The sequence below is a fragment of the Sorex araneus genome, chromosome 3 (assembly GCF_027595985.1).
Source record: "Sorex araneus isolate mSorAra2 chromosome 3, mSorAra2.pri, whole genome shotgun sequence".
In the NCBI taxonomy this organism is placed as follows: Eukaryota; Metazoa; Chordata; class Mammalia; order Eulipotyphla; family Soricidae; genus Sorex; species Sorex araneus.
This window is the reverse complement of record NC_073304.1, coordinates 186,303,155-186,375,243: the sequence shown is the minus strand read 5'-3', so window position 1 is coordinate 186,375,243 and position 72,089 is coordinate 186,303,155. Positions and strand designations below refer to the sequence as shown.

General features: G+C 41.2%; 1 protein-coding gene across 1 annotated transcript; it reads left to right on the top strand.

Moving 5' to 3' along the window:
• Positions 1-53,344: 53,344 nt before the first annotated feature.
• Positions 53,345-61,436, top strand: LOC101547484 (polyunsaturated fatty acid (12S)/(13S)-lipoxygenase, epidermal-type-like). The gene is made up of 14 exons (XM_004604910.2): positions 53,345-53,479; positions 53,865-54,066; positions 54,254-54,335; positions 54,421-54,543; positions 54,638-54,741; positions 54,896-55,056; positions 56,336-56,479; positions 56,566-56,775; positions 58,910-58,996; positions 59,258-59,427; positions 59,543-59,665; positions 60,783-60,882; positions 60,983-61,150; positions 61,257-61,436. Exons 1-14 carry the CDS (start codon positions 53,345-53,347, stop codon positions 61,434-61,436), a joined length of 1,989 nt encoding a protein of 662 aa, XP_004604967.2.
• The last annotated feature ends 10,653 nt before the right edge of the window (positions 61,437-72,089 follow it).

The window sequence follows — 72,089 nt, the reverse complement described above, 5'->3', positions numbered from 1 at the left end:
TGTTGCCCCTGGGCAAATCCCTCCATATAGCCTCTGGGAGACAGAGTGTCTCATTGAGTTAATCCTCCCAAGACAATTGTCTCCATTGAAAACTTTAACTCTGTAAATGATTAATCACACCTATGTGCAGTACTATACCTCAAACCCCCTCAGATGTTCTAAATATATGTTAACAGCTCTGCATTTAACTGGCCTTTTTTTACCATCTATCCATAAGTCCCCTGTCTCTTTGTTCCTCTGCTGTGGAGGCCTGGGGAGGTGGTTCTCAGCCACTGAATCTGTCACACACTTGAACTCACATTAACATTTTATAAACCTGAATTTGGGTTGTCTTATGGTGACTTCTCTGAGTTGTCTGATGGTAATTATTATATCATCACAAATTGACTAACATTGTCATGATTCAGTTTTCCCACGAAAGAATCTTTCATTAATCTGAATTCAAGAAACATACCTGGTTCCTGGTGTTCTTAGATCAGAGTGAAGGATGGGGTCCTGCCATTTGTTGTGCAGGTTTTTACATTAGCCTCAACTCTGAATCTTGTTTCCTAACCTATTCTGTTAGTGTACCAAGTTCATATCCTTCTATTTTCCCTTAGGATCTGGGCAGAAGTATAATATGAATGGTGAAGGGTTGGGTGTAAGGAATGTTAGGTAGATAGATTTTCAACTAAGGTTTAGTGTTTATCATTTATATGTGTTCAGTGGTAATGGATGTCCAAAGCTTGGATGTCTGAGAGGCTTCTTGACTGCCACTAGTTTCTCTTTTGAAGATAGTGTATTCTCTCTGGTGTTTGTAACACCTTATTGTGGTTTTGATTTACATTCTCTAGCAATAGATGGTTTCAAGCATCTTTTCATAAATTTAGGGACTATATGTATATCTTCTTTAGAGAAGTGTCTACTTAAATCTTTGCCCACTTTTTTTAAAAAAATGTGAGTTGTAGGCCAGAGCGACAGTACAGTGGGTAGTGCACTTACTTTGCATGTGGCTGACCCAAGTTCAATCCCTGGCACCCCATATGGTCCCCTGAGCATCACCAGAAGTGGTCCCTGAATGCAGAGTCAGGAGCAAGCCCTGAACCTCCAGGTGTAGTCCCAAAACAAAACAAAACTAGATTGCTTTTTGTTGTTTCTGAGTTGCTATATATTTTGAATGTTAACCCCTTGTCAGATGCATGATGTACAGACATCTCCCAATTTCTATGATGTTTTTTCATTTTTGTGTTAGTTTCTTTTGCTGTGTATAGTATTTTAAATTTTATGTAGACTGGTAGGTTAATTCTTACTTTACTTTTTCTTGAAATTAGAGCTGAACTCCAAATAAATCTCTTTAGTTGGTGTTATAAATTTTCAAAAAAAATTTTATAGTGAATCACCGTGGGGTACAGTTACAAACTTATGAACTTTCATGTTTGTACTTAGTTTACATCCCTCCACCAGTGCCCATTCTCCTCCTTTAATGATCCCAGTATCCCTCCCACCACCCCCATCCCAACCCCCACCACCCGATCCTGCCTCTGCGGCAGGGCATTCCATTTTGTTTTCTCTCTTGTTGTATGTTGTAGTTTGCAATTAAGGTATTTCACTCAACATGAAACTTTCCATGTTGATCTGCTTACATGCAAATTTCATGACTTCATATTTTCTAACAGCTGCATAGTATTCCATTGTGTAGATGTACCAAAGTTTCTTTAACCAGTCATCTGTTCTCGGGCACTCAGGTTTTTTCCAGATTTTGGTAGTGCTGCAATGAACATACAAGTGCAGATGTCATTTCTACTATACCTTTTTGCGTCTCCGGGATATATTCCCAGGAGTGGTAATGCTGGGTCAAATGGGAGCTCAATTTCTAATTTTTTGAGAATCGTCCATATTGTTTTCCAAAAGGGCTGAACCAGTCGGCATTCCCACCAGCAGTGAAGGAGAGTCCCTTTCTCCCCACAACAACGCCAACACCAGTTGCTTTTGTTTTTTTAGATGTGGGCCAGTTTCTGTAGTGTGAGATGATATCTCACTGTTGTTTTGATCTGCATCTCCCTGATGATTAGTGATGTAGAGCATTTTCTCATGTGCCTCTCAGCCATTTGGATTTCTTCTTTGGGAAAGTTTCTGTCCATTTCATCACCCCATTTTTTGATCAGGTTGGCAGTTTTCTTCTTGTGGAGTTCAACCAGTACCTTGTATATCCTTGATATCAACCCTTTATAGGATGGGTTTTGGGTAAATATCCTTTCCATTCTGTAGATTGTCTTTGTTCTGTGGTCACTGTTTCTTTTGAGGTGCAGAAGCTTCTTAGTTTAATATAGGCCCATTTGTTTATCTCTGTTTTCACTTGCTTGGCCAGTGGCGTGTCATCTTTGAAGATACCATTGGCTTCAATGTCATGGAGGGTTTTGCCAACCTTGTCTTCAATGTACTTAGGGATTCTGGTCTGATGTTGTGGTCTTTAATCCATTTTGTCTGACGTTTGTACATGGTGATAGGTGGAGATCTAAGCCCATATTTTTGCATGTAGCTGTCCAGTTTTGCCAGCACAATTTGTTAAAAATGCTTTCCTTGCTCCATTTCAGGTTTCTTGCTCCCTTATCAAATATTAGATGTTCATCTATTTGGGGTGGTGTGTCAGAATATTCAACCCTGTTCCATTGGTCTGTGGCTCTGCTTTTGTTCCAGTACCATGCTGTTTTAATTACTACCGCTTTGTAGTAGAGTTTGAAGTTGAGGAGGTTGATTCCTCCCATTTTCTTTTACCCAAGAATTGCTTTAGCTATTCGTGAGGGCTAATTGTTCCATATGAATTTCAGGAGTGCTTGCTCAATTTCTTTGCAGAAGGTCAAGGGTGTCCTTGTAGGGATCGCATTGAAGTTTTACAATGCTTCGGGGAGTATTGCCATTTTGACAATATTAATTCTTCCAATCCATGAGCAGGGGATATCCTTCCATTTCCTCATGTCCTTTATTTCCTGAAGTAGCATTTTGTAGTTATCATTATTCAAGTCCTTTTCCTTGTTAGTTAAGCTGATTCTGAGGTACTTGCTCTTTTGAGGCAAAATTGTGAATGGGATTGCTTTTATCATGTCGCTTTCTTCTCTCTCATTATTTGCGTATAGGAAAGCCATGGACTTTTGGGTATTGATTTTATAGTCTGAAACTTTACTATACGAGTCTATTGTTTCTAGGAGTTTCTAGGTAGAGGTTTTAGGGTTCTCTAAGTATAGTATCATATCATCTTCGAACAGTGAGAGCTTAATTTCTTCCTTTCCTATCTGAATGCCCTCAATATCTTTTTCTTGCCTAGCTGTATTTCAAGTACTTCCAGCACTATATTGAACAGAAGTGGAGAGAGTGGGCATCCTTGTCTCATCCCTGTTCTTAGAGGGAAGGCTCTTAGTTTTTTCCCCATTGAGGACGATGCTTGCCGTAGGCTTGTGATAAATGGCTTTGACTTTATTGAAGAAAGTCCCTCTATACCTATTTTGGCAAGAGTTTTCATCATAAACAGATGCTGGATCTTGTCAAATGCTTTCTCTGCATCTATTGATATGATTATATGATTCTATCTTTTCTTTTGTTGATATGATGAATTATGTTGATTGATTTCCGGATGTTAAACCATCCTTGCATCCCAGGGATGAATCCCACTTGGTCGTGGTATATGATCTTTTTGATGAGTTGTTGAATTATATTTGCTAATACTTTGTTGAGAATCTTCGCATCTGTGTTCATCAGGGATATTGGCCTGTAGTTTTCTTTTTTTGTGGTGTCTTTGTTTGCTTTTGGTATTAGGGAGATATGAGCCTCATAGAAACTGTTTGGGAGGGTTTCTGTTTCTTCAATTTCCTGGAAAAGTTTGAGAATACTGACAATAAGTCCTCTTTAAATGTTTGGAAGAATTTGTCATTGAATCCATCTGGACCTGGGCTTTTGTTTTGGGGAAGACTTTTGATTACAGTTTGAATTTTCTTGATATTAATAGGACTATTCAGGTACTCCAGGTCTTCTTGGTTCAGCTTTGGGAGATTTAGGAATCCAGGAATTTATCCATTTCTTCTAGGTTCTCTTGTTTCTTGGCATACAGAGTTCCAAAGTAGCCTTTGATGATCTTTTGATTTTTTTAATGTTTATTATTTTTAAAAATTTATTTATTTTTAATTAGTGAATCACCATGAGGGTACAGTTACAGATTTATACATTGTTGTGCTCATGTTTCCCCCATACAAAGTTTGAGAACCCATACCTTCACCAGTGCCCATTCTCCACCACTGGTAAACCCAGCATCCCTCCTACCCTCCCCAATCCCATCTCCCCCCCCCCACCCTGCCACTGTGGCAGGTCATTTCCTTTTGTTCTATCTCTCTAATTAGGTGTTGTGGTTCGCAATAGAGGTGTTGAGTGGCCACTGTGTTCAGTCTCTAGTCTACATTCAGCCCGCATCACACTTCCCCCGATGGCCTCCGACCGCATTATACTTGGTGATCCCTTCTCTGAGTTGCCCTCTCTCCAGAATGTGAGGCCAGCTTCCAAGCCATGGAGTCAACCTCCTGGTACTTATTTCTACTATTCTTCTATTCTTGGGTGTTAGTCAACTACTTTGTTATTCTATATTCCACAGATGAGTGCAATCTTTCTATGTCTGTCTTTCTCTTTCTGACTCATTTCACTTAGCATGATACTTTCCATGCTGATCCACTTATATGCAAAATTCATGACCTCCTTTTTTCTAACAGCTGCATAGTATTCCATTGTATAGATGTACCAAAGTTTCTTCAACCAGTCATCTGTTCTAGGGCACTCGAGTTTTTTCCAGATTCTGGCTATTGTAAACAATGCTTCGATAAACATATAAGTGCAGATGTCATTTCGACTATATCTTTTTGCCTCTCCAGGATATATTCCCAGCAGTGGTATTGCTGGGTCAAATTGGAGCTCAATATCTAATTTTTTGAGAATCGTCCATATTGTTTTCCAAAAGGGCTGAACCAGTCAGCATTCCCACCAGCAGTGTAGAAGGGTCCCTTTCTCCCCACATCCTCTCCAACAGCGGTTGCTTTTGTTCTTTTGGATGTGTGCTAGTCTCTGTGGTGTGAGGAGGTATCTCATGGTTGTTTTGATCTGCATCTCCCTGATGATTAGTGATGTAGAGCACTTTTTCATGTGCCTTTTGGCCATTCATATCGCCCACGGATAGCTAAAACAATTCTTGAGAAAAAGACGATGGGAGGCATCACCCTCCCCAACCTCAAACTTTATTACAAAGCAGTAACAATTAAAACAGCATAGTACTGGAACAAAGGCAGAGCTGCAGACCAATGGAACAGGGTGGAATATCCCTACACACAACCCCAAATGTATGATCATCTAATCTTTGATAAGGGAGCAAGAGTTGTGAAGTGGAGCAAGGAAAGCCTCTTTAACAAATGGTGCTGGCACAACTGGACAACCACATGCAAAAGAATGGGCTTAGACCTCGACCTGACACCATGCACAAAAGTCAGATCAAAATGGATTAAAGACCTCAACATCAGACCACAAACCATAAGGTTCATTGAAGACAAGGTCGGCAAAACCCTCCACGATATTGAAGATAAAGGTATCTTCAAAGAAGACACAGAACTAAGTAATCTAGTAGAAACAGAGATCAACAGATGGGACTACATCAAACTAAAAAGCTTCTGCACCGCAAAAGATACAGTGACCAGAATACAAAGACTATCTACAGAATGGGAAAGGATATTTACACAATACCCATCAGATAAAAGGTTGATATCAATTGTATATAACACTGGTTGAACTCTACAAGAAGAAAGCATCCAACCCCATCAGAAAATGGGGTGAAGAAATGAACAGAAACTTTACCAAGGAAGAGATCTTTTGAATTTCTTTGGTTTCTGTTGTGATGTCCCCCTTTTCATTTCTGATTCGGTTTAAAGGGGTTCTCTCTCTCTTTCTTTGTGAGTCTTGCTAGTGGTTTATCAATCTTGTTTATTTTCTTGAAGAAACAGCTCTTGGTTTCATTGATCTTTCAGATTGCCTTTTGGGGTTCCATGTCATTGATTTCTGCTCTAACTTTTTTATCTCTTTCCTTCTGCCTGGTTTGGGTTCCTTTTTTTGGTCCTCTTCTAAAATCTTAAGCTGTGAAGTCAAGTTATTTATGTGGGCCCTTTCTTCCTTCCTGAGAAATGCTTGCAGAGCTATAAATTTTCCCCTTAACACGGCTGTAGCTGCATCCCACAGGTTCTGGTAGCTCGTGTCTTCATTCTCATTTGTTTCCAAGTACGTTTTGATTTCTTTCTTGATTTCCTTGCTGACCCACTCATTGTTCAACATTGAGTTGTTTAATTTTCAGGTGTTTGATTTGAATTTCTGCGTCTGTACATGATTAACTTCTATCTTCAGTGCATCATGGCCTGAAAAGATAGCTTACACAATGTCTATCTTCCTGATTCTGTTGAGGTATGTTGTGTGGCCCAGCACACGGTCTATTCTGGAAAATATTCTATGTGCACTGAAAAAGAATGTGTATTCCTTTTTTGGGGATATAAAGCCCTTTGTAGATCTATTAGCCCTCTCTCCTCTATTTCTTTCTTGAAAGCCAGTATTTCCTTGGTGAGTTTTAATCTTCTTGATCTATCCAGAGGTGATAGGGTGCTGTTGAAGTCTCCAACTACTATTGTGTTGCTCACAATGTCCTTCTTAAGGTCTGTTAGCAGTTGTTGTAGGTATTTTGCTTGTCCTTCATTGGGTGCGTACACATTTAGGAGTGTGATTTCTTCCTGCTATACATATCCCTTAATTAATGAAAAATGGCCTTCACTATCCCTTCTATCTTTTTCAACCTGAAATCTATGTTGTCCAATACTAGTAAGGCCATCCCAGCTTTTTTGAGGGAGTTGCTTGCTTGTAGGATTGTTTTCCATCCTTTGACTTAAATCTGTGTTTGTTCTGGCTATTCAGATGTATTTCTTGCAGGCAGCAGAATGTTGGGTTCAGTCTCTGAATCCATTTTGCCACTCTTTGTCTCTTAATTGGTGAATTTAGACCATTGACATTGAGAGAGATAATTGTTATGGGATTTTGCGCCATCTTTCTGTAAGGGTTTGTTGTGCTTGTAGGAGTCTTACAGTAAGGGTTTGTTGTGCTTGTAGGAGTCTTACAGTAAGGGTTTGTTGTGCTTGTAGGAGTCTTACAGTAGCCCCTTTAGTCCTTCTTTTAGGTTTGGTTTTGAGTCTATGAAGTTCCTGAGTTGTTGTTTATCCACAAAATAGTGTATTGTTTCTTCGAGTTTGAATGAGAGTTTGGCCAGATAAAGTATTCTTGGTGAAGCGTTCATTTTATTGAGTTTTTTTTTACTATATCCCACCACTGCCTTTGGGCTTGGAGGGTTTCCTCTGTCTGATAGGTCTGCTGTGAATCTAAGGGGTGCTTCTTTGTATGTGCTTTCTTTCTTCGATCTTGCTGCTTGCAGTATTGTGTCTCTATCCATGACGTCCATCATTCTAATTATGATAGGTCTTGGAGTTTTTCTGTTAGGGTCTCTTTTATCTGGTACCCTTCTGGCTCCTTGAATCTGGATGCCTGCATTCTCCAGCTCTGGGAACTTTTCAGCAATGATTTCTTTGACTGTGGCTTTTTCATTGGGGTTGTTTCCCTGTCCTTCTGGTACTCTGATGATTCTAATGTTGTTCCTCTTGAAATCATCCACTAGGACTGATTAGCCCTAGAGCTATTTTGAGGTCTCTCCCCATTGTTTGTTGTTGCCTGTAGGCTTCCTGCAGCTCATCTTCAAGCTCACTGATTCTGTCTTCGGCTGTATCCATTCTATTGTTGAGGGCAGTCACTGAGTTTTTTAATTCGTCTACCGAATCTTTATTTGTGACACTTCTTTGTGTAGCTTTTTCATTTCTGCTCTCATTTCTCCCTGTATTTTCTCAGCTGTCTGTTGTATTGTTTCTGTCAGATCCTCCTTTAATTTAACAAATACTTCCTCAATATTTACATTGAGTTCATTGAACATCTTCAGCATATCAACTCTGAATTCTTTATCAGAGAGCTCAAGATTGCAGGAAACTCCTATTGAGGTTTCTGGACTCCTTTCATTGTCCTTTCCTTGTTGTGGGGATTTGCGTTGTTTCTTCATGTTGTTGTGGTGGTATGGAAGAGGGACCTTCAAGTTCACTATCCCTGTTCCCTCTTGTTGAGAAAAAAGATCTGGATGGGCTCAATCAATGGTTGTCATCTTCTTATGTACCCCCTCTAGAACATGTCCTTCTCTGATCTTTCTCTATTCTTTACATGAGGCCTCAGGTGGTGCTTTTGGAGAATGTGCTCCTTTACCTTGGGCTTGTACAGCTACTTATATTCATTGGTACTTTGGAGAAATTGGAATAGACTAGCAGCCTATTGGTAAACTGGTTTTGGAATAGGTATGCTGTTACTCAGAGAAATAGGTGATGAAGATGTAAAACAAATTGATATGAGAAAATAACTGCAGCCGTGTGAGCGCCGCCAACTCAAAAACAGGCCATACCCACTTCTACTGAGGCCACGCCCACTGCCGCCATGTGGCTGGGGTGCCTTGGGGGTGGGGGGAATGGCGGCCTCTTCGGGTTCACTGACCTGCCAGAGGGAGCAAACTGGGCACAGTGGCGCTGGAGGATGGCAAGGGGGTGGATGGGCAGTGCTGAGGCAGGGTGGGAGTTCAGGGTCCAAGGAGGAGACGAGGGAATGAAGGTGCGGGGGAAATGGCAGCCCCTTCCGGTTCACTGACCTGCCAGAGGAGCCAGTGTTATAAATTTTTATCATATATGTTTTCTATGACTTCTATGGTTCTTCTATCTTCCGTAATCTCTTACAGTTAATTTTTGTGTGAATTATTAGTGATCAGGATCTACCTTCCTTTCTTTTTTTCTTCTTCTTTCTTCCTTCGTTCCTTCTTACTTTCTTTCTTTGTTTCTTTTCTCCCTTCCTTCTTTCTTTCTTTGTTCTTTCTTCCTTCCTTTCTTTCTCCTTCTTTCCTTCTTTCTCTTTTTTTCTTCCTTCCTTCTCTTCTTTCATCCTTTCTTCTTTCCTTTCTTTCTTTACTCCCTCTCTTTCTCCATCTTATTCCCTCTTTTTCTCCCTCTTTTCTCCTTCTATCTATCTTTCTATCTATCTATCTATCTATCTATCTATCTATCTATCTATCTATCTATCTATCTATTTAATTGAATCACTGTGAGAACAGTTACAAAGCTTTCAGGATTAAGTCTCAGTCATACAATGATCCAACATCCATCCTTTCACCAGTGCACATGTTCCACCATCAAGAACCCCAGTATGCCACCCTCCCACTCCCCACTCTGCCCATGTAGCAGATGATTTTCACTTTACTCTCTCTTTACTTTGATTACATTCTATTTTTGACAGAAAACCCATTATTATTATTTGGAATTTCCCCCCTAATAATCAGATCTGCTGAAAAGGCATCATTAGATCATTTGTTTTCTATTGCTGATAATGAAAAGCATGATGTTGCACAGCTGCGAAAGCAGTCGCACGGTTTTGGAATTCTGGTATTTTAGTAATTAAGTCCAGAGATATTTCTGCCAGCAGCACTGCATTCCAAGATTGGTTTGGTGCCTCTGGGATCATGGCTATTAGGAGAGGAGGAGCTGTTTGTGGGTGGGCACTCGGGGTCTCATTTGGGAAGGGAGCAGGGCTGGTTCTACCGCACCCATCTCGAGATTTCCCGTGTGCCCCATCACTGCAAGCTCCTACCTCTCTGTCCAATTGGCTCTGAAAGGTGGCAGTCACCATGCTGCCACAAAGGGGAAAAGGCCGAGGGACAAAAACCCTTCCCCTCCTGGGGCTGTATGAGGCCATAGCTTAGTTCACAGTCCAGGAGTATATCTGCCAGCAGCCCTGCGTTTCCAAGATTGGTTTGTGTGCCTCTGGGATCGTGGCTGCTCAGGGGTGGAGGAGCCCTTCCTGAGCGGTTTTTTGTAAATCAGGAAAGGACATGCAGTTTGGAGAAATAGTCCAGGTCCCCTCATACCAGAGTCATGTTAGTAGAAGTTCAGTGTCGCCAGGATTCCATCTGGAGAAGGCGGGGACTCTGCACCTTCTCTGTCTGGGGCACCCCGGTGTTGTTGGCCCAGTCTGGGGTCCGGAGCATTCTCTGGCTTTCGGTGCCCACCGACCAGGATTCTTCATTGCTCTCTTTTCTCTTTTTTTCTCTCCTTCCTCCCTCTCTTCCTTTCCTTCCTTTCCTTCCTTTTTTCCTTCCTTCCTTCCTTCCTTCCTTCCTTCCTTCCTTCCTTTCGTTCTCTCTCTCTTTCTTTCTTTCTTCCTTCCTTTCTCTCTTTCTTTCTCTCTTCCTTTCTCTCTTTCTTTCTTTCTCTTTCTTTCTTTCTTTCTTTCTCTTTCTTTCTTTCTTTCTTTCTTTCTCTCTCTTTCTTTCTTTCTTTCTTTCTTTCTTTTTCTTTCTCTCTTCCTTTCTTTCTCCCTTCCTTCCTTCCTTCCTTTCTTCCTTCCTTCCTTCCTTCCTTCCTTTCTTTCTTTCTTTCTTTCTTTCTTTCTTTCTTTCTTTCTTTCTTTCTTTCTTTCTTTCTTTCTTTCTTTCTTTCTTTTTCTCCTTTTGCCTGTGGCACAAGCTTTTCCAGTATCTTTTGTTAACTAGGCTTTCTTTTTCCATTGATAGTTTTTGCTTTGTAATAATACAGTATATGTCTGTAGATATGTGAGCTTATTACTGGGTTGTCTTTTATATACAATTGGTTTGAGTGTCAATTTTTTGTTTTAATACCAGATTGTGTAATTATTCTTCACAATATGGTTTTGTCAGAGTTAAATGCTTCTATTTGTCTTCTAGTCTTCAGAATAATTTTGTCACTGTTTCTCTCCTCCTCCTCTTCCTCCTTCCTCCTTCTTCCCCCACACCTGGTGATGCTCAAAACTTATTCGTGGCTCTGTGCTAAGGGATCACTACTGACAAGGCTCAGGGGACCATATGTACCAAGGATTAAGCCTGTTATGAGCAAAGCAAGTACACTACCCACAGTACTATTATTCCAATCAATATTCTTGGTCTTCTGTTGTTCCATACAAAATTTACAATTTTTTATTCTACTTCATTGAAAACTTTTACAAGCAATTTGATAGAAATTACAATGACTCTTCAGATTCCTCTAGGTTAATTGGTCACTTTAATACTCTTATATTTCCTATTCATGGAAAAGGCATGTATTTACCTTTTCCATTTGTCAATCTTCTGTTTATTTTAGAAATATAACTTAATTTAATAGACTTTTTGTTTTGGTATATTATTGGATAGACTTTTTATGAACTTTTTATCATTTGTGAGATATAAAAAACATAGTATGAAAATAATACCAGATAACCAGTCCGTAGTAGAAAACTTGCCACTATCTGTGGAGAGAGCAATTAGGACAGAGAAGGAACCACTATGACAATGGTAATTGGAAATGATCACTAGACAATAAATGAATGCTGAAGGAGATAAAGTGATATAGATGATAACCTTTCAGTAGCAGTATTGTATACCACAGTGCCTAAAGTGTGGTTGGTGGGGCAGGGGAAGAAAAGTGTCTGCCATAACGGCAGGCTGGGTGGGGGAGCAGGAGGGAAACTGGACATTGGTGGTGGGAAATAAACACTGGTGAAGGATGGGTATTGGAATACTGTATGGTTGAAACCAAATTAGGAACAACTTTGTAACTGTGTATGTCATATGGAAACATAGCTGTATGGGAAATACCAAGTCCCATGGATTGATGATGTAAAACAAATAGAATCTTTGTGTATTGTGGGAGTATAAATTGGCACAACAGTTTTGAAATATTATTTGGCAATATTTACTAAGAATTAACACTGGGATGACTCATGACTCAAAACTTTTACCCCTAATTATATATAAAACAGATGTATTTTTAAAAAAAATTTTATTAGTGAATCACCAGGAGGTACAGTTACAGACTTACAAACTTTCATGCTTGTGTTTCAGTCATATAATGGTCAAGTGCCCATCCCTCCACAAGTGCCCATTTTCCACCACTAATGGTCCCAGCATCCCTGCCACTATGCCCACCTCATCCTCCCCCCACCCCACCCCACCTCTGTGGCAGGGGATTCCCTTTTGCTCGCTCTCTCTCCTTTTGGGTGTTGTGATTTGCAGTAGAGATATAAAGTGGCCATCATGTTCAGTCTATAGTCTACTTTCAGCCCGCATCTCCCATCTTGAACGGTTCCTCCTAGTACCCTTTACTTGGTGGCCCCTTCTCTATCTGAGCTGCCTTTTCCCCCATCATGCAAGGCTAGCTTCTAAGCTATGAAGTAATCCTCCTGGTACTTATCTCTACTGTTTTTGAGTGTAGTCTCCCATTCTGTTACTTTATATTCCACAAATGAGTGCAATCTTTCTATGTTTATCCCTCTCTTTCTGACTCATTTCACTTAATATGATACTTTCCATGTTGATCCACATATATGATTTGTTGCCTACTATTTAAACCCCATCAAATATGGATATATTAATATTCAAACACCAAACCCACTATCATTACACCTTCCCACCACCAAATTTGGGATGTTTCCATCCCAAGTCCCAGTCCTGTCCCCAAAGCACAACCAAAATAATATATTTTGTATTATCTGTTATGAAAAACCTCTGCAAATGCTACAGAAATGTATCTATAGAGGGAATAATGTGAAGATTGTTCTATTTTTGCAGGGGCCATCAAGACATTCTATAGGATATCACTAACATGTTGTTATAGGTTGAGTGATATAAGCTTTCGTATATATATCTGAAAATATGTATATATGCATATATATTTTTCCCTATGATTTGTTGCCTACTATTTAAACCCCATCAAATATGGATAATGGGTAGATATGGAGTGTCTTATGATGTGTCACGAGGCCGAATTTGCAGCCTGCAGTCCAGGAATATGTTCACTCATACATGAGGCTCAGCCTCAGTGTGTGGGGAGCAGCCTTGAACTTGGCGGGGTTGGGTTATGGAGGTTTTCAGCTACTGGGGATGGGTCCCTTGGGGCGGAGAGGGGTCTCACCCGCCCTGCTCTGGGGTGCCACGAGTGAAACAGCCTGGCGCAGAGTCTGGTGGCAGGTGTAATGTTGCTCCCTTTGGAAGAAAAAGCAGTGCGATCTGGATGGTGGCCAATGATGAGATTATCTGGCCCCAGAAGGAGGTGGCTTATGGATGTGACCCCTGGGTCATGGGAGACTTGTATTTTTAGTGTTTTTTTAAATGAATCATCATGAGATACAATTACAGACTTACAAACTTTTGTGATTACGTTTTAGTCATACAATGATCAAGTACCTATCCCTCCACCAGTGCCCATTCTCCACCACCAATGTTCCCAGTATCCCTCCCACCACTCCTCTCATTCCCCCCTGCCTCTGTGGGGGATTCTCTTTTACTCTCTCTCTCCTTTGGGGTGCTATGGTTTGCAACACGGGTACTAAGTGGCCATCATGTTCAGTCCATAGTCTATTTTCAGCACACATCTCCCATCCTGAGTGAGTCCTCCAAGCATCACTTACTGGTTATCACTTCTCTATCTCAGCTGCTTTTTCCCCCAGCATGTGAAGTCAGCTTCCAAGTCATGGAGTGATCCTCCTAGCCCTTATCTTGGTATTAGTCTCCCTTATGTTACTTTATATTCTACAATGAGTGCAGACATTCTATGTCTGTCTCTCTCTCTGACTCATTTCACTTAGCATGATACTCTCCATGTTGATCCACTTATATGCAAATTTCATCACTTCATCTTTTCTAACAGCTGCATAGTAGATATAACAGAGTTTCTTTAACCAGTCATCTGTTCTTGGGCACTCGGGTTTTTTCCAGATTCTGGTTATTGTAAATAGTGCTGCAATAAACATACAAGTGAAGACAAGCGAAGATATCATTTCTATTGTAATATTTTGCATCTCCGCGATATATTCCCAGAAGTGGTATTGCTGAGTCAAATGGGAACTCGATTTCTAATTTTTTGAGAAATATCCATATTGTTTTCCAAAAGGATCAAACCATTCGGCATTCTCACCAGCAATGAAGGGGAGTCCCCATCTCCCTACATCCACGCCAACACAGGTTGCTTTTGTTCTTTTGGATGTGTCCCATTTTCTGTGGTGTGAGATGGTATCTCATTGTTATTTTGATCTGCATCTCCCTGATGATTAGTTACAAAGAGCATTGTTTTCATGTGTCTTTTGGCCATTTGGATTTCTTCTTTGAGAAAGTTTCTGTTAATTTCATCGCCCCATTTTCTGATGGGATTGGATGTTTTCTTCTTGTAGAGTTCAATCAGTGCCTTGTATATCCTTGATATTAACCCCTTATCAGAAGGGTATTTGGGTGAATATCCTTTCCCATTTTGTAGACTGTCTTTGTATTCTGGTTACTGTTTCTTTTGAGGTGCAGAAGCTTCTTAGTTCAAGATAGTCCCATTTGTTTATCTCTGTTTCCAGTTGCTCTGTCAGTGGCATTTCATCTTAAAGATACCTTTAGCCTTAATGTCATGGAGGGTTTTGCCGACCTTTTCTTCAATGTACCATATGGATTCTGGTCTAATTTTGAGGTCTTTAATGTATTTTGATCTGACTTTTGTGCATGGCGTTAGGTAGAGGTCTAAGCCCATTTTTTTTTGCATGTAGCTGTCCAGTTTCGCCAGCACCATTTGTTAAAGAGGCTTTCCTTGCTCCACTTCGCATTTCTTGCTCCCTTATCAAAGATTAGATGATCATATATTAGAGGGTGTGTGTAACGATATTCAACCTTGCTCCATTAAGTCCTGCTTCTAAAGCTTTGTGAGTATTTGATTTTTCCGAGTCCAGCTAGGTCAAATTTCCCTAACAGTTGGTTCCCTCATGGAGAAATTCCAACTGTACTGGCCAGTTGATGCCACCATTTTGGTAGTGACAGCAGAGCAGTGCAGGACCAAGGGATCATAAAGGGGAAGGCACACTCTGCCTGGTTTTGGCCCTGTCAATCAGATTGCCTCTGATTGACTTTGCCCCATTGTATCCTCCAGACCTAAGGAAAGTTAACAGACCAGGACCTGCAGACATCAGATGAGGTAGGTCATGACCTTAGTCCTGTTTCCAACCAGGTGGGTGAAAAGTAAGACTGATCACACTGTCTATTTTTTGTTAGGTATCTGTGAGGGCTCTGCCTTTTTCTGAGGGTATCTATGCAGTCTCCACCTATTCCTATTTCTCTTCCTTGTGAGGTGAAGAGTGGGGAGGGATTCTCTTTGGTTCTAGGAGTACCTGGGAGAGAATGTCCTAAACTCTGGTGTGCATGTGAATGTGCACCCAAATCTTGCCTCCAAATTGTGTCTGACAATGTGCCTCCATGGCTAAAAAGCTATGGAGTCCAAGTGGGCTCTAATCTGTGGTTTTGTTATTGCTCAAAACATACTGGGGATCCTATGCTCAAGCCTATGTGACAATTTCCTTCTTCACCAACCCAGCAGTGCTCAGGACTTACCCAGGATCTAATTTGGGCTGATCATCTGCAGGGGAAAGCAGTGTTTGTAGTCCAAATCACACCTGACATCTGGATAAAGCTCCAGGAACTGGAAGGTTTCATGGCAATGAGCATAAGTCAGCTCCTGGAAGTGGCCAACAATATTTACCTGAACAGGTAGATTGTGGCAGGACAAGATTATGACAAGTGCATGAAGGAAAAGCTGATCTCAGCACTGTCCTTGTAAAACAGGAGGCCCAGAAAAAAGTGGGAGCACACTTGTTCTTTGACAGGGGGGCCAAGAACAAGAGCTCCAATTGTTGAAAGGTATGCAAATCCAAAGAGGACGATGCGGAATTCTGAACTGTGGACCTTATTGGCCTGGCTGAGAGAGACAGAGACTGAGAGAGGATAGGTTATTTCTTTCTCACATCCCATGATACCACAGTCAAGACAAAGTAAGGGGTCAATCTGTGACTTTATGGTTGATACTGGGGCTGAGCACTCGGTTGTCACAACCCTGATTTCTCCTTGACCAGTAGAAAGGCAACAAGTATGGGAGCAAGAGGGTAAAAGGCAGCGCTACAGTCTTTCTACTCGACCTGATGTATCCAGTCAAGAACCATCAGGTTTGGCATGAGTTCCTGTATATTCCCTAATTCCCAATCCCTCTCCTTGACTGGGACCTTATAACAAAGATGGGGATACAGATTACCTATTATCTGTCTATAAATACAACCCTCCAGGTAGACCCCAACAGCCAGGAGCTAGAGGAATGGATCCAGGCTGAGTTCTGTACAGCCTTTCCCTTTGCATGGAGAACAACCCCCAGCCCCTAGAACAATAGCAAAGCTCCTGTATTGTCAACCTAATCCCAGAAATAATACCTGAGAGAGAGAAAGAGAGAGAAAGAGATAATGCCCAATTTCTCTGGAAGCACAGGCAGAGATCCAAGAGCATCTAATGAGGCTGAGAGACACAAGCATTCTGGTGGAGTGCCAATCACCCTGGAACACTCCACTCCTTCCCATGAGAAAGCCTGAGGCTGAGTACTAGTGAGTCAAAGACCTCCAAGTGATTACAAAGTGAATATTTTCCTTCATTTTGTGGTCCTGAACTGTTGATACTCTTCTAAGACAGGTCCCTAGCTCAGCAAAATGATTTACTGGCTTAGACCCAAAAGACACTTTCTTCTAACTCTGGCTAAAAACCAGTTTCTCTTTGCCTTTGGATGGATGAATCCTGGTTCAGGATGGTATATGCAGCTTCTGTGGGCATGCCTCCATCAGAGGGCTAAAAATTCCCATACACTGTTTGGCCCTTTGTTGTCAACCTTGTCAGATTTCCCAAGAAAAAAACTCCCTGGCCTCTACTCCTATGTTGATGACCTCCTTATGGCCAGAGAGAAAAAGGATAACTGTTTGAAGGGGAAAAGAGCTCTTCTCTGAGGCAAGGTACTAGGTATCATAGGAGAGAATCAGAAGAGTCAGACTCACATCCTGGGTTCACCTGGTCTCCAACTGCAACCTGTAGGAATGACTATTTTCCAGTTCTCGGGGGTGATCAATGCCACCCATCATGCTCTCAATCATTCTAACAGTCATCTGGTGGTCACCTGCTGGATCTGCATGAAACCAGGACCTATTCAGTATTTAGGAGTTGCTCTCAACTGAGCCACAGAACCAAGCGCCACCTTCTCTCCTTATGTTTCAAAATTTCCCTTTCTGACTCCAGTTCCACTCTACAGTAACTTCCTTTAGAGGTGGAAACTGCCCTAGGGGAAATAAGTATTGGACTATCACAGGCCCAATACTTAGGCTTACCAAGGTGGTTAATGATAGGACTCATACAGTCTGCTTTGGCTCTTCAGAGTCAATTGGATTGTCTAGCCTCAGCACCTTAAAGAATCACTGCAGCCTTGATCTGCTAACTGCCATACAGGGGGTGTTGTGTTGTTCTTAAAGGAAGAGGGTCCAGGAAACCCTCAGCTGCAAGAATGATTGAATCACCACTGGAAAAAGCTCCAGCAGATTTCCTGGTGGGACTCTTTCCTAGTGGCTTCTGTGGTTCGCCCCCTTTATCAGGCCCCCATTTATCCTCTTCTTCAGGGTGGCATTCAGTCCGTGCATTATGAATGTTCTGATCAGAATTATTTCTCTCCAGATCGCAGAGATCAAATTTCAGTTGCTCCTCATGCTCTAACATTACATGTAAACTAAGGATGATAACCTCTAAATTCTCCAGGATAGATAGATCACATATTAAGACATAAGTCAAACCTATCATCCATCATCCTGAGTCGCATGTCCTTCTCTCCTGGAAGGGAGCACAATATGACACTTGCCATAACCATGCCACCAGACCCCGTGCCAGGCTGTCTCATTCGGGGCGCCCCAGAGGAGGATGGGTGAGACCCCCTCCCCACCCCAAGGGACCCCAAGGGTTTTCAGCATCGGCAGCTAAAAACCTCCAGAATTCAACCACCACCATGCTCACAGCCACTCTCCACACACTCGGGCCAAGTCTCACCCACAAGTGAACCTATTCCTGAACCGCGTGGCCGCATTCATGGCCACATGACACTTCATACCACACACCCCAACCATACTCTAAGTGTACCTCACCACATTCCATGGGGTTAAAAGTAGGAGGCAACCAATTTTAGAGGGAATTTTTTTTACAGATATATATATACATATATATATATATATAAAAGCACACAAGGCCCAACCTTTAACAACATGTTAGTGAGATCTTATAGAAGGACTTAATTACCCCTCAGTGAAATACAACAATCTTCACACTCTTTCCTCTAAGGAATTTTTTGTAGCATTTTCAGTGGTTTTTCATAATAAAAAATACAAAATAGGAGCTGGTGCCATAGTACAGCAGGTAGGGCATTTGCCTTGCACGCAGCAGACCCGGGTTTGATTCCCAGCATGCCATATGGTCCCCTGAGCACCGCCAGGAGCAATTCCTGAGTGCAAAGCTAGGAGTAACCCCTGCGCATGGCCAGGTGTGACCCCCCAAAAATATATGTGTGTGTATCACTGTCACTGTCATCCCATTGCTCATTGATTTGCTCGAGCAGGCACCAGTAACGTCTCCAAGTGAGACTTGTTGTTATTGTTTTGGGCATATCGAATATGCCACAGGTAGCTTGCCAGGCTCTGCTGTGCAGGCAAGATACTCTCGGTAGCTTTCCAGGATCTCTGAGAGGGATGTAGAAATTGAGCCCGGGTCAGCCGCTTGCAAGGTAAATGCCCTACCCGCTGTGCTGCATTATTTTGGTTCTGCTTTGGGGCAGGGATCGAACCCGGGTCGGCTTCGTGCGAGGCAAATGCCCTACCTGCTGTGCTATTGCTCTAGCGCAGTAGGGATTTTTTTTTACAGAACCAAGATTTGGAAGTCCTGGTCTACTTCTAATCTAGGTGAGACCGCCATGCCCATGTCCCCCCAGATCCAGCTCAATAGGGTAAAGGTTTAAGCAGAGACAGTGTTTTTTGTTATTGTGGGGGTTTGTTTGTTTGTTTGTTTGTTTGTTTGTTTGTTTGTTTGTTTTAAGAGCAGGGGCAGTGTTTAGGCTGGGGAAGAGCTGGCTATGTGGCAAGAGACTCATGGAACATCCAAAATATGGTGGTAGGAAGGTGTAATGGTGGTGAGATTGGAGTTCAAATATTAATCACTTGTAATCACTTGTCATACCGTTATTCATCGATTTGCTAGAGCAGGTGCCAGTAATGTCTCCATTCATCCCTGTTGCGTGCTAGTGTATCCCAATGGCATCTGCTCACTCCAGGAACACGAAGAGCACCAAACCATTCATTCAGAGTCTAACAAAGAAGTCCGATCATCTCGTAGGTGGCTGACTAGGTGTTATTTTGACATCCCGTGGAATCCAGTCGGTAACAGCTCTAGTCCAGTAATCATCTCTAATTGGCATTACATGTCTGACCCATCTGATTTTTGATGGCTTGGTAAATGAGACAGCGTCCCTGATTCTTGATCGACGAAGGTCAGAACTCCGGATTCCTTCTCTCACTTGAGTGAAACATGATATTCCAAGCACAGCTCTTTTTATCCCTCTTTGGGATACCTGAATAGCATTCTCATCCTGTTTTCGTAGGGCCCAGGTCTTTGAGGCATATGTTAGTGCAGGAAGAACAGTAGAGTTGAAAAGATGTGCCCAGAGCCGGAGGTTCTTCATCCTCTTAACAACTTCTTTGACGATCTTAAAGGCATTCCACGCCACTCCCTTCCTCCTATGCAGCTCGGGTGCCAGGTCGTTTGTCATGTTGAGTTCTCAACCTAGGTACATATAACTGCTGCATTTGGAGATGTTCGTTCCATTGAGAGCAAATGGAATGTCAGGGACTAGTCCGTTTCTCATGAACATTGTCTTCGTGAAATTCAGCTACAGACCAACCTTTCCACACTTGTGGTCAAAGTCGGCCAGCCTCTTGGCTGATGTTTGATGTTATTAGAACGATATCATCAGTGAAATAGAGGTGGTGTAGTTACTAACCATCTATCTTCACTCACATTTCTTCCCATTCTAGTCATCCCATGATGTTCTCAAGGGTGGCACTGAAGAGTTTTGGTGAAATGGTATCACCCTGTCGAACCCCTCTTTATATCGATGATCACTTATTTTTAGAATGGTTAGATCCTGGTGGTGAATCTGTAATACAGCTCACAGAGGATCCTGATGTACTGAGTTTGAACGCCCTGTTTGGCTAGGGCTTTCATGACCACTTCAGTCTCAACAGAATCAAAGGTCATCTTTAAATCAATGAACGTTAGACAGAGCGGTGTCTTGAACTCTCACGAAACCTCAATGAGCTTGGTCACCGTGGATATGGTCGATCGTGCTAAATCCTTTTTGGAACCTGGCTTACTCGCATGGTTGTCCTTCATCTAGTGTTCTGCCTATTCTATTCAGGATGACTTGAGTGAACAATTTGTAAACGACTGACAACAGGCAGATCAGGCGATAGTTGCCGGTGTCATGGATGTCTCTCTTCTTGTATAACGGAATGGTCCTGATGGTTTTCCATTGGGACAGAAACTTGCATTCAGATAGGTAGCATGTGAAGAGCTGAGCTAGTGTTTTGATGAGTACTGGTGGCAGATTCTTCAGGTTTTCAGGTCTGATCTTGTCTGGACTGGGTGCTGTATGCTTCTTTACTGACAAAATGGTGTGTCAGATTTCGAAAGGAAGAATGTTGGGAATGACATATTTATCCTGCATAATTTGGTATGTGGGCAGGTGGGCATGGCTAACAAAGAGATCCAAGTAGATGTTGTGGATAATCTTCTCCATTGCCCTTCTGGAAGATGTGATAGATCCACCAGGTCATCGGAGGGCAGTCATCTTGGTTTTATAGTTGGTGAAGGACAGGCGGGCATTGCGAATATTTTTCCCAGCTTCTGCCGCATTGGCCAACACTGCTGCTCTTCTCTTTGAGGTCTTCCTTTATTGCTTCTCTGCACAGCTTTGCGAGCTTGGACATTAGCTTGTGATTGCCCAAGGACTGTGCCAAACCATGTTGGTGAATGAGCTTGAGAATTTCCGAAGACAGGCGTCTTTTTGTGGCTTTGAGTCTCATTCTTGGCATTCTTTGCACAGTCATGGAGGTGCTGAACCAGTCGATCATATTCCTTGTCGATGTTGTCAATGGAGGAATCTTCCCATACTGCTGCAATAGTGCCAAAGAACTCCAGTTGGTGGTCGTTCTGGGAGTTCTCTTCTTAAACTTTGAAGCCCTTTCTCCCCGCTCTGTGAAGTAGACTTTCCCACAAAGGAGATGGTGATCCCATCCCATTTGTAATTTTGGGACAACAGTGACATTGGTCAGGCAAAACCATCGATTGAATATGATGTGGTCAATCTCATTGTGGAACTGTCCACTGGGAGACTCCCATATAGAAGTTCTTTATAGAACTTTTCCAGCTCCATGTAGAACTTCTCAATTTCTTCTTCATCGTAATTGGATTTTGGTGCATAGACAACAAAGACAGAAACTGCCAGCAATGAGCCACATCTATTCAAGCATAAGCATCCGATTTGGGTTGTTAGGCATTTGAATGAACCAATGCTCATGGCAAAGTTTGTGTTGATGAGAACACCGACACCATCAACACTTCTGTTGTCGCATGTTCTGAGGAACAGTTCTTCTCCAGTGTCGAAAGTGGCATAATGTGATCAATGCCTCATTGACCGACCTCCACCACCAACTACCGCCATGCTCAAGGCCGCTTTCTGGACTCTTGGGCCAGGCCTTACACATGAGCAAAGTTCCAAGGGACCCAGGTAATGAGGAACTTTGCAACCTTGGACTCTGGGCTCAATGGGACCTGGGAGCAGAGATTCTCTACCTGTTTCCCCCAATCTCCAGCGACCTAGAGGGGTCACATCCATAAGCCACTCCCTGCCAGTGCCAGATAATCTCCTCATTGGCCAACCTTCACCACCCAACCACTGCCACGCTCACGGCCACTTTCCGGACACATCATAAAACACTTCCTACCCATTTTCCATAATTACCACACCATACTGTCCAAATATGGTATGAGCCATATAGTTCACCGCTTCATCATGGCAGGGGTGGCAATGGTGCCAACTAGCGAAGAGTGAACCAACAGGTGCTATAATTCGTTACAACATGCCAGTCAACCAAAAGCTTGCGTTCAGTAGACTGGGAGCATCTGCAAGGGCGACTAGAGGCCACCCTAAAAGACTTCGTCCCTCTCGGAGAGCCCAGCAAGCTACTGAGAGTATCCCACACAGCACAGTCTGCCAAGCTACCTATGGCATATTCAATATGCCAAAATCAGTAATAATGGTCCTCATTCCCCTGACCCTGAAAGAGCCCTCAATATGGCAGCATTAAGAAGAATGAGGAAGGAGAGGCCAATAAAATCTCAGGGCCAAACAAGGCTGCCAAAACTAAGAAGGACTAAAATGACTGTTTTTTTAAACAATTTTTTTATTTTATTGAATCACCATGTGGAAAATTACAATGCTTTCCGGTTTAAGTCTCAGTTATACAATGCTGAAACAACCATCCCTTCACCAGTGCCCATATTCCACCAACAAAAAAAAAAAAACAAAAGCAAAAAAACACCAAAAATCCAGCATACCTCCCATCCCGCCCCCCCCTTCCCCCGAACTGATAAATTTCACTTTACTTTCTCTTTACTTTGGTTACATTCAATATTTCAACAAAAACCTCACTATTATTGTTAGGAGTTCCCCACTAGAGTCAGACCTGTTGTGAAGAGATGTTAGGTCGTGCGGCCGCTGTTGCAGCCGCAGTTTTGGATTTCTGTATTTTAGCAACTAAGTCCAGGGGAATTTCTTCCAGATATTGGATCATTGCAAGCTTGTAACTCTCATCTGTGGTCCTCATAATATGGCGGTCGCCATGCCCTTCACCCCCGGCAAGGAAAAATGTAAGAGAAATACCTTTCCCCTCCTGGACAGGCATGGGGATGCGGCTTAGTTCTCAGTCTGGAGACATTCTGCAAGGAGCTGCCCATACCAAAAGTAGTTTAGCTGGCCTCTGGAGCCATGCTCGTGCAGCTGCGGAGAGGCTGCACACGTGTGGCCCCCCAGGATCACATCTCGGTGGCCTAAAATGACTGTTTGTACTTTCAACGCACGTATGCTGGCTTCAGAAGCATCCATTGAAGACCCGATGGTGCATGCACAGAAGATCAAGTACGACGTCATTGGTCTGACCGAGACAAGAAGGCATCCAATCAATCACGCCACTTTTGTTCAAATATTAAATGTAATAAAATATTGTGAACTACTCTATAAAATAAAAAAGTTAAAAAGACATAAATAAAACATATAAATTCACAAATAGAAAAATTATACCAAGTATGTTATAAGATCACAATGTAATGAAGATAGAAATTTGCCATAAGAAGAAGAAATGGAAAAACTAATAGCAGGAGACTAAGCAACATGATGCTAAATAATAACTGGATCAAAGAGAAATCAAGGAGGAAATAAAAATATTCTTTGGAACAAATGATAATGAAAACCATGCTATTAAAATCTCTGGGGCACCGCAAAACTTGTAGCAATACAAGCCTACATTCAAACAAAAGAAAAAGCTCAAATCAGCAACCTAAATACACACCAAAATACCTGGAGAAGGAACAACAAATAAACTCCAAAACTACTAGAAGGATGTAAAGACTGAAAAGCAGAGCAAAAATCAATTATATAGACACAAATTAAGCAATACAACAAGTCAATGAAATTAGGAGCTTGTTCTTTGAAAGGATAAACAAGATAGACATTCCTTTGGCTAGATACAGGGAAAAAGAAAATGCCCAAATAAAAAAAATTAGAAATTAAAGGGGGGAAAATTGCAACAGAATTCTCAGAAAATAAAGGTATCATGAGAGGTTACTATGAGCAAATTGTTAAGCTAGAGAACCTAGAAGAAATTGACAGATTTCTTGACAGATTGACAAATTTGGAATAATGTCATCATCATCATCATCATCATCATCATCATCATCATCATCATCATCATCATCATCCCGTTGATCGTCCGATTTCTCGAGCGGTCTCAGTAACGTCTCCATTCGTCCTAGCCCTGAGATTTTAGAAGCCCCTCTTTTACTTGTCCTTCCCAACGATGCCACATTGGAGGCTCTTTCAGGGTCAGGGGAATGAGACCCAGCATTGTTACTGGTTTTGGCATATGAATACACCATGGGGAGTTTGTGAGGCTCTCCCAGGTGGGCAGGAAACTCTCAATAGCTTGCCAGGTTCTCCCAGAAGGAGAAGTAGGTCATAAGATGTCCGGGAGCTTGGTTTTAAGTCTCTGGATGTTGGCCGTTGGTGGGATTACACGGTGCCGGGGGCAGTCCCTGGGTGTGACCGCCTAGCTACTGGAAAATGGGAAATCTGGGTGGAAGAGGCCCAGTCCCCATCCAAGCAGGCTTGTAGGTCTCAGCCTTGGGTCCCACACACCTGAGTTCCTCTACCGGTACCTTCATGCGTGAGGCTCATCCGAACATGTGGAGAGGGGCCTTTAGCATGGCTGTGGCTAGGCTCCAAGGTCTTTGGCCTCGGGAGCTCTGCTTGGAGCAGGGAGGGAAGCTGGAGCCCACCCCCTCCGAGGGGCCCTGGGGAAGACAGCCAGGTGCTCAGGCAAGAGCCTCTCATTCTCTCAAAACTGAATGAAGAGGAAATAGAGAACCTGAACAGGCCAGTCACAAGCAAGTAAATTGAAAGACTAATTAAGAACCCCCAAGAACAAAAGCCCAGGTCCAAATGGGTTCAAGGCAAGTTCTATCAAAACTTCAAGGAGTTACTACCTTTACTCCTCAAGCTCTTAAAAAGTACTGAACAGGAAACATTTCTAAATGTTTTTCTATTAAGCCAAAAGTACACAAATACCCAAAACAGATAGAGACATTACGTAAAAAGAAATTTTCAAACCAATTTCCCCTATGGACATCAACACAAATATCCTCAACAAAGTACTAGCTAATCGAATCCAATCAATATCAAAGAGATCATACACCACGATCCAGTAGGATTCATCCCAGTCATTCAAGGATGATTTAACATATAAAATCAATTAACATCAATACACCACATCAGTAAAAGGAAAGATAAAATATGATCTTATCAGTTGATACAGAAAAGTTTTCAATAAGATCCAACATCTATTCATGATAAAATTTTAAAAAATGAAAAATAAAAAACCTCAACAAAATAGGGTAGTAGGAAACTTCCTAAAGAAGTAAAGGTTAATATTATTCTTTTTGTTTGTTTGTTTTTGTTTTGAGGGCACATCCAGAAGTGCTCAGGGTTTACTCCTGGATCTGTACCCAGGGAACCATATTGGATGCTAGAGATCAAACTCAGGTTGACTGCGTGTGAAGGCAAGCACCTAACCTGCTGTACTATTTCTGGGTACCATTGTCAGTGCTATTCTTTTTTTTAATTTATTTTTTAATAAGTGAGCCACCGTGAGGGTACAGTTACAAATTTACCCATCTCCGTGCTTGTGTTTCCCTCAAACAATATTCGAGAACCCATCCCTCCACCAATGTCCATTGTCAGTATTATTCTTAATGTTGAAAAACTGAATTGCCTCTGCGATAAGGTACGAGGCAAGAATGTCCACTGTCCTCACTTTTATTCAATATGGTATTAGTAATCTTAAAAACAGCAATCATAAAACATAAAGAAATGAAAAGTATTCAAAATGCAAAGCAGAAAGTAAAACTATTACCAAATGGCATGATAATATACATTGAAGACTATAAAGAGGGTAACAGATGGATGGTATACCAGGTAGAGTGCTTGCCTTGCAAATAGCTGATCTGGATTTTATTTCTGCTACCCCACTTGTGACCCCAGCACGCACACACACACACACACACACACACACACACACACACACCACAAGGCTACCAGGACTCATCTCTGAGCACTGAGCTAGGTGTAAGCCCAGAACACAGTGAGATTGTGAGCAGCAGCAGAGCAGTAGTAGCAGCAGCAGGAAGAGGAGGAGGAAGAAGAAGAACAGAAGGAAGTAGAAGGAGGAGGAGGAGGAGGAAGTGGAGGAGAAGGAAGAAGAAGAAGAAGAAGAAGAAGAAGAAGAAGAAGAAGAAGAAGAAGAAGAAGAAGAAGAAGAAGAAGAAGAAGAAGAAGAAGAAGAAGAAGAAGAAAAGAAGAGGAAGAGGAAGAAGAGGAAGAAGAGGGAAAAAGAGGAAGAGGAAGAAGAAGAAGAAGAGGAAGAAGAAGAAAAGGAGAGGAAGAATAAGAGGAAGAAGAAGAAGAAGAGGAAGAAGAAAAAAGAAGAAGAAGAGGAAGGGGAAAAAGAAGAAGAGGAGGAGGAAGAGAAAGAGAAGAAGAAGAGGAAGAAGAAAAAGAAGAATGAGAAGAGGAAGAAGAAAAAGAAGAATAAGAAGAGGAAGAAGAAAAAGAAGAGGAGGAGGAAGAGGAGGAGGAAGAGAAAGAGAAGAAGAGGAAGAAGAAGAAGAAGAGAAGAAGAGGAAGAAGAAAAATAAGAAGGAGAGGAAGAAGAAAAAGAATAAGAAGAGGAAGAAGAAAAAGAGGAGGAGGAGAAAGAGAAGAAGAAGAGGAAGAAGAGAACGAAGAAGAGGAAGAAGTCGAAGAAGAAGAGGAAGAAGAAGAGGAGGAGGAGGAAGAGGAGGAGGAGGAGGAAGAAAAAGAGAAGAATAGAAAGATGAGGAAGAAGAAGAGAAAGAAGAGGAGGAAGAGGAAGAAGAAGAGGAAGAAGAAGAGAAGGAGAGAAAGAAGAAAAAAGAATAAGAAGAGGAGGAGGAAGAGAAAGAGAAGTTGAAGAAGAGAAGAAGAAGAAGAAGAAGAAGAAGAAGAAGAAGAAGAAGAAGAAGAAGAAGAAGAAGAAGAAGAAGAAGAAGAAGAAGGAGGAGGAGGAGGAGGAGGAGGAGGAGGAGGAGGAGGAGGAGGAGGAGGAGGAGGAGGAGGAGATGAAGGAGAAGAAGAAGGAGGAAGAGGAGGAGGAAGAGGAGGAGGAGGAGGAGGAGGAGAAATTAAAGAGTAGACTAAAAGGTCCTAGACAGAATAAGCAAATAGACCATGGTTTCCATAACACTGTGTGACCCACAAAAGCAAAAAAAAAAATCTACTCCAGATGCAAGAGCAATAGTACAGAGAGTAGGGCACTTACCTGCTGTACCTTACTACAAGGTCAATCCAAGTTTTATCCCTGGCTCCACATATTGTCTGACAGGGCCTTCCAGATATGATCCCTGAACATAGAGCCAGGAGGAATATCTGCACATAGCTTACTGTTCCCTCACCAAAAAAAATGTCCAATCAATTCAAAATAATGTACAAATGAACCAAGTACACAGTAACAAAAAGGAGAGTTTGAATACATGAAAAATGCAAGTAACTTAAAATTTTTTTAGAAAGTCGGAAGCCTTTTTAGAAAGCTGTAAGAAAGCTACAGTCAACAGTTGAAAATAATGCATTGTGTTGTCATGAATCAAGTAAAGGAATGCCATATTTGGGGGGTCTTTAAAGGCCAGATGAATTATCAGATTATTTATTAATTAACAAATAATCAGAATTATCAGTCATAATAGCTTGATGACTACTTTCAATAATCATATTGAAAATAGTTATCATGTAAAGCTATGGTTACAATAGGAAAGAATTCCATGAATAACATTACATGTAAAGGGATAGAAAAAAGGAACACATAAGAGGACAGAGAAAAGTGTAAGTACACCAAAAAACGCAAGAGAAAAGCTAGCAATTGTGCAGCAGAGGAAGAGGAGGTGCAGTGGGTGAGAAACTTGTTCTAACCTCTTAGGCAACAGCTTGTAATCTCATGTTTTACTTAAGTTCTTGGGAAAGTTTCTACTGAATGATGTTATCTGTTTCTGAGAAATTATGAGGTAGCCATTGTTTAAGTGTTTTTCTGAACTGTGTTTTCATTAAAATAAGCTCTTGTACTTTTGTAATTATGGGATGTACACCATTAATTAGTTTCCCTTAAGTTTAGTTCTGGTAATAGCAGTAATGAACACATTATGGAGGTCCTTCCAAAAGGGTACAAGTTAGTATTTTTTAATGATAGCTTTTAAAAATAACTAATCTCTGATTTCTAGGTTGTAGAGTGACCTAGGAGGAAGAAGTGGGGGTGGTGGAAAAGCAGCTTTACTCTATGATGATAGAAGTGACACCTGCAATCTTTAGGAATATCTGAATTATCTTTAAAGTTTTCTATTATTATTTGTATACTAAATTCTCATAGTTCTTCCATAATTGTTTCACAAGATTGGTGTGATCTACTAGGGCTTTGTGTCATGAGATTAAATTCCTCTGAGATTTTGAAATTTTTAGTTGATTTTGTTTGTTTGCTTTCTCAACTAATTGAGAATATTGACCCAGATGAGTGGTTAACCCAGATGAGTGGTGATAAGAAGGGAAAATAATTCAAGAGATAGAGAAAGAACTTTTGGATTTGGGAGTAAGTTATTAGATAAATGTATCCCTTTCAATTGGAAGGGAAGGTAGAACTTCCCAAAAGATACTTCATTCTAAGACAAATTTAAGAACAATACTTGTGGATAGTTCTAACATGGGAATGTGTCTAGTCAATGAGAAAACATGCAAAAATGGTAAAAGGATATTAATAACCATGATATTGAGATAGTTGAATATATATAACAATAACATTTAGGTAAGAGAAAGAATCCTGTTGGGGTGCCTCTCTTTATTACCCAGATGCAATAATAATAATAATAATAATAATAATAATAATAATTTTCCCTACTTTAAAGTTATTTTTCTTATTTCTTAGTTTGAAGAATTATTTTTATAGTTTTGATGCAAGTTTCTTATCAGATATATGCTGCTCTTAATATTTTCTCCAAGTCCATTGCCTTTTTTTACATGTTCTACTTAATCTTTATTTTTTTATTAGTGGATCACCGTGAGATAAAGTTACAGACTTACAAGTTTTCATGCTTATGTTTCAGTCATACAATGATCAAGTACCCATCCCTCCACCAGTGTCCATTTTCCACCACCAATGGTCCCAACGTCCCTCCCACCACACCCACCCTGTCCCCTTCACCCCACCCTGCCTCTGTGGCAGGGCATTCCCTTTTGCTCTCTCTTTTTGGGTGTTGTGGTTTGCTATAGAGGTATTAAGTAGGCATCATGTTAGTCTATAGTCCGTATCTCCCATCCCTAGTGGGCCCACCTAGCACCCTTTGCTTGGTGATCCCTTCTCTATCAGAGCTGCTTCTTCACCTAGCATGTGAGGCCAGCTTCCAAGCTGTGGACTAATCCTCCTGGTACTTATCTCCACTATTCTTGGGTGTTAGTCTCCCATTCTGTTACTTTATATTCCACAAATGAGTGCAATATTTCTATGTCTGTCCCTCTCTTTCTGACTCATTTCACTTAACATGATACTTTCCATGTTGATCCACCTATATGCAGATTTTATGACTTCATCTTTTCTAACAGCTGCATAGTATTCCATTGTGTAGATGTACCAAAGTTTCTTTAATCAGTCATCTGTTCTCAGGCACTCGGGTTTTTTCCAGATTCTGGCTACTGTGAACAGTGCTGCAATGAACATATAGGTGCAGATTTCACTTTTACTATACTTTTTTGCATCTCCAGGATATATTCCCAGAAGTGGTATTGCTGGGTCAAATGGGAGCTCAATTTCTAATTTTTTGAGAAGCGTCCATACTGTTTTCCAAAAGGGTTGAACCAGTTGGCATTCCAACCAGCAGTGAAGGAGAGTCCCTTTCTCCCCACATCTGCGCCAACACCAGTCGCTTTTATTCTTTTGGATGCGGGCCAGTCTCTGTAGTGTGAGATGGTATCTCATTGTTGTTCCATTGTCTTTTTACTCCCTTTAGAAATTTCTTTAGCAGAGCATAAGCTCTTAGGTAGTTTTAGATAGACAGGCAATAGGAACCTTCAACTTATTATTATTTTAAAGTGTGATAGTTCAGGGAAGAGTATGTAAGGAGGAGGTAAAAACCTGCTTACCAAGTGCATCTTATGTCTATTGATCCTGAAGCAAAAGCAATTCAGTAAAATGAGTAGTCATGTCCTGAATGAGGCACTGTTAAGAGACTGAGTTAATAAGAGGGGAGGGAGGAATGGGAAAATTAGAATAGTGCTATTAGGAGACAAAAGGAGTAGAGAAAGAGGACAAGTGGTACTTATTATGACATTGCTTAATATGTCAGAGGTAAATAGTGCCTATAGAGTAACTGTATTGTAGATCTTAACAAAAGGTGATTCTAGGTACAATGAGATCCAAGTTATATAGAAAAAACTTGGAGATGACCAAATTATGTTTGGAGTCATTAAACCTCACTACTGAAGGAGAATGGTAGGAAATTGCTATGGATAGAGAAATGAGTTTGATATCTTTAGAAAGATGATAGATGTGCATTGACTGGAGTTACTCTTTATCCTGTGTACTTACAGGTATCTGGAGGTTTTACAGTAGTACATTTCTCAGAGAGGAGTCACTGACACACTGGCATTTTCATTTTAGACTATCTTTAGGTCAATATTCCTATACTTTGCAATATTTATAAATATCTCAATTCACTTAAGGCTGAAGGCAAGATGCAGGAAATTCAAGGCTTTGGGGAAATTTTTCTGGAGTTTTAGATGGAGAGTGTTGGCCTAGTATTGTAGTCCAGAGGCTAAGATATATTAATGGTGTCATGCAATTTCTTGGCTATCACAATTATGCTTATATAATGTAGAGAAAAGACTCAATATTTCTTTTACATAAAAGAAAGATGAGTATAGATCTAAATATTTATTAATGTATGTAGATATATAGATTTCTATAAGAGCATTCCCTTAATTTTATTAAAATTTTAATAAAATTTTATTTATCAGTAGCTGAGGGTGACTGTGGTAGCAGCATCCAAGATGTCAACCAAAAATTTCTGAGGCAGTGATGAGGGTTTGATTTACCCTAACAAAAGCCATGGAAATGCAAATTTTGCCAAAAGAACCAGTTATAATAGATGCAGTTGGGAAAAAACAACTGAGGCTAAGATAACAAAAGTTGGGGGCACTGAAATAGGAAAGGCACTTACAGACAAAAAGAGACAAGGTCTATTTAATGCTAATTACTGGCAGCATAAAACTTTCAAAATTGAACTGAGCCAGAAGATCAGAGTGTAGCATGTAATATTCCAAAGTATGTTAAGTTAGAAAAAAATAGAATTTGGTGATAGTTTTAATGAAAGAAAATGTTGAATATATAGAAGAAAAGGAAACTGATGGTGTGTACTTAAGAAGAAAATTTTACAGAGAAAAGACTGTTGATCCTGCATCTGTTTTAAAGGAAGCTAAAGATAAATAATTTGATGGAGAAGAGAAGGAGGATCTTTCTAAATATAAATTAGATGAAGATAAAGATGATTATGATCTCTCAAATTATAATCTTGATGCCAGTGAATTGGAAAATAATGAAAGAAAATCTAATAGATGGATTTAGCCAAAGTCTCAGTCTTCTCATACACAATCTTTATCATGTTCATCCCTCCCTCCAGTTTAAGGTCTATTCCAGGTCCCATTCAAGAAGTTCTTTCAGTTTCTGGTCAACTTCCAAAGAAGGTTTGAGATCCTGCAGGCCAAAATCAAGATGCAGCTCCAGATCCCACAGTGACTCTTCTTCACTATGAAAAAGATTTTATTCAAGCTCATCATCTTCTCCTGCAAGGAACATAAAGAGAAGTCATTCGAGATCTTCTTCATCCTGTGATCACAAAAAAGACAAAGAAGATCAAAGTCACTTGAAAGCCAGGTGATTGGTGAAAATACTAAACAACCCTAAACCTAGGATCAACCCCTTGGAATACCACTATTTTCACCCAGACAGAAAACACAAATCATCCTCTGGTTTCATTTGAAAAAGAAATAATGTATTAAAATTTTCATCTTAAATGAAAATACAATTCAGTGTCTGAAGCATAGTTTTTAAGGAGCTGGTGCCTTACTTGGTCAAAGTGCTAAATTGGATAGTAGAGGTGCATGCCTTTTGTTGCTTTTCAGGACAATACAACTGGGGTTTTTTGGTGAAATTAAAAGTAAATCATTTTTAAGCCATATTGTTCCAAGAACAGATAGTCTATGTATTGTTTCCAGCAATTCTTTTGTATAAGACCTTTGAAAATGGACTCACGCCTACCAACCACCTTGGCAGCATGTAAGCTCACTTACCGGCAATGATTCAAAGACTCATAAATAAATCTTAAAAGAGATCAGCAGCTGTTTACCAGTAGCTTGGCAGTCACACCCACACACTGCCCCTGGCAGCATATAATCTCATCAATGGCCAAGATCCAGAGACTCAGAAATAAAAATACCAAAAGAGAACAACATAGGTCTCACCCATAAGCGAATCGGCTATATAATCATATTCTAAACTTTAGAATTCCTAGACCTCTCATACTCTACGCCACTGATGTATCAAGAGTAGCATACAACATTTGATTCGGTTTAACAAACATGACCATAATCTCTTATATGAAGGCTTAATAGCTTCAGGAAGAAATAGAACAATCTTCACGCACTTTCTTCTAAGGAAACTCTATTGGACCATTTTTTACCGAATTATTCATAACTAGCAATACAAAATTAATTGCTTTGGTTCTGTCTTGGGGGCACGGTTTGGATTTGGGGTGGAAACGTTCAAAATATGGTGGTGGAAAGGTGCGCTATTGGTGGGATTGGTGTTTGAATACTGAATGTAATGAATTATTGTGAATGACTTTATAAGAATAAAATAAAACTTAGAAAAGAAAAGAAAAAAGAGATCAGGGGCTGAGCAATAGTACAGCAGACAAAATGTTTGCCTTGCACATGATTGACCCAGGTTTAATCTGTTGGACACGGGGCCGGGTAGGGGCAACTCCATCATGCCTGGTTCCTGCTACACGTCTTGTTTTACTCAAACCGTTTTGTTTTTCTTAATACCCCGCTTCTTCCCCCTGGCCATCTGTGAGGGAAGGACAGCTGGGCTGAAAATTCAGCCTTGGCAAATAGTTTTATAACTGCTAGCCACTACCTATAGAAGCCACCTAGATGCAGACAGGACAAACAACCGCCAGAATGGTCTGAAGCATGTCATAGTGACCCATCTGTAACTGTTTTGTACTGTTTGAGATGAGTAATGAAACTTGCAATTTTTACTCACGTTTTGGTTTGAATTTGTAAGTGCGGGCTATGATGTAAGCAGTAACTATAAAACTAGCAGCTTTTCCCTTGCTCAAGGTTTTGCTTGGGCCTACGTGCCTGAGAGCTTGACCCCAGCTAGCTGGTTTAATAAACTCCGCCTGTGTGTTACATAACTGGCTGAACTCTTTGTGCAGATTCAGAGAGGGAAAAATTATCAATACCAGACCCTAACATCTAGGGGCTCGCCCAGGATCGATTTCCTATTTCTGAGGAAACCCACAAACCGTTGCCAGTACCAGAGTTAGCCAGAGGCCTTTGTTTTTCTTCTTCTTTTCTTCTGGACCTCTAGAGTGGATTGGCGGGTTAAGCCTGAGGACAGAACTAGGTTCTGGTGACCGCGGTAGGGGAGGTTGGCCGCTCTCCTTTGGGAGCTCATTGGGAGCACTAGATTCTCATTTGGGAGGACTAGGTCCTCACTCGGCGCCTGGGCGATTTGGATTTCGGAACCAATCCTGGAGGCTCCATTATTAACATCAATATCTGTGGGAGACGTCCCAGGTAGGTCGCGGCAGTCTCAGTGGACGCCTTTCGGCCTGATATCAAGTAAGGAAAGAGAAGAGGAGTGTGTGAATGTTGGAGAAGTGAGAGAAAGGACTGGTCCGTGTGAAAGTGTGCGTGTCTCTCCTCTGAGGTTCTGTTTGTGGGCTGCCTTGATTTCTGTTTTGATAACTTTTGTTTCTTCCCAAGTTTTGCCGGTTTCAGAAAACCGAAGTTTCGCCAGTTTCGGAAAACTGGACTATGCCGGCTCTTTTTTTGCGTAGAAAGCGGCCTGGCAGGAACTAGCAGAAGGGCCTGATCTGGAGACCCGCAGAGGACCTAGGTGGACGCGCCAGAAGGTCGCTGGACTGTAGTGTGTGAGACGTCCCCACTACTCCTGAAACGCCCGGAGAACGGTGGACGCCGTTCGGTAAGGAAAGTTTCGGGGTGTCTGAAATTGAATCTGAAGCGCTCATTGTCAGGAAGTCTTTTACAGCTGTTGTGTGTCTGTTGTCTGAGTGTCATGTTTTTGTGTTGTCCGGTTTTCCTGTTTTTATTGAAGTTTTATGTCTTTGGCCCCCTAATTCACCATCTAGTCATGGGTCAGAATCAGTCAACCCTTGTTACTGACCATTTCAGTGATTTCAGGTCCAGGGGCAGCAACCTCTCAGCAGAGGTGAAGAGAGGTAAACTGATAACTCAGTTCTGCAGAATGGCCAGCCTTCAACGTTAGCTAGTTAGCAAAAGGTACTTTTGATCTGGGGACCGAATATTCTGAAAAGTGAAAGGTAAAGTTTTCTTTCCAGGACAGGGAGGACAACTTACAGGGTGTAAGATCCCTTACACCCTGGTCTGGTAAAAACTAGTTGAAAGACCCCAGCCTGGTTAAACAATACAGAGATAAAATTAGGCTATTTAGTTTAATACTGGAGGTATAGAGGCCATCACAACAACGTTCTCTCATGTTTTCAAGTGTTTTCTTATACTGCTATTTAAAAGTTTGGTGAGTGGGGCTGGAGCGATAGCACAGCGGCTAGGGCATTTGCCTCGCACGAGTCTGACACGGGTTCAATTCCCAGCATCCCATATGGTCCCCTGAGCACCGCCAGGGATAATTCCTGAGTGCAAACCCAGGAGTAACCCCTGTGCATCGCTGGGTGTGACCCAAAGAGAAAAAAAAGTTTGGTGAGTACCAATAACCTCTTTCTGTGTCTGAAAGCATGTTTGAATTGTGAGATTGTTAAAATATCTGGTGTAAAAATCTTATGATTTGAGATAATTAAGAACTCTAAAATTAAGCCAAAGAAGGTTTTCCTATGCTTCAAAAAAAATGGTTTAAGGGTTTTCTTATGCTCGTGTGTTAATGTATATATTTGTTTGTATTTGTACTGGGTTATCAGAGTGTGAGTAGAAATTATTGTGGTTCATGAAAACAAGTTTAAAGAGTAATGGGTTAAAAGTGTGAATTTCTAAAGTTATAAAATTGGTTGCAAAACTTTTATCCCATCAGAATTTATTTTTTTATAGTTGAAGCTTTAATGTTAAATGATTCCTTTTTTTAAAATTTATTTTATTGAATCACCATGTGGAAAGTTACAAAGTTCTCAGGCTTATGTCTCAGTTATACAATGCTCAAACACCCATCCTTTCACCAGTGCCCATATTCCATCACCAAAACGAAAAAAAAAAAAACAGTATACATCCCATGCCCCACCCCCCACTAATACCCCTGCATAACTGAAAATTTTCACTTCCTTTTCTCTTTACCTTGATTACATTCCATATTTCAACACAATACTCACTATTGTTGGAGTTTCAACACAGAACTCACTATTCTTGTTGGAATTTATCCCCCAAGAATACGGCCCTATAGACAGGGAAATATTTGATAATTAGCTTTCCAATGATGAGAATGAAGAGATATGACCGCGGCCGTGTGGTTTTAGGATTTCTGTATTTTAGTAATTAAGTCCGGGGAGATTTAAGTTGGAAATTGAATCATTTCTCTTCCTGGGGCAGCATGGAGCAAAAGCTTAGTTCAGTCTGGAGACATGGCTGCAAGCACTCGCTGGAACCCCAAGATGTATAGCTGGCTCTGGATCCTGCTCATTCAGCAGCAAAGCGGCTGTGCAAAGGCATGGCCACCCGGGTCGAATCTCGGCGGAGCTCAAGCCGGCACTGGCCCTGGCCCGAGACTCCCATCAGAGTTTAAAGATAACAGGCTTTTATGCTGGAATTTCAGACCAGCTTCGGGTCTTCTTACTAAAGGGAAAAAAAAAAAAAGAGTCATTAAAAAAAAAAAAGTGAACCCAAGCTGCTAAAATCTGCCCTTCTGGCTTTAGTGACCTTGCAGCTGACAGAGGGAGCTGCCTCCAACTTCTCTCCCTTCTCAGTGGAGGCAAGTGAGAGCTGAAAATGGAGACATATTACAATATTATGCTGATTCCAGTCTTGAAGTTAGGAAGTTAATATCCAAGTGCTAATAGCTTTGAATACTTTTTGAATGGGGAATATCTAGGAAACAAAATATGTATTTGTGGCAAAAAAGGAATTTAAGGTTTAAAACATTTTGGCAGAAGAATTTTATCTCAATAACTATGAAAGGAAATAGGAGATAAAACAGAAAACTAGACAGAATATTTGACCTTTGTACTAAGAAAAATATAGATAATCTAAAACTTTGTTCCCTTTATATTTTTGTGATTTTCAAGGATTGTTTAAAAATACAAGTTTAAACTGCATATGTGACTACTTGTGTTGTGTACTAGAAACAAAATAAAATACAAAATGAAGTCCACTGGAAATGAAGTGGGCAAAGACTGAAGGAATATGTAGGTAAATGAAATATATGAATCTTGTGAGTATTTTAACTAGAATTAGGAATCTTATGTTATAAGATTTTTAATTATGAACCTTTTGAACATCTATGGGATGGATGTAATGCTTTTAAAAAAGTACTGCAGAGCGATAGCACAGCGGTTGGGCTTTCGCCTTTCACGCGGCCGACCCAAGTTCGATTCCTCCGCCCCTCTTAGAGAGCCCGGCAAGCTACCGAGAGTATCGAGCCTGCACGGCAGAGCCTGGCAAGCTACCAGTGTGTATTGGATATGCCAAAAACAGTAACAATAAGTCTCTCAATGAGGGATGTTACTGGTTCCCGCTCAAACAAATCGATGAGCATTGGGATGACAGTGACAGTGTACTGCAGAGTATAGCTTAGTCATGGTAATTGAGATAATGATTCACAACTTGTTTCCAAACTTCTTGGTAGATCAAACTATATTAAGTTCAGTAAAAATAAGGTTAAAACCTGAAAGACATGACAATAAGTAAGGAATATAAGTGTGTATTTTAAGTAAAAAGGATGATGGATGGAGATATCATTAGTGGGAAAAAGGAAAGGAATCTGTTAAAGTGAAACTAGTTTTGAAGAGAGTTACAGGACAAAATGAACGGAAAGGAATGTGTAGAAGGCTTGAGTATGTGAAGAAATGTATGTGTAGGATTGAGGTTGTGTTTTAAGAAAGAAAACTGTAATCAAGCTATATTGTTATAAGAAGCTCTTTAAATTATCTGCAGAATTGTTCTAGTATATAGACTCCTGTTACAGTGCTCTTAGATAATTGAAAATCAAGGCTTTCAATTTGGAACTAAATAAGTTAGGTATGATGTTGTTAAACTGTATATTCTCTCTCTACAGAATATAATGCTTCTTTTGACCCATAGTAAATGGGTAGATCTCATTGTGAGTAAGGTAAATGTTTGCTTTTCTCTCCTCCATGCCAGGAAGCATTAAGGCACTATGTTTGCATAAACCTAGACAAGAGTTTTTTTCTCTCTGCAATAGGGTCTACCCCTGGTGCAGACAGAAAAACTAGCTATGGAATCCCAAAAGCCCTCTTCCAGGGAAAGAATAAGGAGATTGGTCTAAATGACAGGAGCGTGTATTTAACAGTTTCTGTTTCAAGTACCTACATACCTCAAGGAGACCCTAAAGGCAGGCCGGCTCTAGGGAAGAACTGGACATTGTCTGTGCAGTGGAAAATGAGGTAAATGAAAATCTGCAATGACTGACTCAGCCTGGGCCTTGCCCTCGGTGTCAAAAATAGGACTGAAGAAGGGATGGGATGGACTTCTAACTACCAGGACACTCCTATGGAGGGGGAGAGGCCTGAGACCTCTCCAGTTCAACCTGAAGGCTCTACCTTTAGTTCATCATGGGACCTGATCTTCACATCTTATGGCTGAGCCTGGGGTATCCCTGACATGAATTAAAACATTAAATGGTCTCCTGCTCTGTCTTTGACCAGTCCCTAGGACTTCTCAGTAAATAACAGGGTACCCCAAGTGGACATTTCTCCAATCTTCCTGTGTTTGTGCAAAAGAACAAGCCAGATTTGTTAAGCTGTCTGAAAAATTTAAAATGGAGGAGGAGAGAAAACATGTTTCTATAATTTACCTCTCTTGTGAGAATCAGATTTTAGTTATACAAAGGTGATTGAATAATTGGGAAATTCGATAAGTAAACTGTCTGGTCTATAGAGATACTCAATGTTGTACATGCTGTCACCAGTCTGGCCAGAAAAGCAGAAGCCAGAGCTTTACCAGGGGGACCTTAGCCCAAAGGTCAGGATCAGTTGCTTTCCCCCAACCTGTCAATTGACTAAAGTACTGAGAGTGGACATCTAAACTGGTTCTCTTATTCCTATGAATACATAACAGTTCTCAATTCTTGTTCCATTGTGGGATTAATACCCCATTTAGAGAATGTTTCCTCTAAGCCAGAACACTCTGCAGAAGAGGAAGAATGGATTGGAGCGAGATTTTCAAAGGGAAGTTGAAAATACTGACCCCTAGACTAATATAGTGAAATATTGAAGGGATGAGCAGGGCAGTAAGAATTAAGTAACTCAGAAGTGTGCTTCCTATGCCATTGATAATTGGTTCTTGTACCCTGAGCACTTGAGCATTTGTCATTTGTTCTTCTGCCTCCAAGGTTTGGTCATCTCAAAGTAGCATAACTGATTTGATTTTTTCAAATTCATTGCCTGGGGCTCACTAAAAACTAAGGTAGCCTGAGATTTCACCCCCTGTTCAGGCAGGGTCAGCATCCCTGTGTCACCAGGAAGCAGCTCCAGAAGATGGAACTTCGACCATTTTCCCTTTAAGGATCAAAGGTGGTGACATCTCTAGGGGAATATGATGTAGATAGATTAAGGAAGTTCCTCCTGCCTTGAAAATCCCAATTGCCCTGTTGTGAGTGTGAACCCCATTAATGAAAGAACTCTATTCCCTTTGAAATTCTTTTGGGTCATCTGCCACTATTCCAATTTAGCCTTGAAAAAGAAGTGTAGGCCTGAATGTATGATCTCTCTCTTCTCCAGTTATTACCAGCCTTTACAGGTATCAAGACCCAGCTCCATGGGGGCTTGGAGCACACTGCCAGAGTGAACTCCTCATCCATATGTATTAGGAGATCTGATTTGAAGCAGGTGACATAAGACTGCCACCCGAGAACCTCGGTGGAGAGGTCCTTGTACCATGATTCTGACCACACCAACCATTCTGAAGGTGGATGAAATCAAGACCTGGGTCCACGCTTCATACATAAAGGCTGCCTCCCCCCTTGGAATCAAAACGACACCGACCAGTGGCATGTCCAGACCATGGGAGACGATCCCCTCAAGACTGATGGAAGTGACTTAAGGGAACCATGGGAAGAGCATGGGTTATTCTCTGTTTCTGTATGCTCATAGTGAAAGCTATAGAGCAAGCTTCTTACCTGCCCCAGCTTTGGCACTGGGTAGTTTCTGATACTGAGACAGATAGAATTAACCTTTATCTTTGCCAGTTATGAACCACGCTGAGACGTGTGTTTGTCCAGGGACCTACCAAGCCTATTGTAACCAGAACTATAGAGTGGCCTCCAGCAATTATACCACAGGTCAGCTAGAAGAGCCCCTATACCAGGGATTCAACAATACTTGGCTTGCTTATACATAACTCCTTGTTTGTTCCCCTCCTACATTGCAAATTCCAGTACTCCTGAATTGTGTTTAATGGTAAAGATTGTGCTACAGGAAAAGAACTGGTAAAGTCAGCTGATCCCATTCCACCTGGGACCCCTAGTGCTCCTGCTTTTGTCCTGACCATGGATCCCTTGCACCTTGAAAAAGCTAGAGGTCTTTGTTAAGGGTGGAATAAATTCAGTACAGTTTATGGTTTTCAGACAACAATACTAATGACCATGTGGCTGAGGATGATTCCTCAGTTTGAAACAGAAAAGGGGGAATTTTTGGACACAGAGTGGGGCAGGGGCAACTCCATCATGCCTGGTTCCTGCTTCACATCTTGTTTTACTTAAACCTTTTTGTTTTTCTTAAAACCCCACTTCTCCCCACTGGCCATCTGTGACAGAAGGACAATTGGGCTGGAAAGTCGGCCTTGGCAAATAGTTTCATAACCACTAGCTGCTACCTATAGAAGCCACGTAGACGTGGGCGGGACAAACAACTGCCAGAATAGTCTGAAGCATGTCATAGTGACCCATCTCTAACTGTCTGTTTGTACTGTTTGAGATGAGTAATAAAACTTGCAATTTTTACTTACACTTTTGTTTGAATTTGTAAGTGCGGGCTATGATGTAAGCAGTAACTATAAAACTAGCAGCTTTTCCCTTACTCAGGGTCTTGCTTGGGCCTGCGTGCCTGAGAGCTTGACCCCAGCTAGCTGGCTTAATAAACTCCGATTGTGTGTTACATTACTGGCTGAACTCTTTGTGCGGATTCGGAGAGGGGGAAATTATCGATACCAGACCCTAACAGATCCAGATTCAATAATCAGCATCTCATATGATCCCCCGAACACTGCCAAGAGTAATTCTTGAGTGCAAGCCAGGAATAACCCCTGGCATTGCCAGCTGTGACCATTGCCCTGGACTTTGATCTCGACTTTGTCTATCTCTCTCTCTCTTTCTCTCTCACTCTCGTTCTTGCTCTCTCTCTCTTTCTGTCCCTCTCCTCTCTCTCCCTCTCACTCTCTTGCTCTTGCTCTCTTTTTCTTTCTTTTTGTTGTTGTCTAGGACAACCTGGAGGGGGCCAAATCTGCCCAGTGCCCACCAAAAGAGAGCCGGGCAGATGAAAGGTCCCACACTCCACAAATGCCATCATGCTCCTGGCTGGATTCCACTGCTTCATGATGAGCCTCATGAAGAAATTAAGCTGCTGAAAACTTCAGATATGCAGGTTTTGTGACTGAAATCTCCAGGCTTTCATCAAGTCAGGATAGGCTACCTTCCCATCTCCCAGTACTTCCAGGAGCCCCAGCAGTCATGCACATAACCCCAAAGATGCCACCCAGTTAAAAATTGAACTCAAGCTATATTGCCTCGTTAAAAATTCTGAACTTCCTGGAGAGACATCTCAAAGTCTATAACATTGATATATTAGTAGCACACTGAATTGGATGGGGTGTAATGTAGAAAGTAACCAATCTCTATTAACAAAATATGAACACAACATCTTAGTAATCTCTTATACAAGAACTTAATGTCTTCATGATGAAATAGATGATTTTCACTAAATTTCTTCTAAGGAAGTATTTCTTGATCATCCTGTTAGCAAATTATTGAAAACAAACAATATAAAATAAATTATTGAGGGACAGGCTTAAGGGGTAGTTGGGAAAATTGGAAACATTGGTGGAGGAAAGGTATGATGATGGTGGGATTGGTGTTGGAATATTGAGTGCCTGTAACAAATCATCATGAACAATTTTGTAAATCATGGTGTTTTTTGTTTATTTGTTTTAATTTTTATTAGTGAATCACCATGAGGTACAGTTACAAACTTATGAACTTTCATGTTTGCATTTGGTTTACATCCCTCCACCAGTGCCCATTCTCCCTCACCAATGTTCCCAGTATCCCTCCCACCACCACCACCCCAACCCCCACCACCCCACCCTGCCTCTGCGGCAGAGCATTCCCTTTTGTTCTCTCTCCTGTTGGGTGTTGGGTGTTGTAGTTTGCAATAGAGGTATTGAGTGGCCATCATGTTCGGTCTATAGTCTACTTTTGGTATGCAGCTTTTAACCTGAGTGGTGTTTATATAAAGTGTAAGGGATAAATTTACATATGTAGACCTTACCTATTCCATGTAAACTCCAAACTATAAAATACAAAATTTCTTTAAAAGTGCTATTAATGACAGGTGAGACATGATTGTTACAATAAAGAAATCCAAATATAAAATAAAATTCAATGTAATAAACTTTAGATTTCAGAGTTGAAAACATGTTTATACTAATGAAAATCAGCATTTTTATGTTTTATTAAGTGGTTTTAATTTTCTTACTTACATAGATCAATGGACTGAAGCGATAGCAGTAGGGTGTTTGCCTTGCACGCGGACGACCCAGGTTCGATTTCCCCATCCCTCTCCAAGAGCCCAGCAAGCTACCGAGAGTATTCTGCCTGCTCAGCAGAGCCTGCCAAGCTACCCATGGCATATTCGATATGCCAAAAACAGTAACAAGTCTCACAAATGAGACATTACAGGTGCCCGCTTGAGCAAATTGATGAACAATGGTACTATAGTGCTACAGATGTAGAGCATTTTTAATGTGCCTTTTGGCCATTTGAGTTTCTTCTTTGAGGAAGTTTCTGTTCATTTCTTCTCCCCATTTTCCACTGTGGTTGGATGTATTTTTCATATAAAGTTACAAAGTGGTGTTGAAGTCTCCAATTACTATTGTGTTGCTATCAATATCTTTCTTACAGTCTATTAGCAGTTGCTTCAAGTATTTTGCTAAGCCCTCATTAGGTGTATATAGAATTAGGAATGTGAGTTCTTCCTGGTGTACTGATCCCTCGATCATTAAGAAATGACCTTCACTGTCTCTTATAACTTTCTTCAACCTGAAGTCTATGCAGTCTGATACTAGTATGACCATCCCGGCTTATTTGAGGGGGTTGTTTGCTTGGAGAATTGTTTTTCAACCTTTGATGTTGAGCCAGTGTTTTCTTGGAGTGTTCAGATGTGTTTCTTATAGGCAGCAGAATGTTGGATTTAGTTTTCTAATCCATCCTGCCACTCTGCCTCTGAATTGGTTCATTTAGTTCATTGGCATTAAGAGAGATTATTGTGATGGGGATTTGTGCCATCTTTGTATAGGAATTTGGTGTACTTTTGAGACTTGTCTTATATTAAGGTAATCTGTTTAGTTCTTCTTGTAACAATGGTCTTAAGTCTATGAAGTTCCTGAGTTGTTCTTTATCTGTGAAATTGTAAATTGTTCCTTCAAATGTGAATGAGAGTCTGGCTAGGTAACATATTTTTTCTTAGTTTATTATTATTTTTATTGAATCACCATGACATACAGTTACAAAGCTTCCATGATCAGTTTCATACAATGTTCCAACACCCATCCCTCCAACAGTGTACATTTTCCACCACCAATATCCCCAATATCCCTCCTTCCATTCCCTCCCTCCAGCCTGTCTCTATGGCAGGCATTTTTCTTCTCTCTCTTCACTAGTTCTTTTTCTAAAATTTTATTTTTATAAAGTTTTTCACAATAATCAATTACATTTAATATTCAAACACCAATCCCACCACCATTACACCTTCCCACCACCAAGGCTAATGTATTCTTGGTGAGGCGTTCATTTCATTGAGCTTGTTCACTATATCCCACCACTGTCTTCGGGCCTGGAGGCTTTCATCTGATAAGTCTGCTGCGAATCTTAGGGATGCGCCATTATAAGAAATTTCCTTCTTTGATTTTGCTGCTTTCGATATTCTATATCTATCTATTATTTTTGTCATTCAGATTAGGATGTGTCTGGGGTATTTTATTTGGATTTCTTTTAGCTGGTATCCTCCTGGATTTGGGTGCATGCACACTTCAGCTCTAGAAACTTCTTAGCAATGATAGCTTTAACAGTTGCTTCCTCATAAGTGTTTTTTTATCTTTTTTTTAATTTATTTTTTAATTAGTGAATCATTGTGAGGGTACAATTACAGATTTACACATTTTCGTGCTTGTGTTTCCCTCATACAATATTCAAGAACCCATCCCTCCACCAGTGTCCATTCACCACCAATGAACCCAGTATCTCTCCCACGCCCCAATCCCATGCCCCCCACCCCGCCTCTCTCCTTTTTGGTGTTGTGGTTTGCAATAAGGGTATTGAGTGGACATTGTGTTCAGTCTCTAGTCTACTTTCAGCACGCATATCCCTTCCCGCGCGAGATCTCCAACCACATTTTGCTTGGTGTTCCCTTCTCTATCTGAGCTGGCTTTTCCCCCAGAATGTGAGGCCAGCTTCCAAGCCATGAAGCCAACATCCTGGTACTTATTTCTACTATTCTTGGGTATTAGTCTCCTACTCTGTTATTTTATATTCCACAGATGAGTGCAATCTTTCTATATCTGTCTCTCTCTTTTTGACTCATTTCACTTAGCATACTTTCCATGTTGAACCACTTATATGCAAAGTTCATGACTTCATCTTTCTAACAGCTGCATAGTATTCCATTGTATACATGTACCAAAGTTTCTTTAACCAGTCATCTGTTCTTGGGCACTCGGGTTTTTTCCAGATTCTGGCTATTGCAAACAGTACTGCACCTCATGAGGGTTTTCTTCCTGCCCCTCTGGTTCTCCAATGATTCTTATGCTGTTCCTCTTGGCATCATTCCAATTTTCTCTTGTTATCTCTTGATTTATTTTAAGGGTCTTTTCCATCTTCTTCTGTAGTCTGAAGATTCTCTGCACCTCATCTTGGAGCCCACAGAGGCTGTTACTCTGCTCATGAGGTCTTCCAGTGACTTTGTCATTTCACCTACCAAGTTTTACAGGTCTGTCATTCCTTTTTATATTTTCGTTTGCATTTTCCTCATTTCTGCTTTTATATCTTCTTACAATTTTATTGGCAGTGTGTTCCATTGTTTCTTTGAGCTCCTTATGCATCCTCAACTGTTCTATCCTAAATTCCTTATCAGAGAGGTTATATAGCTCATTACTTATTGGGTCATCTGGGTTAGCTTCTTCATTCACTAAGCCAGTGGTTTCCATGATGCTTTACCATTGTGATCTTTTGCTATTTAGAGTTGTTACCTGTTTGTTTTTCTGTGGCTAAGGAGCCTAAGTTAGGATGTCTTTGTATGTGTAGGATGAGTCACAGAGGTACCTCTAGAGGCAAAGAGTTCCCCAAGGTCCAAGCACCTGCCCCAATGTCCCCAATTCCCTCTCACTTCTCACAGGCTCTTAATGGCAGTTAGGGTTGGGGAGGTATCTTTGATGATACAAACCAGACTGGCAAAGAGTCACTGAAAGCATCGACCAAAAGAAAAGCCAGCAGCACTAGCACTAGTGAGAGCCTCTATATTCTTTGTTTCAATTATGCTTCTGTGTGATGTATTTCTTTAATATCCTCTGGTTCAATATAACTTCACCTTGGAGCAGTGCTCGACTGGTCTGTGGTCCCAGTGTGGCAGCGAAGTTTCCTATCTATACAGCTATTTTAAATAAAGTCAATTTTTCTGATTCACAAGCCTGGAATATTTTCCATCTCTTTGTCTTCTACTTATACAAACAATGTCTTTAATAAAAGAGGGATAAAATTTTTAAATTACTGAAATACAGTAATAAATTAAGTAATTTGCAGTAGCATATTAAGTGGATACACATGGTCATAATTCAGCTAAGAACTTTTTTGCCATTAATTAATTTATTTATTTTTATTTTCCCCCTACAGTTTATGTAAATACAGTGGTTTACAAAGTTGTTCATGTTAATTTGTTACAAGCATTCAATATTCCAATACCAATCTCAACACCATTACACCTTACCTCCACCATTGTTTCCAATTTAATTAAGAACTTTTCAAATATCCCACTAATGATATCACAAGTCCTTGAAAACAGCAGCAAATTCACAGAATGAGATTACCACTTACGCAAAGGGAGAATGGGAGATGCAATGGCTAAGGAAAACAAGAAGTTCATCAAAATACATATATGGCATGCAAATGTCAGTCATTAATTTTTAGATATTGTGGTGTAAAAAATTTGTGCTAATAAAGGAAATTCTCTAACATTTAAATAATGGCAGACTAATAGTAAAAAATGATATATAAAAGTAAGAATTAATTGAATAATTTTATAGCTAAAAATTAATGTGAATTTAAAAAGCTAGTGAAAGATGACCAACAAATATATTTAGATGATTATTTATAGTGCTTTATTGTTTTAAATTACAAATAGAAGATAGATTTTATTATATAAAAATTATCCAAAACATATCTTTGAAAAGACTTAATAGTCTCCGTGGACTGTACTGGATGGTGCAGGGTGGAAAAATGATAGGAGTAGCACCTACACAGGCCACAGGGTAACAAGCGAAGTGTGCCTTAGTGTGCAGTTCACAAGTGGGCCCCAGAAAGTTCCACAGATGAGTGTGTACTGTTTTACCCAATCCATTTCTAGTACAACATTCAGTATGGACCTCTTGTTTTAACTATACTATAATGATGAGAAGCCTCTCTTTACTCATTTTTTCCAATGGTGCATATTGGAGGCTCTTTCAGGGTCAGGGGAATGAGAGTAAATGAGTAGAGAGGCTTCTAAAATCTCAGGGCTAGGACGGATGAAGATGTTACTGAGACCACTTGAGAAATTCAACAATCAATGGGGTGAAGATGATGATGATGATGATGATGATGTTGATGAGAAAAAATGAGATCCCTGTATGTATTTCAAACTAACTAATTTCAAACAATCTAACAGCAGTGAGAAGGAGCTGCCAAGAAGCCTTTGAATCTGGGCAACATGGTGTGACCATGAGATGCTTTCAGAAGGTCTCTGAAATGGCCATAATTGCACTTTATAATTTTGCTAACCTGGGAATGTACTTCAAATGTACTCATCTCTTTTTTTCTTTTTTTTATTCATGTCTTTTACATGGTCTCTTCTGGCTTTGCAGATGACATACTTGAAATTTTCTGCTTCTTACTATCTAGCTGCCTGCAAAGCTGCTCACATCCATCCTAAGATAGTTCATACAATGGAAGTCTTGCCTTTGTTTGGAACCCAGTCTTGAGCTGAGCTCTGCTGGTCTGCCTGTGTAATCATGAATCACAAAATCCCCATTAATCGTCGATTTCTTGAGTGGGCTCAGTAACCTCTCCATTTGTCCTTTCCCTGAGACTTAGAAGTCTCTCTCGACTTGGCCCTCCCAATGATGTCACACTGGAGACTCTTTCAGGATCAGGGGAATGAGATCCAGCTTGTTACTGGATTTAGCATATGAATACACACCATGGGAAGCTTGCAAGTCTGTACCATGTGGGCAGGTAATTCTCAGAAGCTTGCCAGTTTCTCCCAGAGGGAGAAGTAGGCTACAAGATATCTTTTGGGAGCTTGCTTTTAAGTCTCTGGATGTTGGCCGTTGATGGGATTACACACACCTGGGTTCCTCTGCCGGTACCTTCATGCATGAGGCCTGTCCGAACGTGTGGAGAGGGGCCTCGAGCATGGCTGTAGCTAGGTTTCGGTAGTCTTCGGCTGCCGGGAGCTCTGCTCAGGGTGGGGAGGGAAGCTGGAGCCCATCCCCTCCGAGGGGCCCCAGGGAAGATAGCCAGGTGTATGGGCAAGAGCCTGTGTAATAAACCAGATTTATCTCAACCTTCAGAATATGCTGTTTGTTATTTTACTTCTCTCAGTTTGAATTTCTTCACCATTGTATTTGAGAATTTGTGATTGTTTAGAATTTCCTTGGAAATGTCTGCACATGGCAACATCCCAGAAAAAGAAAGTCTCTCCATGTCTTGACAAGCACAGAATAGCTTATTGAATATTATTAATTTCTTCTAAGTTTTTTGTATAGTCCTCGTTTGATTGAATATCAAATGAATCACAACCCAGTTGATGTTCAGGGGTTACTCAAGGCTCTGCGTTCAATAACTACTCCTGGCAGTGTTCAGGGGACCATATGGAATACTAGGAATTGAACCCAGGTTAGCCGCATGCAAGGCAAATGCCGTACCTGTTGTACTATCACTCAGGCACATCACACTGCTTTTATTGTGTCCCAGATGTTCTGGTAGCTTGTGTCTTCATTCCTGTCTGTTTCCAGAAATCTTTGGATTTCCTCTTTGACCTACTGGTTGTTCAGTAGTGAGCTGTTTAATTCCCAAGTGTTTGAGTTATTTCTCTGTTTCTATTTTTGATTAAATTTTATTTCAATGCATCATGATCTAAGAAGATAGATGATATGATTTATATATTAACTTTATGGAGATATGCCTTGTGACCTAGTATATGTCTATCTTGAAGAATGCCCCATGTGAATTGGAGAATAATGTGTTATTGGCATTTTGGGGGTTCCAAAACCATATGTATACATCCATATATACACTTATATTCTAAAGTCCCCCTTTTCCTTCAAAATCGGTGTTTCTTTGCTGAGTTTTAGTCTAGTTTATCTATCAATAGGATATAGAATGGTGTTGAAGTCTCCAACTATTACTATGTTGCTATTAATGTCTTCCTTCAATCTATTAAGATGTCTTAGGTATTTTTATGGTCACTTATTAATTGCACATATGTTTAGAATTATGAGTTCTTTCTGATGTACATATTCCTTGATAATTAAGAAATGACCATCTCTGGCTGAAAGCCATGATCCCAGAGACTCAGAAACAAATCTCGGAACCCAGTGGCTTTTGGCAGAAATGCGTCCAGACTATGCATTAGGTTTTTGGCCCCGGATCACCCAGGGTCGGTAAAGGTGACAATTCACTGCCTTTTCCCCCTGGCGGCTCGGGGGCCACCATCTTCCAGAGGCCAATGGACAAACAGGTTTGGGCCTGCAGTGAGGAGGCACACGGGGCCTCAAGGGAGGGGGGTGGGGCTGGCCATGATCCCAGAGGCTCAGAAACAAATCTTGGAACCCACTGGCTTTTGGCAGAAATCCCTCCAGACTTAATTATTAAAATTCCAGAATTCCAAAATAGCGCAGTACTGCAGCCACGTGACATCATATGCTATTCATAATCAGCAATAGAAAACAAAGTGTCTAATGTGACCTTTTCGGCAGATCTAAGTTTTGGGGAAAAATCTGAAATAACAATGGTGGAGCCAGTGTTGAAATATTGAATGTAATCAAAGTAGAGAGAGAGTAATGTAGACATCATCTGCCACACAGTTAGGGGGAGGGTGTGGGATTGGGGGTATACTGGGTTTTTGGTGTTGGGAAATGTGCACTGGTGAAGGGACAGGTGTTTCATCATTGTATGACCGAGTCTTAAATCCTAAAGCTTTGTAACTTCTCTCACGGTGATTCAATAAATAAATTTAAAATAATTTTTTTAAAGAAATGACCATCTCTGGGGGCCAGAGTGATAGCACAGCGAGTAGGGCGTTTGCCTTGCACGCGGCCGACCCGGGTTCGATCCCCGGCATCCCATATGGTCCCCCAAGCACTGCCAGGAGTAATTCCTGAGTGCAAAGCCAGGAGCAACCCCTGAGCATCGCTGGGTGTGACCCAAAAAGCAAAAAAAAAAAAAAAAAGAAATGACCATCTCTGTCTCCTAACTGGTGGCAGCGTGAAGTCAATGTTGTCTGATAAAAGTTTGGTCATCCCAGTCTTTTTGTGGGATTTGTTTGCTTGATATCTGGTCTCCCAACCTCTGACTTTGAGTCTGTGTTCACTTTTCTATTCAGGTGTGTTTCTTGTAGGCAACAGAAAGTTGGACTCAAATTTCTAATCTACCTTGCCGCTCTGTGTCTCTTAATTGGTGTACTTAGGGCCTTGGTATTGAGTAAGATTATAATCATGAGGGTTTGTTAATTTCAAATATCTTAAGAAAACAAAGGAGATTTCTCGTAAAGACACTTGATAATCCCACAGAACAAAGGAGAATTGAGCTGCTTCTTCCAGGGATTGGAAATCCCCAACACCCACAGTGTCTCTCCTTTATTGAGTCACAATCTTTAGAAAGGTAGAATGTTTTGAGGTCGAAGGAAATAAATGACAACATATGTTAAAAAAAAAAGGCTGAAAAGTTTAAATGGCAATAAATAAAGCCTGAAGCCTAAGTTGTGATAGGATTAGTGGGCACATAAAATAATTTCAAATGTAGGGATTTGGAGACTGCACTGGAAACACATTACTAAAGTTTAAGGAAAGTCATCTTTTTCTTTAATTAAATCACTGTAAGATACACAGTTAAAAAATTTGTTCATGGCTGAGCACTATGGTTTGCAATACAGATACTAAAAGGTTATCATGTTTTCTCCTGTACCTATGGAAAGTCATCTTTGAAGAACAGTTGAGGAAAATGGTAGGCTACAGTGGAAGAAAAGATTGATTGAGATTGGAAAGGAGAATGTTCCAAATTTTGAGGAGTTCCGGGCCAGCCGGCAGTCTAGAGGGAAGGTGAGGATCTTAAAGAGACAACAAGTGGTTGAGAGGGCTGAGTTCTCACGGAACAGCAGCATTGATCTTTATTTCAGGCAGTTTTTTATACATCTCTATCAGGAACTTGGCAGGTAAAATTATTATTCATATTTATTCATGATTATTACAAAAAAGTACATGTTTTTTATTATAACAAAGGTGAGGAACATAGTATGGTGAAAAACAACTTGTTCCTAAATCAATAATACATAGAAAAACAATCTAATTATTCCTGTACTTTCCCATAATTGCAATAGATGTAATTTCTGTAGAACCAAAACACATCTATTTCTTATTAACATTCTTGCAGACAATGAATGGTGAACTATTAACTTCTCTACAGGCTTAGTTTGGCGACACAATGGCCACTCCACATATGGTGGCAGGACAGAAAGCTATGTCAAGTATTCTTGGTTCTTCGTTGAGGCACTCCCAGGGCTATGTCCCCTTAGGGACCGTGCATAGGCAGGCAGCTCCCCGCAGAGGAGGAAACACAGAGGATTTTTCTGGCAAACAGTGAACTTCAATGAAATTTCAGAAGGGATGACAGTGACACACTATGTGGCTCTACTCAATAAGAGCAGGAAGTGTGGCAATTCTTGTTCCCAGATTTTTGTGATTAGGAGAAGTGGATGCAGTGGACAAGGTAGAAATGTCAGAGAAAAACTTAGTATATGGAGCATGCATAAAATTTTGAATATAGAAACTAGAATAATAAGAAGAGAAGTCAATGTGATATTGATCTTTAGGTCTCACACAATATTTAATCACTTGTTTACTAATACATTGTACATTATATTAGTTTTTAAGTTATTTATATTTATGAATGGTGACAATTTTCATTCTACCTTGATGACCATTTTCTTTATCTTAAAAGATTTCATTGAGGGGGCTGGAGCGATAGCACAGCGGGTAAGGCGTTTGCCTTGCACGCGGCCGACCCAGGTTCTAATCCCAGCATCCCATATGGTCCCCTGAGCACCGCCAGGGGTAATTCCTGAGTGAAGAGCCAGGAGTAACCCCTGTGCATCGCCGGGTGTGACCCAAAAACCAAAAAAAAAAAAAAAAGAATTTAATTGAATACTATTTTTATGACATGAGGTGATTTTTCCATAGTTGCATTTTATAAATTTCTGGTTTTCATTGTAGATAGATATTAATTTCATTGAAGACTCCTTTTTTTGGTGGAGGGACACACCTGGCCATGTTCAGGGTTTACTCCTGGCTCTGCACTGAGGGATCACTTCTGGTGGGTTCTCAGTTGCAGTATCTGTCTCACCCCATGTTGAAGACTCTTTTTGCATATCATTATATAAACATATAATTGCTCTATAAGGTATGAATATTGTGAACAAGTACTTTATATAGCTATGGTAATACCTTGTCTTAATCTAAATAGATTTGGCATATATAAGTTCAAAATCAGGCTTTTTCTACTCTAAAAAAGTCCATGTTTTCTCTTGAACCATGTATCTCTCTCTCCCCTCACATTTTTCACATTTCTATATTTAGTAAATTTATTTTCACTATAAGGATAACATATTTCACTTCTCTATCAATGTTTCTTGAATATCTTCTATGTCAAAACAATTTGGCAACAGATATAAATGATTCAATAGGCTGGATTTAGTAAACATTCATTATATTCCTTTAGAGATTCATGTTATTTCATGAATAACATGTTAACTTTAGACTCACTGTACAAGGACCTTGATCTACAGAGTTGGGATAATTTTCAAAGTAGTGGTGGATCTCTGACTTTATTTGCAATCCCACGGCAGCTGATAAGATTATTTCATAAGTTCATTTGTTGTCATGCTTTAATTATTGTTTGAGTTAATAAAAACAAAATTTCTGTTATACTGCCCATTACAGTCTCAAATTTCCTAGGAAGTCACTGCTATTGTCCAAATCATGAGAACCTGAGAATTCTTCATAATATGCAAAAAACAAACATAGAATTACATTAAGCATTTTCTGACACAGGCATTAATAGTCTGGCTAAGAAAAGCATGTCAATTTTCTAGACTTAACCTACAACCGACATGCGCTCAGAATGTATGCTATTAAAAATGCAGCAAAATGGAAGTCTCCATTGTCTATAAGTCATTGACCATTTCCAGTCAAAGGTTAAAGTTCAAGTATAAGCTGAAACTGCTCATTTTCTCAGCAGAACTACCTTCTGTTGGGAAGATAACAGGCAGAACAAGTATCATCATAATGCCACCATTTTTCCCCTTTAGATTCTTGTTACATATTAGAACATAAAAAGAATGCATTATTATTAGCATGGGAAGAATGTTAGAACTCAAGGCCAATAATCTGTTCAAATGGATAAATACATAAGATCTTTGCTATAAATGACCAATAATATTTTCACCACTTAACATGATCCAAGGAGAGTCAGGAGGTTATCTACTACTAAATTTAGTAGAAATAGAAATTTTCATCTTCACAAAAGATACTTAATGCACATAGTCTTGAACCCACTAAATGAATTTTAAATGTTAATTAATTTTGAACTTTTCACTAGAAGTCATCCTGGAATGAAGATAATTTTTCAAAGCCCACAGTTCTTTCTACTATCAATTCTGCGTTTGATTCCTTGATCCTTAACTATCTCCTTATGTTCCAGAGTCTGGACAATAAATCCATCTACTTCCCCTTTCAACAGTAATCTTCTGCTTGCTCTCAACTAAATGCCCTGTATCCTTGTCTAGGTGTCCTAGCTACCTTTCCTTGGAAAAAGAGAAACCCACACTCCAAACTACTCCATTTCCTTTATCTCAATTTCTCTTTACTCATCTATTCACTCACAGAAATGAGATGTTAGTTATCATCAGCATTTAACTGTCATAATCTGGAAGCCTCTATTCTCAACTCCTGGTTGGGTGTGGAACTGGCACTGGGGAGTATTTGCCAAGATACTAAGACTGAGGTGCACCTTCAGAGCTGTGAGAAACCCTGCTACATATGGACCATAGCCAGGAGAAGCGGTGAGAAAACTGTTCGCTCAAGGTGGAAATACAAGGCCCAATACACTCTGGCCTAGGTGTGGCTTCTTTGGGGGCTGGGCCTCGAATCCTCTTAACTGCTTATATTCTCCAAGTTCCAATCCAAGTCCTGGCAAGATGAGCAAGTATACTATCCGCTTGGCCACAGGGGACTCGCTCCTGGCAGCCTCCAACAACCCAGTGCAGCTGTGGCTGGTGGGCGAGCATGGAGAGGCCGACTTAGGCAAGCGCCTGCCGCCACCTTGCTGCAAGGTCAGTACAGAGAAGTAGGCATGGGGCGGGCACCTGAGGCTGGCAGCGAGGATTGCCTGTGAAATCTGGCTAAGGGTTGGGATCCCAGCTGGGAATTTCCTGGGAAAATGTCAAAAATCTTGAAAAGTGGCATTTCGCTGCCGGGGTGGGAGGAAGGAGAAAAGATGAGATACTTGCTAGTCACGCTACACTTTTCTGGACACGGTGGAGAGACACCAGAGGAGGCCTGAGATCCTCAGAGTGGGCTATGCCTCCTTACCTGCACCCGGGATTCAGGTGTCTCCAGGGAGACCGCCGCTGGTGAAGCTGAGCCAAGCTTCCCTGACCTTATCGCCTTCTCTGAGGATCCCCACAGTTGCTTTGAGAGCTCTGTTCTGTCCAGCAGGAGACAGAATTTCATATCGACATATCCCTGTACCTGGGGCGCCTCCTGCTGGTGAAACTACGGAAGCACAAACACTTACTGGATAAAGATTGGTTCTGCAAGTGGATCACAGTAGAGGGACCAGGGACCCAAGGCAAAGTTCTTTTTCCCTGCTACCGCTGGGTGGAGGGTGACGAGATAATCTACTTGCCGGAAGGCACTGGTGAGAACTGGTGAGGCGTGAGTGGGTGGGTGGGAGCGACACCTGGTGGATTGGGAGGGAAAGGCGGGGATGCTATGGGAGGAAAAGATGACAGAGACCATGGGGCTGGGTTGCAAAACTGATGGAGGGGGCCTAACCGGGAGAGATATGAAAGGGAATCTCACACTTTTTTGTCCCCATCGCCCAGGCCACGCTGTGATTCATGACCACCGGAACCTGTTTAAGAAACACCGGGAGGAGGAGATTGAAGAAAGAAGGAAGAAGTACAGGTGAGTCTGAGAAGCTTCTGTCCTTCTACCAGATTGTAAGAAACTCACTGCCTCACTCATCTCAGACTTCACGTTTGTCCTTCAGGTGGGGTTGCTGGAAAGATGGATTAATCCTGCCTATAGCAGGGAATACACAGAGAGATCTACCTAGGAACGAGCGCTTCTTGGAGGATAAAGATTTTGACTTCTACTTCTCTCTGGCAAAAGCGTGAGTGCTAGTTAGAGACTCAGTACTTACATTTCAGGGTTGAAGTACTTACATCCTTTTAATTGATCCGTTTGCCATGCTATTCTTTCCACAGGATGAAGGACTTAGCCATCAAGGGATCACTGGATTTCACAAGTTCTATAAGAAAACTGGAAGATTTCCAAAGAATCTCTCCTCATGCAAAGACTACCCTGGATGGTCAGCCACCACTGAAACCTATATTCATATTTCTAATCAACAGGTTTGAAAGGAGAGAGAGAGAGAGAGAGAGAGAGAGAGAGAGAGAGGGGTGATATACTAGTAATTTAAGGACCTCAGAATTCTTTTTCAACTTTTCAACTGTTATCTCTAGAACGGGTTCGTGATTCCTGGAAAGATGACACCCTCTTTGGATACCAGTTCCTCAATGGTGCCAACCCCATGCTTCTGAGGCGTTCCACATGCCTTCCAGCCCGGCTAGTGCTGCCTCCAGAGATGGAAGACTTGAAGCTCCAGCTGGAGAAGGAGCTCCAGGTGCTGGACTCTGTGCACTCACCATAGTGGACATTGTCCCCATCTCCTTTCTCTTTTCTTCCTTCACTCTTTACCTAACCCTTATCTCTCCTATCAATAGTTCTCCATCTCCACTCAGGATTTCTGTTTTTGCAATATTGACATTCTACAATGGGTCTCTGTGGAGTATTTAGTAGTGCCCTTGGCTTCTCTTCTGCTCACAAGAGATTGGTAATAGCTCCACACCCAGTTATCAAAACAAAAAATGCCCCCGAAATTGTTAAATATAATCTGGAACACAAAATCTCCCTGGTTAAAAATCACAGACAAAGGGGCCGGAGCGATAGCACAGCGGGTAGGGCATTTGCCTTGCACGTGGCCGACCCAGGTTCGATTCCCAGCATCCCATATGGTCCCTTGAGCACCACCAGGAGTAACTCCTGAGTGCAGAAACAGCAGTAAAACCTGAGCATTGCCGGTGTGAGCCCCCCCCAAATATTTTATGTGGACTGTTGTTTCTCTTCATAGTCTTGAGTTCTCCCCTCCAAACTGGGAGAATTTATAAAGAAAAGGAAACGTGTATGTTTCTATCTGTGATTTTTTTTTTTTTTGCGTCACACCCAGCGATGCTCAGGGGTTACTCCTGGCTTTGCACTCAGGAATTACTCCTGGTGGTGCTCAGGGGACCATATGGGATGCCGGGGCTTGAACCTGGGTCGGCCAAGTGCAAGGCAAATGCCCTACCCACTGTGCTATCGCTCCGGCCCCCCACCCCCCATATATAGTTTTGAAGAGAACTGGAGCTACTGGGGATAACAGAAATATTTCTCACTAGATTAGGTGGAACTGTGATAAGGGAAGAGTTTGGTTGTGGAAGAGAAGGGACAAAAGGAAAGTAGGCGGGCTGGAGCAATAGCACAGCGGGTAGGGTGTTTGCCTTGCATGCAGCCGACCCAGGTTCGATACCCAGCATCCCATATGGTCCCCTGAGCAACACCAGGAGTAATTCCTGAGTGCGAAGTCAGGAGTAACTCCTGTGCATCGCCTGCCGAGTGTGACACCCCCCCCAAAATAAAAAACAAACTTAAAAAAAAAGGAAAGTAGGATCCCATGGCACCTCCTCTGAGAAGACATTAAGCTCAGGAGCGATGCATTAAAGGGCAATGGTTATGAAGAAAGATGATGTCTAAAGTAAAACACTTGTATGTATGTTAAAGGACTCCATCCTTACAAATGACAAAAGGGCACATCTAAAGTTAACCCTAATTTCCTTTATCTGCCCCCAACTTGGATCCTTCAGGTTGAATCTCTGTTTGAAGCTGATTTTTCTCTGCTGGAAGGGGTCAAGCCTAATGTCATAATTTGTAAGCAACAATATTTGGCAGCTCCTTTGGTCATGCTTAAACTGCAACCTGATGGAAGACTCTTGCCCATGGTGATCCAGGTAAGAGGCACTAAGTCTTCTGTCCCTGGATATTAATCTGCTTTAGGGATTTAGACACACAGACTTAGGCCTCTCTCCTTCTGTAGCTCCAGTCACCTCGTCCTGGATGCCCCCCACCTGTGTTGTTCCTGCCATCAGACCCCCCCATGGCTTGGCTTCTGGCCAAGATCTGGGTCCGTAGCTCTGATTTCCAGCTGCACCAGTTACAGTCCCATCTGCTGAGAGGACACCTGATGGCTGAGGTTATTTCTGTGGCCACAATGAGAAGACTTCCCAGTATCCACCCCATCTACAAGGTAATTCATCTTCTCTGCAGCGCTGTATCTTTATCAATACTCTTAAAAGCACTGACTTTCCTTTATCTCTCACACTACTGGCCTCATGAGGCATCAAAACTGTCTAACTTTGTTACATGTACATTAGTGTCTATTTACACACACACACACACAGAGTACAGAAATACTCAAGGTTGAGTAAAGAGTGAGAATAAGTTTTAAAAAATTGGATTAAGGAGGTTGACAAGTGGATTCGGACATTACAGTCAGAGATGTTTGTTTTAGAGGATTGATAATGGTTTACAGTATGTGTCATTGGTGTGATAAAAGGTGTTACTGATTGAAGTATTGGGCTGGAGGAAAGGGGTAAAAGGAAAAAAGAGGAAGCCATATTATGTTACTTGGTAAGGAGAATAACTGAGTTTTGTTTTGACCATGAGAGGCATAAAATGTCTTTAGAATTTCATTTGTATATATCAGGAGAGTAGTTAGACAGATGAGGCTGGAGTTCTTAAAACAGATCAGAGTTGAAGTCAGTGAGGCATTTAAAGGCATTAAGAAACAAAAGTCTCAGGGCTGGAGAGTTAGTACAGAAAATAGGGCAGCTTGCCTTGCATGCAGCTAACCCAGGTTCGATTTCCCAACATCTCTTATGGTTCCCCAAGAACAGCCACTCTGAATATTGTCAGTGTGGCCTAAAAACTGAAAACAGAAAAGAAAGGAAAGGAAAGTCTCTAAAGCTATTGTACTAGATGAAGTTATCTAGAGTTTGTAGGAACAGCAAGGGTGCCTCACCTTCATAAATTTAGATTAGGGAGTGGAATTATAAAAGGGGTAAGAGCATCCATTGAGGAAGGAACAAAAATGTATGGACATCATTGTGGCCAAGAAGAGAAAGTGTTTCATTAGGAAGGAATACTGAGAATCTATACATTGCTTAATGATTATACAAAGCACTATATGGAGTGATAGCACAGCGGGTAGGGCGTTTGCCTTTCATGTGGCTGACCCAGCTACAGTATCTCGCCCACACGGCAGAGCCTGGCAAGCTACCCGTGGAGTATTCAATATGCCAAAAACAGTAACAACAAGTCTCACAAAGGAGATGTTACTGGTGCCTACTCAAGCAAATTGATGAGCAACAGGATACAGTCAGAAAGAACAAATAAATCCATCAAATGAAGTGCCTGAAAAAGTGATTCTGCAGGAGTCAACAAAATTACAGTAAAGTATTTGTTAAGATGAAAACCCTAAATGTTACTCCACTGAGAAGCCGTATGTTACTCCACTGAGAAGTGTAATGGAAGAGGTTAAAAACCTGACTGGTGTGGGTTGAGGAGAAAAAGTGAGAAAAAGTGCAAGATGTTTGGTGACAACAGGAAACCTTATTGTAAAAGGGAAAATAAGAAATGAGTTTTCTCTTTTAGATTATCCAGTATTTTGTGTGTATGTGTGTGTGTTTGTGTGTATGCATACATGAATGAATGAGTATGGAAGAGAGGGTTGGAAAGGCAAAGAGAGTGAGATTTCAGGAGATATCAGAGGAAGACAAGGGAAGGTTCTTTTATTGATAAGAATAATCGGGCATAATATATAGTTTACAGAATATGTTATTTTTTTGTGGGTGAGACAAAAGATTACTAGAATTTTTACAAATAACATGGTACTGTAAAAATGAATGAACTCTTTGACTTTGGAAGACCTGGGGAAACATTTCCTCAGCTCTCTTTTTTTTCTACTTAAGTTTTTTTTTTTTAATTGGATCACTGTGGGATACAGTGATACAGTTACAAAGCTTTCATGATTGAGTTTTAGTCATACAATTATCGAACACCCATCCCTCCACCAGTGTACATTTCCCACCACTAATGTCTCCAATATCCCTCCTGTCACCCCCACCCCACCCCCTGCCTCTGTGGAAGGCACTTTTCTTTTTACTTCCTACTTTGGGCATTATGATTTGTAATACAGATACTGAGATTCCTCAGCTCTCTTGATTCAACTTTTAACCTAATTCAGGTTCAATAGGAAGTCTAATTTTCATGAATATCAATCTTTTCCCGTTTTTATCCGAGTCCTTTAATTTTTCCTCTACTGATGGATTCTAGTAGCACTCTTATTTGACTGAATTTCATTTTTTTTCTTCCACAATCAGCTCCTGATACCACATTTTCGCTACACAATGGAAATCAACACGCTGGCTCGAAATAACCTTGTCTCGAAATGGGGAATTTTTGATCTGGTATGGAAAGGCATGGGACAAGAGGGAGGAGGGATGGATGATAAAAAGAATCTCCAGAGTATTCCTCATTACCAACTCTTCCTATCAGCCCTGCTTCCTCCATCAAAAACCTCTTCCCCATGTGTTTCACACCTAGATTACCTTCTCTTTATAGGAATCTAAGTAGGACCAATAGTCTCCAAGACTCCGGAGCCAGAGCTCCCTCCATTTCTCACCTGATGTAGCTAACTCTAGTTTACATACTTACGATGTTGTCCTCAGGTGTCGAGTACAGGTAGTGGAGGCCATGTGGATGTTCTCCAGAGAGCTGCAGCATGTTTGACCTATCGTTCTTTCTGTCCTCCTGATGATCTGGCTGACCGAGGGCTCCTGGATGTGAAGTCTTCTCTTTATGGTCAAGATGCCCTCAGGCTGTGGGAAATTATCAGCCGGTGAGAATGACAAAGTATGCCTTAATGGACCTGTTGGAGGGAAGGAGGGGGTTGATAGGCTGGAAGGTCCTACATTGGCCACTTAATACTAAATGCCTTCTTCCCTGGGGTACAGGTATGTGGAGGGGATAGTAGGTCTATTTTACAAGAGTGATGAAGCTGTGGTGGATGATATAGAGCTACAGGCCTGGTGCAGAGAAGTCACTGAGATTGGACTACAGGGAGCCCAGGACAGAGGGTAAGACATAGTTTACTCTCCATTAGCCTTTGGTTACCTCACCCCATCTGTCTACAAACTGTACCTTCTAACATCATAAGACACTTTACCTTGAGATCCTGAGAATTCCCTAAACCAGATCTTACTTTAGCTATCTTAGTAAGCATTCCTGAACCCCCAAGTCTCCTTTCTTACTTTCCCATGCATGCAGTATTCATCTTCTCAAGCCCAAAGAACTTCCTTTCAAACCAGACACTTCCTTTTGTGAAGTATTTTCCTTCACAATGTTCTACTCATGTGCTAAGTTTCATACAAGTTCATGAACTTTTGAGTTCAGTAGGTACTGAATTACCATTTTGTTCTAAAATTGCTTTTTTAAAAATTGTTTCTGGCTGAGGACTCTGTATTGTGGAGTTTGCACATTTTCCTCATGTCCCAAAGATGTAAACAGAAGGGTCTTTGTTATGTCTAAATTATTCTCGTGTGTGTGTGTGTGTGTGTGTGTGTGTGTGTGTGTGTGTCCTGATAGAAGTGGAAGATCATCCTGTTTAGGGTTGGTTCCCACTTTGTACCCTGAGTTTCCCTGGTTAGCTTTATCCATGAACTGGAATAAGTAGGTTAAAAATGAATCAATAGGGGCTGGAGAGATAGCACAACAGGTAGGGCGTTTGCTTTGCATGCAGCCAACCTGAGTTAGATTCCTAGCATCCCATATGGTCCCCCAAGCACTGATAGGGGTAATTCCTGAGTACATGAGCCAGGAGTAAACCCTGTGCATTGCCAGGTGTGACCCAAAAAGCAAAAAAAATAAAATAATCAATAAATGGAATACAAATTATTGTTCAATGCTATAAGTGTGTTTGGGTCTTTGTTTAATTTTGATAATATTTTTTGTAATATGACATAGGACTTTAACCCATTTGTATCAATTTATAGTAAAATTGGTTTTTTTGTTGTTGTTTTATTTAACAACATTAAGTGAGGTGACATTAAGTGAGGCCTTATGTTTGAGTCACAGAGTCTAGAGGCCATTAATCACACATGAGAAATTCTTTTCTGTATCTCTAAATATTTTTCACTGACTTGCTTGTTTTATAAACTGATTTCACAGATTCTAAAATTCTCTACATTTCCCCAGGTTTCCTGTCTCCTTAGAGTCCCAGGTCCAGCTTTGTCACTTTGTCACAATGTGCATCTTCACATGCACTGGTCAGCATGCTTCTGTTCATATGGGCCAGGTAACCTGCTGTGATTATTTCCCAGGAACTCTGTGGATATAGAAATGTGTTGGTGTGAAGTATAATCAACCTGAATTCTAAATTACTCTCTTGCCTACAGCTGGATTGGTATTCCTGGATCCCTAATGGCCCGTGCACCATGAGGAAACCCCCTCCCATCTCTAAGGATGTGACAGAGAGGGACATAGTGGACTCCCTGCCAAATCTCCATCAGGCCCGCTTACAGAAGACCATCACAAAGTTCCTTGGCAGACACCAGCCCGTTATGGTTAGAAACAGATCACTGGGTTTTTATGGAGATGGCTGCATGTAGGAGGGCCATTATATTAAGCTGAGGATCCACAATAAAATGATCCATCTTGTTCTCACCTCAGGTGGCCCTGGGACAACACAAGGAAAAATATTTCTCAGGCCCTGGACCTCAAGCTGTGCTGAAGCAATTCCAGGAGGATCTGGCTGTCATGGATAAAGAGATTGCTATTCGGAATGAAAGCCTGGACCTGCCCTATGAATACCTTAGGCCCAGCATGGTGGAGAACAGTGTGACCATCTGAGAGGCTTCATCAATTTATGCTTCAAAGCTCTGCCTTTCCTATGTATTCTGCCCTTCTTTGGCCGCATTCTGTGTGAACATATTGTTCTAGAAGCTGTGGAAAAGGTGCCCAAAGCTGCTACATCTTATAGATCTAGGGAACACAAGTGATGCTTCTCATTGTATTTCTGGAACATGCATTTATTCTACACTACTTCACTCTTCTTTCCAAGTGATATAGTTCTATATAATTTTTTTAAAATCTACTATTATTACCACAGATGGGGTTTACAAGCTTGCAATGATCCAATATCTGGAAGAAATCTCCCTGGACTTAGTTGCTAAAGTACAGAAATCCAAAACCGCGTGGCCACAGTATCTCTTCACAGACCTCATATCAGACCTCATATCTCTTCACAACAGGTCTGACTAGTGGGGTACTCCTAACAATAATAGTGAGGTTTGTGTTGAAATATCGAATGTAACCATAGTAAATAGAAAGTAAAGTGAAATTTATCAGTTACATGGGGAGGTACAGGGGGGCGGGATGGGAGGTGTGCTTTTTTTTTTTTTCTTTTGGTGGTGGGATATGGGCACTGGTGAAGGGATGGTTGTTCCAGCATTGTATAACTGAGACTTAAGCCTGAAAGCATTGTAATTTTCCACATGGTGATTCAATAAAATAAAATTCTTAAAAAAATATCTACTAGAGAGAAGAGGCCAGGCAGTCTGGTGAGCAACACGGCCAGAGAAATGCTCCGGACCAGAATCCGGGCCAACAACACCAGGGATCCAGATGGAGGAGGTACAGCTGGGACGCCTTCTCCAAATGGAGCCCTGGCGACACTGAGCAGCAACTAACACGGCTCCGGGTTGCGGGACTGGAACACATCCGAACCGCGCGGCCACTAGTGCGGCCACGTGATCTTTTCTAAAAACTGAAAACATACAATCTTTTAATGGAAAACCAATTATCAAATGTTTCCTTAGTAAGGCTGTCTTTCTTGGGGGGAAACTCCAACAACAATAGTGAGTTTTGTTTTGCAATATGGAACGTAATCAAGGTAAAGAGAAAATAAAGTGAAATTCATCAGTTATACAGTGGGGGGTGGGGGGCGGGGGGTATACTAGGGATTCTGGTGGTGGAATATGGGCACTGGTGAAGGGATGGTGTTTGAATATTGTATAACTGAGACATAAACCTGAAAACTGTGTATCTTTCCACATGGTGATATAATAAAAATTTTTAAAAAAAGAATTCTAAAAGAAAAAATATACTATTATTGTACTGTTGTCACTGTCTCTAATCAGATCTATTAGTAGTTTCTTTTTGTTTGGGAAGAGCTAAGTCTTCTTTACACGTTTATCCCTTAATATATAATATCAACCTCTTTTATTAACTTTTTTAGCTTGAAGGCTATGTTGCCTGATATGTGTATGATTGCTTATATAATATTTTAAATTTTAGGCTTCCCAAATAATTCTCAGTTGTTCCAGGAACCATTCCTGGCAGCACTGGGTCAATCAAGCCAGTAGTTCAGTGCTAGTCCTCAAAAAGGCAGAACTTCTTGGGTCTTGTGGCACTAGGGAACACCAAGGCAACTCTGAAGATGCTTGGGAGCCTCCAGGACCACACTAGGTGATGCTTGGGGGCCTCCAGGGCTATACCTACTGATGGTTGGGAAGTGAAGTAGTACAGGAGAAGGAACATAGATCATATTCATAAAAAAGCACGCACCCTAGACCCACTATCTCCCCAGCCTCTGCCAAAACATTTTAAAGGTTACTGTTTTCCTGTATGATTGTTTTCCAGTCTTTTACTCTGAGCTTTCATGTGCGAATCTTCTACAGGCATCAGAAATTTTGGTTCGTTGTGTTCCCAGATCCATATGGTCCTCAGATCTTTTGATTAAAGAGTTCAATCCTTGACAACCAGATAAATTATTGACATAAGAAAACATTTATTGCATATTTATGTGAGAATTTTGGGTTCTATGCTCAGGGATCACTTCTGATAGTATTAAGAGGACCATAAGTCCTAAGGACATAAGACATAAGACACATGACACACCAGGCAATGGGGCCCCCATGCTGATGGTTACTTTAGTACATGCTTCCTGATTCTAGGTGTTCATTTAGGCTACCTGCTAGCAGTGATGTGTGGACTGAAAGAAACAGTGTTTATAGCTATAAGCAAATCTCATTCACCCTTTTATTGCTTAGCCCTTAGCTTGGGATGGGTAGAGTGCACCTCAGAGATTTGCCCTCAAGATGTTTGTTTTTCTGAAAAAGATTAAAAAAATGTCTCCTAGCAAATGTGTGCTGAAAGTAGACTATAGACAGAACATGATGGCCATTTAATACCTCTATTGCAAACCACAACACCCAAAAGGAGAGAGAGAGAGCAAAAGGGAATGCCCTGCCACAGAGGCAGGGTTGGGTGGAGGGAACAGGGTGAGGGTGTTGGAAGGGATACTGGGACCATTAGTGGTGGAAAATGGACACTGGTGGAGGGCCGGGTACTCGACCATTGTATGACTGAAACGCAAGCACGAAAGTTTGTAAGTCTGTAACTGTACCTCATGGTGATTCACTAATAATAAAATTTCTTAAATGTCTCCTAGCAAGGTGCAAGATGACACTGAGGTGAAGCTAGCCACTAATTCAACCCCTCTATGCCTTACAGTCTCTCTGGTCCTGGTATTTTAAGTAGTATTATAGAATTGGGGGTTGGTTTAAATCTCCCCTAGTTCCCAGGGCAAAGTTTCATATGCCTTAGCATCTTAGAGATCTTTCTCCCTCTGACTGATGGCCACTGCTCCAACTAACCCTCTTTCATCACAGCAATTCTGTGCACCATAGCCTTCCAAGTTACAGCTTACTATTCCATGGCGAGATTTTTGTCTCCTGGAAGGACATCTTAGTTCCTCCATGTCTTGTTAGTTGAGGCCTCAAAATAGAATCTATATATAATTTAATTTGGGGTGTAGATTTTGTCAAAGTCATAGAATGATGCAAAATCTATATGGCCTATGATATCTCCACTTGTATGTTTATTGCAGCACTATTTTTTAAAATTTTTTAAAATAGTAGGAGTACTGCTATTTGTTCAGCCATTGATTAAGCTGATTGAGTTGGGCATGAACTCCACATTTTTAATTGTATCACCGTGAGATAGAGTTACAAAGCTTTCATGTTTGATATTCAGTCATACAATGATGAAACTACCCATCCCTCCACCTGTGTACATTTTCCACCACCCACATCCCAGTCCTCACCCTGCCTCTATGGCAGACAATTTCCCCAATACTCTGTCTCTAATTTGGGGCATTGTGTTTTGCTCAAAATTTCCCACCACCACTCAAACCTACCTGCCTGCATCACTCACTGCAATGTTCTGGTATCAGATGAGTTGCAAGGCATCAAAACAAAATCAGCTGCATAGAATGCAAAGCACACCATAACCTCTGTGCTTTGTCTGCAGTGCCACAATCTCTAATTTTTCCTTTAGAGTATTTCACTGGGTCAGAGTTAATGATGAAGATATTGAACAAAAAAACAAATGCAAAGAAGGGTCAAACTCTCTAGTTAAAAGTACCACAATTGGATGAACCGAGAGCCGCGGCAAGAGAAGCAGAGCCTCCGCGCCTATTGACTGTGATCCTGAGGTCTCCTAACCCATTTTGGCACCAGAGCGGATGCTTGAGCCATGCATTTTGACTGTGAACTGAGCTACAACCTCGTGCAGCCCGGGGAGGGATTTTTCTCCCTCTCCACCCCATTTTTCTGAGCGAAAATGGCGGCAGCGGCAGCAGCCACTCGGTGAGAACCACCCTCTAAGACCCCTCCACCAGGAGGTAGGACTTTCTTTAGTGACGTAGCCTGTAGGTGGTCCTGGGAGGGGGGGGGCGTTCCCGGCGCGCTTTCCGCCCAGAGATGAACCGAGAGCCGCGGCACGAGAAGCAGAGCCTCCGAGCCTATTGACTGTGATCCTGAGGTCTCCTAACCCATTTTGGCACCAGAGCAGATGCTTGCAGCCATCCATTTTGACTGTGAACTGAGCTAAAATATTAGAAACCCAAAACTGAGAGTGAAGACTCAAAGTCTTCACTCTCAGCAATGAAGAGAAATTATTGGATGATGCCTATTCAGCAGGCCTGATTGTTGGGGAAAATTTCCAATCAATAATAGTGAGTTCTGTATGGAAATATGAAATGTACTCAATATATATAGAGAATAATGGGAATATCATTAGCTACTTAGATGGGGGGTGGGGTGGGAGGGGGGTGTATTGGGGTTCTTGGTGGTGGAATGGGTGCACTGGTGAAAGGACGGTGGTTTAATCAGTATTTGACTGTGACTTAAACCTGAAAGCTTTGTATTTTTTTTTCTTGTTTTCACGGTGGTTCAATAAAATATTTCTTTAAGGAAAAAAAAAGTACCACAATTAATGTATGCAAAACATTTAAAAATCATTATTTTATCTTTTTATTTCAACTTATCTTCATCTTTAATAGTCTTCATATTTTAAGATTTATTGTGACAATGGGGCATCCGTATAAACATATGGCACTTTTTTTCTTTTTTTCTTATTAAATCACCATGTGGAAAGTTACAGTTTCCAGGCTTATCTCGGTTTTACACTGCTCGAACACCCATCCCTTCACCAGTGCCCATATTACACCACCAAAAACCCCAGTATACCTCTCACCCCCCACCCCTCACCCCCGCTTGCGTAGCTGATAAATTTCACTTCATTTTCTCTTTACCTTGATTACATTCCATATTTCAACACAATACTCACTATTATTGTTGGAGTTTCCCCTCAAAAAAATAGCCCTGCTGACAAGGAAGCATTTGATAGTTTTCCATTGCTGAAAATGAAGAGCTATGAAGTCACGCGGTGGATCGTGGTCATCAGCAGCAGAGTGGCTGTACAAATAAACATGTGGCCACTCAGGTCGCATCTCGGCAGATCGCGCACCAATATCATTGGGGCATCTTTTATTGTGTGTCTCTGGGATGCTTAGGTGGGAAGCTCCTGCTTTCTATAGATGAGTTAATTCTGGGAGTTGGGTGAACAGATGTGTAGCCAATTCTGAGAAAAGAGTTAGTTGTATATAAAATGTTCTGAGCCAATCATGCGAAGAAGGTAACATGTATATAAAATAATTTGAGCTTATCCTGGGAAAAAAGTAGTGGGGTATAGAAATTTGAGTGCCAAAAGATGCATAGTTCTTGCTGAGCAAGAATTCAAAAGATGAACAAATATTGCTGAGCCAATTCTGTGAAGCAGGGGTGTCTAAGCTCTTTCTTGGAATTCAGCCACAGAGTGACATGACAATCCCTCTAGAGTCTCGTAAGCATCACTGATTGTGTTAGCCAGGAGAGCTGATTCTTAATATGACAAATAATTTAGATATTGGAACTAAGCTAGGCATCTTTTCAGGGAACTTATGCTAGGCCACATCATATCAACATGTTTATTCATTCTGTTGACTGACATTTGATTTTATTCCTACATGAGGCTATTACAATGAACTTCTATATATTACTATGAATGTTCTAATACTTGTCTTTTGTTATACATGTTCAGGTTTCTCTGAGTATACAATAAGAGAAGAATTTCGGATTGTAAGATTCGGCCAAAATGGAGAAGAAATGAGCCCAGTCAACTGTATGGGGAAGCAAATCAACAGAGAGAAATAGCAGTTTCTCAGGGGACATTGGTGCTGGGGAAATACACTGGTTGAGGGATGAATGTTGGAACATTGTATGACTTAAACCCAATCATGAACAGCTTTGTAATGTTCTATCTCATGAGGATTAAAAATAAAATAAAATGAATTTAAAAAATAAATGAGCATAAATGTTCCATTTTCCAAGAAATGAATCAATACCTAGAGAGAGAGAAAGGAAGAAAGAAAGAAAGAAAGAAAGAAAGAAAGAAAGAAAGAAAGAAAGAAAGAAAGAAAGAAAGAAAGAAAGAAAGAAAGAAAGAAAGAAAGAAAGAAAGAAAGAAAGAAAGAAAGAGAGAGAGAGAGAGAAAGAAAGAGAGAGAGAAAGAAACAGTTTCTGTAAAAAGCCAAGCAGAGAAAGGAAAATGCAAAACTGCTGAAAGTCCCAGGGAGATACTTCCCAGGAACTTTGTCAATTAAGTGGGTTTATTATGGACACTGGAGCAATAGCACAGCGGGTAGGGCGTTTGCCTTGCAAGTGGCTGGCCTGGGTTCGATTCCTCCATCCCTCTTGGAGAGCCCGGCAAGCTTCCGAGAATATTTTGCCTGCATGGCAGAGCCTGGCAAGCTACCTGTGGTTATTAGATATGCCCAAAACAGTAATAACAAGTCTCACAATGGAGCCGTTACTGGTGCCCGCTCAAGCAAATCGATGAGCAACAGGATGACAGTGATACAGTGCTATTATGGACACTGAGCTGAGAGAGGGGCAAAGAAACTGAAAAGAGGTGTTGAGCCTGCGGGAACTGGCCACAGAGTGACGTGGAGGGGAGGGTCAAAATAGCTGGGAAACCTGTGGATTCCAGTCTCCCTCTCAATAGCACAAAACCTAGAAAGGAAGCCATTTCAGTGCCTTAGTAGAAAGCCAGTAAAAGAGGAAAAGCTATACTGGGAAGCACCTCAAGCAAGGCTTCTGGACACTAGATGGCGCCAGTTAAAAAATAAAAGAAATTCTGGATTATATACTCATATTTAACAAATTCTGCCAGTTTCCCTGAGTGATCGTAGTGTGTCACTCCTATGAGTGTCCCCAGTTCTCAGTTGCTCCACACCTAACAAGTGTTGTTCAATGGTGTCATTAGATTACCATACAATGTAGTATCGTACTCGATACTATTTCCCACCTTCCTCCCTAACCCCTGACAACCACTGATACTGTCTCAATAGTTTTACCTCTTTCAGAATATTACGCATTTAGAAACATTATCTATAATCCTTTTTCACTTGAATTCTTTAATTTAGTAGTATGCATTTTCTCTCTCCACCTCTTTTCATTGATTTAAAACATTTTAAAATAAATTCAATTTTAGGCACATTGGTTTATAGTACGATTAATAATAGAGTTTCAGGCAGATAATGTTCCAAATCCAAACCCACCACCAGTGTCAGTGTCCTTCCACTAAATTCCCAGTTCCCTCCCATCCCACCCCACTCCTGCTTAGAAACATCTTTATTTTTCATTTAATTACAAGGTATATACTGGCATATATACAAGGTATATATTGGCATCTCATTGCCATTTTATTTTACAATTCCTCAATAACATGTTATTGAGCATCATACTATATGCATTTTTGACATCTATACATCTTCTTCGGTCTATGGTACATTAAACCGTTTTTTTTTTTTTAACGTTGCTTGGACCAGATAGACAGTACTGCGGGTAAGGCACTTGCACATGGCCAACCTCAGGTTGAGTCCCAACACCATTTATGGTGCACAATCCCCCAGCACCACCAAGAATAAACTCTGAGTACATAGTCAGGAATAACAGCACTGAACAGATCAGGGTTTAATCTCCAGTACCCGATATAGTCCCTTGATGAGTTCAGGCAACTCACATTCAATAAAATTATTAAAATAACAATTTAATGTCATCATTTTTTCTGTGTCCTGGGCGTTTCTGCAGTTATCATTTGTTTCTTTGACTTTTTATTTTAATTTTAAAAAACGGAATCACTGTGAGATTACAAAGTTATTTATGGTTGGGTTTTAGTCTTTGACCATTTTTTTTTATGAGATTTTAGTGCTTGTTACAGCATTGGCTTAGTGACCAAGAATTTCTTTGGCTGGGGCTGGAGCGATAGCACAGCGAGAAGGGCGTTTGCCTTGCACGCGGCTGACCCTGGTTCGAATCCAGCATCCCATATGGTTCCCTGAGCACCACCAGGAGTAATTCCTGAGTTCACAGCCAGGAGTAACCCCTGTGCATGGCCAGGTGTGACCCAAAACTCGGAAAAAAAAAGAATTTCTTTGGCTGATTTTCAGTGAAATTTTGTACTGTACCATTGAATCTAAATAACCTAACTAGTTGTATTCTTAATTGGGTGCCATTTCATTTACTATGTTTTCTATATATAACATATTATATACATATATTTATAGTAATGTCTCCATTGTGAGACTTGTTGTTACTGTTTTTGGCATATCAAATGCGCCACGGGTATCTTGCCCGGCTCTGCCATGCAGGCGAAATACTCTCGGTAGCTTGCCAGGCTCTCCGAAAGGGACGGAGGAATCAAACCCGGGTCGGCCGCGTGCAAGGCAAATGCCCTACCCGCTGTACTATCACTCCAGCCTCGTATATATAATATAACACAGTATGTGATTTTCATGAATGCTCCCTTAGGTAATTTTTTACTTTGTTTTTGTGACTCTCTGGATTGCTCTTAGGAATTCTCTCTTTGACTATTACCATTTTCATTACTTGTTGCCTTGGTTTTTTTCTATGTTTGTGTTTATTCTGATTTGAACTGTTCAACTTTTGGGATCTGGTATTCTAATTTGATCCTCAGATGGCACAAGTTTTGAGTTATAATTTTACTTATTTTTGATGTGGTTAGAACCACACTTGGCTGTGCTCATGGCTTACTTCTGTCTCTGCACTCACTCATGGCAGTACTTGGCGGGGATCATATGTGGTGCCGGGATGGAGCCTGGGTTGACTGCATGCAAGGCAAGCACCTTACCCACTATACTATCTCTGCCCCACTATATTTTTTCTTCCCAAAACTCATTCTCTCTCTCTCTCTCTCTCTCTCTCTCTCTCTCTCTCTCTCTCTCTCTCTCTCTCCCTCCCTCCCTCCCTCCCTCCCTCCCTCCCTCCCTCCTTCCCTCCCTCCCTCCTCCCCTTGGCCCACTCCCTCTCCTCCCTCCACCTTCTGGGGCCCCTCAAATGTTACTTCTCTTCTGGCTATTCCATAGTGCTTTTTATCTTTTCTTCATTTCTCTTCATTTTGTTGTCTTTCTTTTATGATTTTTGGATGGCTTCATGCATCTTTTCTAGTACACTGAGTAATTCTTCTGTCATTTTGCTGCTTGTTCCATCTATTGTTTTTCAGTTCTCCTACAATCCCTTCTAACTGGCAATTTCTGACTGATGTATTTTCATATTTTCCCTTTTCTCGATGGAATTCTCTTGTACTGTTTTCTTCCACTCTGTGAACAGCCTAATCATTGTCATTTTGAAGTCCTCATTAAGGACATTAGAGAGGTTTCTCGTGCTTAAGGACTTCTTAAGACTTTTTTCATTGCTTTCTGTAGACGGGTGTCTCAGCTTCTTCATTATGCACGGTGCAGCAGGTGGAGTATTGAATGTAGGTTCCATGTGGGTGTGGGTCTGCTTAGCAGGGATTATGCAAGTCTTTGTGGAGCTCATCTGAGAACCAACAGAGGAGACAGAGCTAGTAGATGCTGCTATACTGGGGAGAGGGTTACCTCTTTGGGTGCGGGTTGGGGAGGACAGGCCATTTGAGTCCTTGCTGGGCTCACACATGGATAGGTGGCAGGAACAGAGCTAGATCTGAAATCATTTTAGTTTAATTGTTTGTGACATAATATTATCACTGTGGATACAAGTTTGGGGAAACTGAGTTGTCAGTTCTTTGCAGCAATAAATTTTGAGATGTTGGAAGAAGGAACACATTTTTTTTATTGAATCACTGTAAGATACAGTTACAAAGCTTTCATGTTTGAGTTTTAGTCATACAATGATCGAACACCATCCCTCCACCAGGGCACCAATGTCCCCAGTATCTCCCTGCACCATCCTCCAGCCCCTGCCTCTATGGCAGACAGTTGCCCCCATACTGTATCTCTACTTTTGGGCATTGTGGTTTACAATACAGATACTGAAAGGCTATCACGTTTGATCCTTTATCTACTTTCTGCACACATCTCCCATCCCTAATGATCCCTCCAATCATCATTGACTTAGTGATCCCTTCTGTATTACAACTGCCTTCTCCCCAAGTTCATGGAGCAATATTCCTGGCCCTTGTGTCTACTGTCCTTGTGTGTCAGTTCACTTGGCCGCCAGCAGGTCAACCTGTACCTGTGGGGCAAGTGCACCAGCAGCCTGATGGTGCCTTCAGACTTCCAGGTACCCCAAAATTGCTTCTGTGCCTTTGGCCAGACCCCAACAACTTGAGGCCAAGTTTACCAAGAAATTAAACAGCCAGAAATTAGGTACGTGGGAGACAAACCCACAAACCATCTCCGGCTCAACTATATAAGTTCAAAGCCCCTGCCCCTCTCAGGGAGCCTGGCAAGCTACTGAGGATATCCTGCCTGTACGGCAGAGCCTGGCAAGCTACCCATGACATATTTGATATGCCAAAACCAGTAACAACAACATGCTTTTCATATTCCTGGAGTGAGCAGATGCCATTAGGCTACACTAGCACACAACAGGGATGAGTGGAGACGTTACTGGTGCCCACTCGAGCAATCGATGAGCATCAGGATGACAGTGATAGTGACAGTGATACATCTTTCCTAACAGCTGTATAGTATTCCATTGTGTAGATGTACCACAGTTTCTATAATCAGCCATCTGTTCTCAGGCACTCAGGTTATTTCCAGATTCTGGCAATTGTGAACAGTGCTGCAATGAACATACAGGTGCAGATGTCATTTCTGCTGTGTTTTTTTTTTTT

Bases quoted from the DNA above. Each gene is read 5' to 3' on its own strand.
- LOC101547484 (XM_004604910.2), top strand. From the start codon at position 53,345: ATGAGCAAGTATACTATCCGCTTGGCCACAGGGGACTCGCTCCTGGCA. The intron at 54,742-54,895 runs GTCAGCCACCAC...TGTTATCTCTAG, and splicing joins TGCAAAGACTACCCTGGATG to AACGGGTTCGTGATTCCTGG. The intron at 56,480-56,565 runs GTAAGAGGCACT...CTCCTTCTGTAG, and splicing joins TCTTGCCCATGGTGATCCAG to CTCCAGTCACCTCGTCCTGG.